Raw genomic sequence first — 72,089 nt, 5'->3', positions numbered from 1 at the left:
TGCAGCAGACCTCTCCTGTCTCGCCCGCTGCGCTCCTCAGCAGTGTATTTCTGTCAGTCTGCCTGTTCTCTTCCCCAGTCTGTCTCTGGTGAATCCTCTCATCCTCCTACCCCCACACCTCTGGCCTGTACCCTGGTTCTTATATGCATAAATAAATAAATCTTAAAAAAAAAAAGACCGGTCTCTGTGAGGTAAATTAATACAAAATGTCCAACTGTGGATTGCCTGGTCAGGAAAGATCTCTATGAGAAAATCTGAACAGGGTCTTAAAGACGGAAACTAGGTCAGCTACATAAAGCAAAGGAGATAATCTATTCCAGGCCACTTGTACAGGTCTTTCCAAACAAACATAAGAACTGTGTTACAATGAAAAAGATATCCTCCTGGCTTCAAGGTATGCAAGGCCCTCACTTTCTTGAGCAATGCTAAGAGATCTGTATTTCCAAACTTCATTTTCCCTTGAGTTTTGTTACCCACTAGAGAACTCTAAATGGAAGGTTTCAAGGTCCATTGAATAAAATCCATCATCTACTCCCCAAAGCTGGTCGTTCAAAACTTCAGGTGAACACAAGGATGGATTTGTCTGGTGTTTCTCCCTGAAGTCCTCTGTTAAAATATTTTCTAAGATATGTACAAAAACAAAAATTGACAACAGATCTATATATTAAAAATTTGCAAAAAACATATGCTTGGTATGGATAAACCTTCTATCAGTGCAGTGAATGTTAATAGACTGAGAAACACATGATTCTACACATGCCATATGTTCTGACCTAACGCAGAACAGGATGTACTCTCTAAGAAATTAGAAAAATATTTGGCCTTTTTTCTCCCCATTGTATTTAACTGTGGAATACAGAAAGTGTGTGTGGCAGAAAGTTGGACACTGTTGGAAAGTGGAGGCAGCTCCTTAACCCTCAGCATCTGGGAAGTTGACAAACTATATTTGATTTTGATCAGTCAGAGAAACTAAGGAAAAAAATAGTCTCCTTTACTCCCTCATTCAAGCAGCTCCAGGACAATCAAGTAATTATTGTACATCAGTAATACAATTAAAGCCCATACATATGAAGTTTGGGTTTATATTTCAGCTCTAGCTACACTGGACTTCTGCTGTTTTTCAAACAGGCCAATCTTGCTGCATCTCAGTGCCTTTGCACTGACCTCACACATTTACCTGGATGTTTTATGCTACTTATATTCAGCTCTGTCTCCTTTTCTTCATTGAAGTGTTGTCCAATTACATTCCCCCTCCACAATATCTGCTGCCACCCTTCAGTCTTTTACCCTGCTTTATTTTCCCCCAAACTAACAATTTTTATATTTATATAGTTTGCGTCCTATTATATGAGCAGTGACTACTTGTGGCCTGTGCCTCAGGTGCCCTCATTATTTGGAATTGTGTCTGTGACTGCTGGTGAGAATGTAGACTAGTCCAGTCCCTATGAAAAACAGTATGGAGGTTTCTCTAAATATTACAAATAGGATCTAGCATATGACGCAGCAATTCCACTCCTAGGTATCTATCCCAAGAACACAAAAACACTCATTCAGAGAGAGCCACACACTCCTATGTCTACTGCAGCATTATTTACAATAGCCAACTTATAGAAACAAACTAAGTACCCAAGGACTGATGAGTAGATTAAGAAGATGTGGTATACATACACAGTGGAATACTACTCAGTTGTAAAAAAAAGGTGAACTCTTGCCATTTGGGACAATGAATAAAACTAAAGGGAATTAAGTTAAGAAAAGTATGTCAGAAGACAGACAAATGCTAGATGGTTTCAATTATATGTGGAATATAAAGAAACTATACAAAGGGTCAGACAAAAGCAAACTAATAAGAACTCCTAGAAATCTAACTGCAGAACTGAGATGACCAGTAGAGAAGGGTGGAGAGCAAAGTGTGGAGGGCACTCAAGGATTATCATGAAGGATGATGGGTGTATTGATTGTTGTGGCATGGTAACATACCTGTGAAGATTGTGAGCCTGTATCTCTGAATCATGTCCAGTGTCATAAAGCAATGCTACTTCAAGTAAAAAAAAAAAAAATAGAATAATACCTGTGAATTAGTAAGTGTTAGATAGAAATGGATGGATGGATGGATGGATGGATGGATGGATGGATGGATGGTTAGATGGATAGACAGACAGACAGATAGAAAGATAAACTTAGTGGATACCTGATAGAAAAACAAAGTCTGTCCTTGATTGGACAAAGAGTACTAAGAAAGTGGCCATTCCCTCTATAGAGATGACAAAGACTACATGCGTTTATGGTAGGTAAACGTAGCTAGTCTAATTTTAAGGAATCTATGAAAAAACTTACAGTCCTACCATTTAGAGTAAGAGGATACCCTCGAAGGAATCATTTCTTTAAAAAAAAATACTTCTGAAAGCACTGTGTAGCTTAATATATTTACAAGAAGATGTGTTTTAAGTATAATCAGGGAAAGAGATTATATGGAGACACAAAGGTGTTTGATTAATATGAGAAAATAATATAATCATATGCAAAAGACAATAGCCATACTGAAATACATTTACAGGCAATGAAGAAAAGGATTTGCATTTTGAAAACTAAAGCAGAGCTATAACACAGATTTGATAGATCCTCCAGAATATAGAAACAAAAGCACAATAAAGAAAACGATAGCAGAAAAGTGATAGGTAATACAGAGAAATAATTGTGTGAGATAAATACTAGAAATATAATAGTTTGCATGCATGCAGTGTCAGACAATTTTCTTGTTGTTTTACTTACTGCTCACATACAATAATTTTATTTAACATATACAACAACTCAGTTGCGTTGGTGGCATTATAATCTCCCAGTTGAAAATGCTGAAGTACAGGGGGATTATTTGGCTGCCTGAAGTAGCAGAACTAGAATGGAAAATCATGCCCTTTGTCAAAGTACCCAAGATATTCCAACTTTATCAGTTAGAATTTTAATAAATATGGTTTAGTTGTTTTTTTTTTGTCTATGATTATTTTAAAATACCATCACCTAAAATGACATTCTCTCCATTGTTGCTGTTCCTTTTTGTGTGCTTAAGCTGAAAAGCAGATATGGAAAAAAAACATCCCATGACTGTTTCTACCTGTCTCCCTATATTATATTATTTTCTAAATTATATTTTTGTACTTCTTTGCGCATCCTTTAATTTTAAATTTAATTTACAATTTTCATCGTTTCCAATTTTCACTTTTACATAGCAGATACTTTTATTTTGATTCAGTATTTGTTATAAAATAGATTTGCTATAAAATGTTTGATCTAAACCTGTCATCTTGCTTTAAGACACATTCTCTTCATTGCATTTGGGGCTTTTTGGCAGGAGAATTGAACAAATATATCTTCCGTTATTTTGCAAGAATCACTCAGCTATTCTCTTGACAGAAATTTGATTTCTATTTCCTTACACCTGAATTATTTAAAAGCAAAGAGTTGCCCTCCACTAGTAATACATCAACCGGTAATATGGAAAAGACAGCACTTCACAAGGGAGTGGCTGGGTATAAAATTCAGCTTGTTGAATTTATGAGAAAGAAATCCACAATAATTAATAAATTAGCTACACTGTGATGGGGAAATATATTACTCTTTTTGAATGCAACGTGCATCAAGTTCTCTTTCCTGATGTTCAGTATTATCTCAAGATAAACATATCCACCCAGAGGTGATGTTTTTGTCTTGTCATTCTAGAAAGTGCTACCAGAATGCTATTAGATAATCATTCAAATGTTAAGCAGGAGTTTTGCACACATGCAGGTAGCTCTCAGAAATTAATCTGTGCTTTTAGACACTCATCTGCTAATTGGAATGTGACTGGAATCCACAGCCTTTTATGATTAAGTCTACAGGACAGGCAAGTCTCACTGTGGTGGCTCAATAATTAATCATGAAAAGAAACAGAAAACAATAGTTGACTTATTTCTCTATTTTATGGGAAATACCTATGAAATGGGAACAATAGAAATGTCTTGTAAAAGAAAATAATTCCATCTGCATTTTATTTAAAAATCATTTTAAATATTCATGAATTTAAGGTATTCTTCTGTCTTTCTGTAAATTTTACATTATCCAGTGTCAGAAACAAATTGAGAGTTATCCAAGTTTTGAAATATGGCTTCTCCTATTTCTGCAATTATTGTACTTGGAAAGCTGAATAATAAATCAATGTTTTAGTTACTTATAAAATATATTTAAAAAATATATAGTCCCCTACACAAACACACACACACACACACACACACCTGCTGCCTTTGCTGAACTGGCCACAGGTGCTTGGAACCCTATCAGATTATAAGGCATTGTGGGTAGGTTGTATCTGCCCATCTTCTAGCAGAGCATGGACATGCAATCGAAGTCATGTACATATTAAAAAAAAAGTGAATAAAATACAGCTGGTTCTAAGGTTCTCATGATGGAGCAACCACATGTTTATGTGGGGGTTTATGTGCACATGTCCTTGTTTTGTTTTTTACATTTATCAAAGGTTCTGAGAACAATAACTTCAATCACATGTTAATTCAATTGGTCGGTACTGTCCATAGTTGGGGGAAATGAAGATCGAGAAAATGAATGCTATTGACAGCCTTAAAAACAATTTGCAAAAATTGTAAACAACAATAGGGAGTGTGCAAAATATCAGGAGAGTTTTCTCTTTATTAAACCTGAAATCAACCCCATGAGTTGGATGGGAACATTATCTTGGCTTCATAGCTGAAGAAACTGATGCTCAAGCGCTTCAATATTTGATCTTAGTCACATCACTAGTGAGTCAAGAAGCATTTGAAGCCAGATCTAATCCCAGCAGGGTCTGAGACAATAGAAATGCAGTTCTATTCTTTTTCTTTCTTTTTGAATTTATAAACTCACTTTTATTACCATAGGTAGAAAATACATCTATCCAGTTTCCTCTCAAAACAAGAAAATATCTATATCAAGATGACCCAAGGTATTTATTCTTTTTTAAACTGATTTCCTCCTTTTTTAACATTTTTATTGAAGTAACATTGATTTATATTACTCTTTAGAGTTCTGCTTCTTTAAATTAATTCAAAGCAGGGATTTTTTTTTTTGATTGAAGTAAATCGAGGCAGATATCTGTCTAGAGATTTGTACAATAAACATGAATAATTCCAGGGTTTTTTTGGATTGGAAACTATGAATTATTTAAACAACAATAAGAAGCAAAACAACATTAATGTGTTTTTTTTTTTTTTTTGTGGGACCCTCGCTGGTGACTGGGGAACAAACTGGCACTGCAGAGGCTGCGGGCAGCCTCGCAGCCTGGTGCTCAACCGCTGCGCCACCGGGGGAGGCCCCACAACATTACTGTTTTGATCACAAAATTTTAGAGGGTGAAAAAGAAAGACCATAGTCCAAAATGCATTAGTCAAGTTAAAGACACATCCCTTCCTCAGAAACATTGGAGTTTTTAAATATGTGCATGGATGTGGTCCTGCAAGGTGAGAACCTTCAGTTACCTCAGCAGACCAGTCTTCCAGGTCCTTTTAGGTCCCCATATAAGTTTTGGAAATTGCACATAACCAAAGCACTATTACAGATCTTCTAAAGGAAATTGGGTCATGGTTGATGCTGTTCTGTCACTCTTGTTATTTAATTCTGGGCTACTTTTTCATATTTAATCTCATATCATGTTTCATTACCAAGTTTCAGTTTCCTCAACTGTGAAACAGAATTAAGAAAATAATACTCAAGAGACAGGCTGTTGTGATGGAAAATGGAAATACTCTTGTCAAACATTTTCCCGCTGCTTGATACAAATAAGTTACCAGTGGTTATTAGGTAGCATTGATGAATACCCGGCTAATCACCTTAACAAGGCATTGACGGAGTCAGTACCCTAATTTGGAAAAATAAGAAAACATTGACCAAGATGGTTAGACTTGAAGAAGGCCATGAAAACACATGAAGGGATAAAACAAGAACTCAAGGCTTTTGACATTTAGTTGACACGTAAATAGCTTGCAAGTTTGAGGTGTGGGGAGGAGGCAGGACTAAGGGAGATGATGTCCGAGGCACACATGTCCAAGAGAGAACAGCAACCACAGGACAAGCCATGGGTGGAGTTAAGGAAAGAATGAAGCCTCACGTCTTTGTCACCAAGCACCTTGACCAGTCTCCTCATTTTCTTTACCACAAAGTGTCTTATAGAAATAATAATAGCTAACATCTGCGAGCACTTACTATGAAACAAGCTCTATTCTAAGCACTTTCTTCTGAACCTGCCCATCGAGTCTTTGGTCCCTTTTACACATTAGGAAACAGGGTAACAGTGCCAGATTTCAATCTCAGGGAGTCTTACCAGAGACACCTACAATCAAGCATGAGCTTACTCCTGCTAACTCCAGAGCATCTGGGACCAGCAAATAAATGGGGGTGATACATAGATTAAATGAGGTGATTTGAGTTCAGTGAAAAAAGGATTATTAAAGTTCATTTTAAAAAATCGTTTTGTATTGTCTTTGGTAGAAAGAAGTCACTCTTGGGCCTCCCTGGTGGTACAGGGGTTAAGTCTCAGCATTATGAAGCTGTCTGCGGCCACTGCAGCATGAGTTTGATCCCTGGCCAGGGAACCACCCACGTGGTGCAGCAGACCTCTCCTGTCTCACCCGCTGCTCCCCTCAGCAGTGTATTTCAGTCAATCTGCCTGTTCTGCTCCCCACTTTGTCTCTGGTGAATCCACTCACCCCCCACACACACACCTCTGGCCTGTACCCCAGTTCTTGTTCACATAAATAAATAAATCTTAAAAAAAAAAAAGTCACCTTTGCATGGCCCTTGCCTGTTTATGCATCTTCCTGGAAACTGACATTCACATTCTCGTTTGAGTCTATGATGCCATGTGGTCACTGACAAAGACAATACTCCCTTGGGAAAAGGGGCAGGGAGTGAAGGAGAGAAAAGTTGAGATGACTGACTTGATCTATACTCTGATGCATCATCTATTTCCTTTTGTGTAAACTCACAGATTCCCGCCATTCAGTGCAAACTTCCTGATGACATATGTGTTTTGTTCTGCTTTATACCAAGTGGCTACAAATGTGCTTAGTTCATAGCAGGAACATGTCAACTGGTAGCTGAATAGATGAGTTAGCCTCAGTTATCTGGGGGCTTGGGCTCTGGAACTACCAGTCATCACTCATGTATTCATTGTGTTGTCTAGAAAGATTTGCTCTCTCAGAGCTGTTTTTTTTTTTTAATATTTATTTATTTATACAAGCACTGTGTATAGTCAGAAGTGCGGGAGGGTGAGAGAATTCACCAGAGCCAGAGCCAGGAGCAGAACAGACAGACTGACGAAGTACACTGCTGAGGGGAGCAGCGGGCGAGACAGGAGAGGTCTGCGTGCCATGTGGGACCCTCGCCGGTGGCCGGGGATCGAACCAGCGCTGCAGAGGCTGCGGGAAGCTTCACAGCCCAGCGCTCAACCGCTGCGCCACCGGGGAGGCCCTCGGAGCCTTGTTAAAGGAGGATGAAAGACGTTCTACTTAGAGCTGTGTGTGGCTAAAGCGGTGGAGTGTCACATGCCTCCATCTGTCCCTCACAGGGCTAGGACTTGTTCATTGCTGTTCACTCTGCACATACACATGCCTGTCATTAGTATATATTATGAAAACAGAGAATTTGCATGAAAATCCCAGTGAACTCCATGGAAATGGATCATGCCACTTACAATGTTTCTTCTTTGGAGAATTTACTTCTTAATGGCCTGGCTAAACTCTTGGCTCACCTTGTCTACCTTTATCTCAATCACTAATTTTCATGCCGAATATATATATATATATATTTTTTTTTCCCAAATTACCTGAAGAACTAGTCACTTGCCAGGGAAATCTTCCTACTCTCATCCAGAGAGAATTAAGTGAGTGACAATCAAATCTTCTTCCATCAATAACCAATTTAAACCATTATCCCAATTAAATATCATTCTGAAAGCAATCTTAATCAATCTAGACTTGATAGGCTTCCGGAAAGAATCACCTAATTAAACTCTCTATAGAATAAAATGATTCTTCCTCATCAACCCAATGTGACAGGAAACCAAGAAACAGAGGGGGATATTTCGAAGTTAATCTTCTGGGAGCACCCAACTGAATTCAAAGGCAATGGTGCTAATGTGCAATGATTCACATGAAGCATTTTGAGAAGCACTCAAAACTGAGACTGACCATCTTTCTTTCTGGAGTGTGGCCTTCATGCCTCCTTCCTCTCATTTCTATGCCCTTTCACTTGGTCTTGTGACTTTGTAAGTCCAGAGTCAAGTTTTCCTTTCAATTTGTAAAACTGACTGCTACAGTGGCATTTGCTGTTCATTCCAAAAAGGAACTTTCTGAAGACATAAGAAGAGCTTAACCTTGAGCCCAGGTGCCTCCACCTCATGCCTGTTGTCTGTGGAGTACTGTCCATCCAGAGAGAAAAGCTCTTTCCTAATATGCACACAATATGTTCTAACCTTCCATTATTGCTCCTATATTGTTTTCCTATGGCTGCTTTAACAAATTACTGCAAACAGAATGGCTTAAAGCAACATAATTATCTTCTCTCATGGTTCCAGAACCTAGACATCTAAAGCCAGAGAATACTCTCTGGAAGGTTTAGGGAGAATCCTTTCCTTGCTCTTCCAGCTTCTGACACCTGTTGGGATTCCTTGGTCCATGGCTGTATTTCTCCCTGTTCCATCTTCATACCTCTGTCCTTTCTCTGTGTTTGTGCTAATTCCTTGATCTCTTTTATCTAAGGAAACTTATGATAACAGTTAGGACCATCTGCTTAACTTAAAATTCTTAATTATATTTGCAGATTTCCTTTACCCAAATAGGGAAGTTCCAGGATGAGGACTTGGTAGACTTGATCTCTTTAGATGGTCTAAAGAGATCTCAGCATACTATACTTCCCACACTGTGTCCAGGTAACATCCTGATAGGGGGAACACGATGGATTGGGCACATTTTTTTAGGACAGAGAAGGTTCAAGCATACTTAGGTCTAAGTGTCATTTGGAACAAAGGGTTTAAATTTGAGTCATGATATTGTAAAACTGGGAAAATATATTTACCGAGGCTATCTAATTAGATCTTCTGAATTGATGGAAATATGGCTGATGACCCCGAAGTCAGGACTCCAAATTCTGTGCAGTCTTTCACCATCATAATTCTTTGACCTGATGGGGCAGAGACAATCCTAAGACTCACCGTGAGCTGCCCTCCTCTTTCTTCCTCTGTGCCACGGAAGTCCTGCTTGTTGAAATAGAAGCTCTGCAGCCTGATTCTGGGACTGCTGCAGCATTCACACCTGGTGGCACTGATGAGATAGGTTCTTAGTGACTTAGGGAGCCCAGCTACAATTTCCTACTGGTCGGAAGGGACAACTCATTCTGGATTTATCCTCATGACCGGGAGGCTATCAGAACCCATGCAGCAGCTTTCATTATGAAGCCCTATGTTCTTTAGGAAACAAATTATAAAGGATGTATAAGTGTCTCAGCTGCTAGCAATTATTCTTCTGAGTAAATGAGCAGTCCTGTAATAGGGGAAATGAGAAGAGCACAGTGTTTGTGGAGAATATTTGCTTTATTGATTTTTTATTAAAAACACGTTTTTCTGACATTAGACTGAGGTAGGCTTATTGACTACAATTTGGTAAATATACCAAAATAAAAGAAAAATGTAAAGAAGACAGAAAGCATAAAAGCAGCCTTTACATATACCAACTTTTTTCAAACTCAAATCTTATTTATCTGATTCAAACCACTGTTATCTCTTACCTGGATTACTATAATCACATTCCAGCTGGGTCCTCAGTTGCTTAATATTCTTCTATCTACACAAAATGTTTGCACAACTGTAAAAAGTAATTCCTCCCATGACTTCCCAATGCCTAATACAATCTCAAGTCTTTTTCACAAGCCACTTCCTAACCCAGGAGTTTGCATCTTTCAACTACATAATTCCCATTGTAACCTCACAATCATTGCCTACACCTGTGGGAACCCTTCTAATTCCTGAGGGCCCAAGTAACATTGCCCTCAACACAGGGCCTCTGAATATCATCACTCCCTTCTGAAGTACTTCATGCATCGGCTGCTTTCACCCAATTCTGCCCACCCATCCCCAGATAAAGATTTTGTGCTGCCTTTTCCTGGAAGCCTCCTTTGACTCCACAATTCTAGATCAAGTGCCCCTTCTTTGGAATTCCACAACCACCCCCACATCTTCAGTCACTGTCTTTATAATCTATTTGTTTCCCACCTGGGTAGATCATAGCTTCACTAAACAATCTGCCCTCTAAAGGGTAAGGGCTGTATCTGCCCCATGCAGTATTTCTGAATTTTATCATAGTAACTTCCATATTGAAAACACTCAACAGCTAGATACAAAATACATGTTGAATATCAGAAAAAAATAATGTTAAAAGCAAGGACCCCCAGCCCATATTGCTTGAGTTAAAACCCAATTTTTTCAAAGACTAACTTTTGACTATTAGCAAGCAACTTAATCCCTCTGAATCTCAATTCCTTCATATATAAATGATAATAAACATAGCATATAGTAGATGCAAAGTAATGTGACCTGCAATCATTTCCCTCCTGTTGAGTGGAGGCAGAATCTGTGACTTGCTCCTTGTCAATCGAATATGATATAACAGCAAGATGTCAGAGCATTCAATAGGCTACATTATGTGCAAAGGAAATGGAATGGGTGTCTCATGACATATTACATGGCATAGCACTGCTAGCAAGACAGACCCTGCTGACCTTGAGGTTATGAGCAACCATATTCTGAATAGACCCTGGAAAGGATCATGGGACAGAGAACTTCAGAGGATATCTAAAACCTGAGGCTGGCCTCCAACGGACAGTCAGAAGTTGAGGATTTTGGTCATAAATTCACAGGACATTAATTTTGCCTGCCATCTGAACAAATCTAGAAGTTGATTCTTCACTTGTTGAGCCTCCAGATGAGAATACAGCCCTGTCAAAATGCAGTTACAGCTTTATGGGACCCTAAATGGTTCATCTCATAATGGTGTGAAGAGCAAATGAGAGACAGGAGGCAGGCAGGAGAGCAGGATTACACTTACATATTACTTACTGTTCACTCATACTTCCTGCACTTTCCCCACATTTTGAAAGTCTATGGCTACTCCTACCAGTGAAACTCTTCATGTTTATTCAAATTTCCAGCCAGGTAGCACAGACAGAGTCTTCCTTTGGCTAGATCCCCATGACCTCTGGTGGTAAAGCTAAGCAGCACTTTCATCTACCTCCCTAGTCAGATATCAGACCTTGGCTAGTTTGAAATTTAGAGGTAGAAAGAAAAAGAAAGATGATAGCACAGAGAGAACAGGTGATAAAGTTAGTTTCTATCTGGCCAGCCCTATGCCATTACCTGCTCTAGCAAGCTGAGGCCTTCATAACTTTCTCAGGAGGATTCACATCCTAAGAGGTTCTGCTTAGCTGACATGATGTTAACAGTGCTCCATGGACTGTCGGGGAGTCAAAAAGGAATAGTGGGTCATTGTTTGTCTTGGACAACTTTCTCTATTGTGATTGCCCCATTTTTGTCATGTTTGGACCTGATCCATTGCTGGGTTTTATATACAATTAACATCAAAGTCTGTTTTCTTTATATAACCCCTGACTTGTCTTAGTGTTATCTCTAAAAACCTTATGCAAAGATATATTACTTCTCCAAAAGGAAGCAAGAGTAAATTTTGATGAGCTCAACTACCCCCATCCTCCAAATGACTTCCTATACTCTGTTCTCTTCTGAAGTAGCAAACTAAAGGATTCCTCTAAAAAATTCAATGAACTTTCGTGATTATTTTGTACAATAGAGGGAGAAGCCAAAGGCTGGATTTCCTGAGACAATCATTTAGCTTTGAAAGGCAAAATTATTCTCCAAAATTGGAGATTCATGGCTTCTCAAGTGTTACTGAGAGAGCCTCAGAAAGTGGAAAATAGGTTTATTGAATTCAAAAATATTTTGAATATATGTGTATATGTATATTTTCCCTGTGGAAGGATCTATAACTTCATCCTTTACTTGCAAGAGTAGGAACTCCACAAAAATGAAAGAGTCAATGCTTTTAAATTTGAATTCTATTATGATCTCAAAGGGGAGCACTGAATCTAACACTTTATGAGGAAAATCTGTCCTTGAACAAGAAAATAGCTAAACCTACTCTTATCTGGTACTGTTATAAAATTGAAGAATTCGTTGGGTCTTTTCATTAGATATAAAAGCTTTCATGATATATTTTCAAGTGAACTGCAGGCTATTTTGATCCCTAATCAAACTATTACAATGTTTGCTATAAAACGTAGCATGTGCAAAGAGCCCATCTTTGATGTTGCACATTTATACTTCTTTATTGTAGGGAATTAATCTTTTTTATATTCTTTGGGGGCTTTCTTATAATTTGGATCGCCATTTCATCTAAGCTTTCCTATGAAAAGTAAAAAAAATGCGTACATATGATGCCATAGCTCAGCTGTTAATTCCTTGTTCTATTTTTCCTTGTTCTCCCCTCCCCTCCACAGCAGACACAAGCAGGACCATGTTAAAAGCAGGGTGAGTAGATAGAGGCAGACTATCTAGAGAGTCCCTCCCTCTGATCTCAAATAACATGATCTTGACATCAGCTTCTATTTCTACCTGTCCTGGGTTCCTGGGATTTCTTATTAGTCATCAATAACTCATAAAGAATCAGCTATGAACTACAAATGGTGTGCCTCATACTCTTCTTGAATGAAATGTGATGGCAGAGGTGGTGGGGGAGGGCAGAATTTCTAGTTTAAGAGTTTTCAGTATACAAATGCAAGGCTCAGCCTATTTTTCTGTGCAGATCAGAGCATCTTAGTAACTTGAATGTGTAAACACAGCATTGATTTGCAGAGATTTACTCTCTGGGAGACCGGATGGGTTTTACTATCATCCTTTAATACTACAGATAATTATAACACATCCAAGAGAATATATGAGATATTAAACTCAAGAATCAATTCTAAGTGCTTAGTACATTATGATAATAAAAAACATGATTGATGTCATCCCATATGTTGGGTGTTGTGCTAAGCACCTCATATACATCATCACTTTCATTCTCAAAATGACTCTGGGAAGTAGGCAATATGTTACTAACTTCACTTTATGAATGAGGAAACTTCAGCTTGGAGAGACGAAAAAGGGAAAGTCACCTCACATCCTGATTATGATTTTAACCATGTGGCTCTACTTTCTCCAGAGAACCCTTAACAAACACATAAATGGGGTGGAGGCAGAGAGGTGGGAGAATAGGTGTATCATCCAGAGAGAATGAGAACAAAGGGAAACACCATAATGTCAGTTAATATTAAATCATTATCAGTTCCCTGGCTTATCTAGAATATGACAATAATTGTACTGAAAATTCTAAGTCTGTTTTTTGTTTTGTTTATGCTAGATAATGTGCCACCTTCTCTTATTTTAGTTTATACTCATTCGGTAAATATTCATTTGTTTTCAACTAATATATTCATCCTAAGAAAAATGTAGCTGCAAACCTCTACATTTTCCTCTGCAACTGTAAATGTCAACTCTGAGATGCTTCGATTGTTAATTTATTTTGAAATACCTATTTCATTATCAAAACATTTTAATTCACCATGAAAACTGTCTCTTAATATTCATGCCTCTCAATAATTGCTTTTGCTTCTAAATTACAACTGTGACTACTGCGCAGATACTACTAGGAGCCTTTCTGGAACAGCTACTTGGGAGCACGGCATCTTCTCTACTCCACACTCAGGCCTATCCTACTCTGCAAAGCTGTCACCCAGCTTCTAGAGTGTCTGTCTATCCAGTGCTACTGGATCTCTTCCTTTGTGTTCTTGTTAGTTTCCTCTTATTCATGAGATTATTCATTCACCAAGAACTTCAAAAAACAAAATCAAGCAGCTACAGAGTTCCAGATAATCCTAAAGAACTGTGGCTCAAAATACACTAAAAGGGCCTCCCTGGTGGTGCAAGGAGTTAAGCTACCTGCAGCCTCTGTAGCACGAGTTCAATCCCCGGCCAGGGAGCTGACCCACATGGCGCATCAGACCTCTCCTGTCTCCCCGCTGCTCCCCTCAGCAATGTATTTTAGTGGATATGCCTGTTTCTGCTCCCCACTCTGTCTCTGGTGAGTCCTCTCAACCCCTGCACCTCTGGCCTGTACCTCAGTTCTTGTGTGTATAAATAAATAAATATTTTTTAAAAAGATACAGTAAAACAACAATTTCTAGGCATTCTCGCACATTCTGAGAATCCCCTGTATTTGCCTCCATTTTAGTAGTAAACACCTACCTGGAGACTTGCTGATCTGCCTCACTAGACATTCTGTTCTTTGAGGAAAGGGGTTGTATCAGATCCTTGAGAATGGAGGAAGTACACACTAAACAGTCCAAGAGAACAAATCATCCATGGGAACAAAAACTTGAGGGTGCACACAATTTCCTTCGTGTGATATGCAAAATAAACTGCTTGTGACAGTAGACATCGCCACAGGCTGCAGAAACACAGCCATCTGGACTGGTCTGTTGTGACAGGCTTCTCACTGCACTTTCATCTCTAGTCTTTTCCTTTTAACTTCCCCATACTCTGCTTTTAGGGGAATTATCCCGATCCACTGCTTTGCCTGCCACCCTCTACACAAGTCTTTGGGGATTTGACTCTGTCTGCAGGTTCCTCAATAAGCCTGATTTACCAGAATGCTCCACCTCCTAACCGCAACTGTCTCTCAAATCATAATACCAGCTTTCATGAAATTACAGCTTTAATTGACCTTGGCTTTGTCTCCCCACCAATATACTTCCCTTCTCTCAGTAGAGTATTATTTACCTTGCCCCTTCTGCTTTATTAGCTTTCCTTATCACTGTTTTAATATCACCTTTCTTTTACAGTTCACTTCAAATTATATTCTTCTACAAATATTCCCCCAAATACTCTCCAGATCGCATATTCTAATCAGCCAAAGGACTGGACAACATAAAATAATTGGTATTTCCTGTCAGAAACCCCATAGAGCTTCTTGTGTCTTGTATTTAACTCTGGGGTCAGACCTATCTCTGAACATTGGCCCTTCCACCTGTCAGCTGGGTAGTGGTGACAAAATCAGACCACTTGTCTGAGCTTTCCTTTCTCATATGAATCTAATCATCCTCCCTCATAGAAATACTGCAAGCATGAAGTGAGAAGGGGCCCTCATGTACCTTTAAACCATGGATATGATGAAAAGACAAGTTGTGGAATGGGAGAAGATATTTTCAAATCTAGATCTGATAAGGGATTAATATCAACAATAGATAAAGAACTCAGACAACTCAATAGCAAAATAAATAATTAAAAAATGGGCAGGAGAACTAAACAAATCTTTATCCAAACAAGACATTTAATGCTGCAGGGCCATTGTTGCCCCAGCCAGATAGGATACTGACAAGCAGCAAAGAGAAAGGGCCTCACACCATGGGGCTGAAGATCTGGCATCCCTTTGCTTTTTGTTCTTGGACATAGAGAAAAATTTATCAGAAAGTATATTAGGCAATAAATTATATGTATCAGCAGACTGTAAGTAAATAGCACAAAAAATTGTTTGTTTAAAAATTAGTTGTTGGGCAGTTTGGCCCACTTGACAATAGGAGATGGTTTATTGAACATGCCTGACAAGCATTACAATACAACTATTATTGTAAGTCCTTTTTTGCCTTCTCTTGAAGTTTCTTGGGAAAGTTTTTAAATAAAGCTATTTGCATTAAGGAGCTTCTAGGTAGAGGAAGTTCTGATAGCTGAGTAGCAGCCGGCCCCTGGTGTGAAGGCCATGAGAATAAGAAAAGTTCTTTCTTTGCTTAGGCTTTAGCTGATGGGGATGTTCTGGTGGCTATCAATTGTCTTAGTTTATTGTTTAGCTGAAACAATGAATTTTAGTGTAAGACTTAGTTTTTTATTAACCTTGAAGGTTGCCTTCTTGCTGAGAGCACGGAAAAGGAGATGCACTAATTGTTTCTGCTTTTTTTCTATGAACTTGATAATGTAATCTCAATGCTTGCAAAAAATGTATAAATAAAGAACCTGCTGAGCCTTTCGGCAGAAGATACTAACACCTCACAAAGTGTCCGTGTCTCCTCATTCCCTTCCCCTCAGTCCCTAAGTTTCAGATCATTTGTATTCGCGGAGGCCGTCTCATCCTTTCAGGAACCCTGACATGACATTTTGCCAGAGGCTGGTCCCCGGCAATTTAACTGGTCAACAGACACAAGAATCATCAGGGAAAGGCAAGCTGTAACCTAATGAGTTCTCACCTGTTAGAGCGACTCTCATTGAAACAACAAGAGATAATGGGTCTTGAAGAGGATGAGGTGAAGAGGCACCCTGTCCACTGTGGGAAACAGTATGGAAGGGCTGCAAAAATCTATAACTACCATAGGACCCAGAATTTCACTTTCAGGTACATATCCAAAGTTAACAAACTCATTACCTTGAAGAGATTTCTGTGTCCCTGTGGTCATTGTAGTTTATTGACAATAGCCAAGACGTGGAAACTCCCCAGGTGGAAAACTGATGGATAAATGCATAAAGAAAATGAGATCATATATAATGGATTATCATTTAAGCCAAAGAAAAAGGAAATTATACCAATTGCAACAACAGGCTGGATCTGGAGGAGAGTAAGCTATCTGAAGAGTCAGACAAAGAAAGATGAAAGTTGTATGATCTCACTTATGTGTAAATTCTAATAACATTGAACTCATGGAAATAGAATGGATAGGTGGTTGCTAGAGCTATGGAGTCGGGGTGGGAGAAATGGGTGAAGGAGACCAAGAGGTACACATTTCCAGATACAAGAGAGGTGATTTTTGGAGCTACAATGTAGAACACAGTAACAACTGTTAGCTGTGTTCTGTATATGAAAGTTGCATATACAATAGAATTTAAAAGTTCTCATCATAAGAAAAAGAAATTTATGACCAGGAGAGAGGATATTAACTAAACTCATTGTGGTAAAATCATTTTGCAACATAGACATATATCAAATGATAGTGTTTCATACCTTAAAGAAACAAAATAGTATGTGCCAATTAAATGTCAGTGAAACTGGCAGGGGGTGCTTTGAATCTAGTTTTCTTTTTCCAAGTTTAGTTATCTTAAATGTTTATCTCCAGTCCTTCAATGTTGAAGCATTGTGGCCCAGAAAATTGAAATTAAAGTATTAAAATTAAAATTAAAATTAAAAGTATTAGCAAAAGTAGAGATTTTCTCAACTATTGGCACACTGAATTTGTGTAATAATTGGGAGTTTTGATTTAAAAATATTTAAAAATCAAACATCTAAATAACAATTATCAGCTTATGAGATCAAAAATTCATCTCATAAAATGATGTGTTCCATGGTTGCCTTTGATGGAGTTAGAAAACTGGAAAGGTAATTCGATAGGTTTGGCCCACTTCCAAATTTTCTACTTTAATCCCATGGACCTGCTAATAATATGACCCCACGTGAGAAGGGAGACATAGCAAAAAATGTCCATTTGCAGGAAGAAAAACAAGATTGGATGTGCTCATGTCTTAGATTATTTATGTAACCTTTAAAGAATTAGATATGTCTGAATAAAACACCATCACTTGCTTTCCTTAGGTGACGGTTTCATTAAAAATTCCTTCTGCTGAAACCTGGAATGCATTGCTGGCTAAGGGGGTCAGGGTTCACAACTGAAACTGCTATTGCAAACACGTTTGAAACTACCTGGAAAAAAAACAATGACCTCTGTCACTGTGTGTGTCCACGTTTCTTACACGAAGTTTAAAAAAGAAGTGAGTATGAGCATGAGAATGGGGAGGAGAAGCCAGCGGAACTATAGGGGTGCGGGATTGAGACTGTGATGGGTATTTCAGATATTTCTCCACCATTCTGGCAGCGATAAGAAGGTACAGAATGAAGACCTTGATGGCAGTCTGGAGGGAGGTAATCTTTGGCAAGAGAGAGAAAAACAAACCACAGTGCTCTCTGATGATTTATTAGAGTCATAACCATAAATCTTCAGCCAGAAGACTTTTGCCATTGCTTTATCTTCTGGAACAGCAAAACAGAGCTTCTCTACCTGCCCCGTGTTTCCCGTCATTCACGGCGTGGGTGCTCTGGGGTGATGCTAGGCATCGCCGTGGGTCGGTGCAGAGAGCTGCCAGTCAGCTAGAATGCCTGACTTCCTCCTCTCCCTGCCTGTGGAATGCTGACCGTGATGAATGGGGCCGAGTCATGGCGCTGTGAGCATTGGGCATCTGACAGAGAATCATCAGAATGTCTTACACAAAGAATTCCAGGGAGCAGATTTTTCACTGTTTTCTTCCCCCAACTCTTGTCCCAATTACTGAACATCTGATGCCCAGAAATGAAGCAGAATCTTTTGTGGCACAGCTGTTAAATCATTTAGTCAGTCAATCTTTATTGAGCACTCACCGCTTTGGTAAATAGAGTAGGTGGATAACTGCTCTCATGGAGCTTATAGTTTATGCAGAAAACAGTTAAAGTAAAATTTACTCAATGCCTTGATAAACAAAACATCAGATAAGAAGCCAGAGAAATGAGGTGGAGGAGGGTGGCTAGTTGTTTTAGATAAGGGCGTCAGTCTAGGGTTCTATGAAATGAAGGTATTTGATCCAAACTCAATATAGAAGGAGTGAGCCAAGAAGTCATTCTGGATAAGAGTGTGTCAGGCAGAGGGAATAGCATGTGCAAAGTTCCAGAGTCAAAGGCAAAAGTTAAAAAAAAAAAAAAAAGTAAGTTTGATAGCAGCCAGCCCGGTCGCCTAAGGATTTTCAAATCAAAGTAAAGTGTATGTATCATCACATGAGGCAGACGGAAAGCCTGGGGCGGATTTTGAGAGGAGGAGGGACTTCTGCCTGCAGGAAGCCAGGAGGCAAGGCTCAGAAAGGGAGCTGGGAAGAAGAGGCTATTGCAATTCTACAGGAAGAACTGATGGGGCGCAGGTGGTGATTGTGAAGGGAGCAGATTCTGTATGTGTTTGAATGGAAGGAGGGCAGATTTTGGTGGATTGGATGTGAACTATGACAGAAACAGAGAAGTCCGTCTGACTTAATGGGGCATTAAGAACAAGAAAAACAAAGGTGACATTTGTTGAACTGCTGATTTTCTTTTTGCTAGCACCAAAACTTCTTCGCAGAAATGAATGTTATCTTTCAAAATGCATTTCTAAGGTCATCTGCTTGTTACAGTCACGATGCTCAGCCCAGAGCACTTGAAGTTCTTAGGAATTTTCAATGTATGACCTTTACAGGATGCTCAGTCTCACTTTCCTCCAGATCTTTCAAACCAAACAGTCGAGTATATTTACCTTTCTGTTGCCTCTTTAAGACACGACTTGCAATTTGTTAAGCATGAGAGTATTCCAACATTAGAGACATGAATTAAAAGACAGCAAAAAGACAAAAGCTAAAAATTTCACTGAAATATTCCTTGTGCAACTAATGATTAAGTCCCAAGAGAGGGAATGACTCTCCAGACACGCCCACCGAGGTGGCACTGGTAGTTGCTCTGATCCCAATAGCGCAACATTTTAAGTTTACACAGTTTGGCCATAATAGTGAGAGAATGGGCCTCCCCAGTGGTGCAGCAGTTGAGCACTGGGCTGTGAAGCTGCCTGCAGCCTATGCAGTGCCGATTTGATCCCCGGCTGCCGCCGAGGGTCCCATATGGCACGCAGACCTCTCCTGCAGCGCCCGCTGCTCCCCTCAGCAGTGTACTTCATCAGTCTGCCTGTTCTGCTCCCTGCTCTGGCTTTGGTGAATTCTCTCACCCTCCTGTGCTTCAGACTGTACCAAGTGCTTGTATAAATAAATAAATAAATCTTGAAAAAAAAATAGAGAGTATTTCTCAAATAAATGTGACCCAGTGTGAATACTGGAGTTTCTCAGGACAACTTGGAAAGTTGGTTAGGATTGAATTAAATGCAGATAAAGAGGGAGGGAGAGATAGAAGGAAGAAGGTGGAGGGCAGAAGGAAGGGAAAGAGGAAGGTGAGCAAATGTTATGTCTTATATATTAAAGGACACACTTTTCCCAAATAACCAGTGTCAAGATCACATTCCCGAATAGATGTCCTTGCTCGGGGAAGTCATAACCCAGGCTGCCCCTAGCTTCCTACTGTACTGTTAGCATGTGGCTTTTATTCTTATGATTACAAGGGATGTGATCTAACCAGTTTCATGTCTCAGTTCCAGGAATGAGAAAAGGGGACTGGAAAAGGATAAAAGCAAAAGTCATGGTCAACCTGAGTCTTCTCTCTCTAGCAGGAAAATGATAGTCTCACTTCAAGCCACATCCTGTCAAATTCTGTTTGTATCTAATACCCAGAACAGGCTCACATGGACACCATTAGCTACAAGACATTCTGGGTATAAGAGACTTTTACTGTTAATGTTGTTGTAATTGATTATTTTCTTTTTTTTTTCACGATACATTGAAGAACAATTTGCATACCGAAAGGTGCGTGTATGGAAAAAATGAAGTTTTACAGGCAGAATCTACCAATGCAATCTGCACCCACACCAAGACCCAGAACATGAGAGCACACATTCACTCACTGGAGACCACCTTCCAGCCACTGCATCTTAAGGTGAGGGGTATGCTTTTTTTGGGGGGTGAAGGGCACATGACTGGCCTGGGCACATATAGAAATGAAGACAGGAATGGATGTTAGATATGAACCTAACAGTGCTGGTCACAGAAACATAACAGCTAAGTTGAAATTGGGGATGGAGGGTATGAGCAGAAGGCCTATGGGTATGATGGGGTGGTGTGATGGATGGACCAAGACAGTGGCCCTGTGTCCAGGCTCATGGGCCTGGAGTTCTAGAAAAGGGCGTGAGTAGTCAGTGACTTCAGTCCAAAGCTAGATTGCATCTTGGCAGTCTTGCCCAACTGGGATGGCATGAGGCTTACTTCCCAAGACCTGTTTAGTGTCCATTTTTTTTGTTCTCAGAATATAGAGTCCTGGTATAAGGTAACCATCCTTTAAAATGGTCCAACAAGAACAGCACAGATTTTAAGAAATAAACAGACTCAGGTCTGACAATCCAGTTCTGTGGCTTAATAGACTCAGGTACTTGGGGCACTGTAAATTCCTCATCAATAAAATAGTGATAGTAACACAACATAGACATGTTAAAGGAACGCATTAGATGTGGCTTCACAAAAAATTGTTCTTTTGGGCATGTTGTTTCAGTTGCTAAAGAGATCTGAATACTTTTCACATCTGTGCTCATCCCTTCCCCAACTACAGTATACTGTGGAGTTTAGGAAAACAATCCAGGCTTTAAAGGAGAAAACTATAAGCTCTTTAGAAGATTAAACTGTTTCTATTTTATTTATCAATATATCTCCAAGACCCAAATGGCAGCTGGGACTTAGTAGATGTGCATGATTTGGGGGGGGTGTGGGGGTGGAGTGAAATCTATAAAGTGGGAAGGGAGTCGAGCTTAGGTTTTTTTTTTTTTTGGTTTTTTGTGGGACCCTCGCTGGCAGCTGGGGAATGAACTGGCGCTGCAGAGGCTGCGGGCAGCCTCGCAGCCCAGCACTCAACTGCTACGCCACCAGGGCAGACCCGAGCTTAGGTTTTCAAGCTGGAGCTCCATAAAGTAGATAGCTAATTTTTATAATTTAAGACACAGCAGGTGCAGGTAATAACTCACATTATTAAAGTATAGCACACAGGCCAGTGCTACTGCTAGAACGCTCCAGACCAAACTGGAAAGCCTCCAGATTGATGTCCTTTAGCACTTTATTAGGTGTGGTCACTTAATGAGAGAGACTTTGTTTTGTTTTGTTTTTCCTTCTCTGCACCAAGTTCATCCTGAGCAATGTCAGTCAATTATAGCCTGGACCTCTGAAGGCCAAGGTTTCATCCTTGGGTGGAAGATTTATGATTAGGAGTCGATTCAGTTGTCTGGGGTCCTCAGATAGCCGAAGTCACTCAGAAACTGTGACCATCTTCAGAACACAATTTCTTCCAGTCAGCTGCAGACTTATCTCCTCTGGAGGATTGAGAGAAACTTGATTGATGATTCCTTCAGGGCTATCAATTCCCCAAAGCAACCTGCTTCCCCAAAACTCTGTAAAGCATCCACTTTTCTGAGAGACAGTACTACTAAATGGTCTGAGAGGGAAAAAAAAAAAAAAGGTAGGAAGGTAGTTCTGCGGTGGAGAATTCTGCATGCCAAAGGCATCTCTTGCAAATGTAAAATAAACATTAACATAGAGAAGCTGACAATGTCACAGGATGAAAGAATCTGTTCAGTATATTTCTGTGTGTATGTTCCCAACTTTGTCACTTTACAAGGACAAATCTCCCCAGGGTCCATGTTGAACAAAATTTAAGCTCTTGGAAACCCGTTGTTCTCAAAGTGTGTTCTGGTAGCCCTTTCAAGGGATCTGTGAATTCAAAATTTTCATACAAATGTAATCTTGTTCACCACGTCCTCACAAGTGTGCAGCAGTTTTCAGAGGCCACATGACATGTGATATTGTGAGAGAGTGAATGGAGAAGCAGATAAGAGAATGCTGCTTTTCTCTATTTTAAGAGAATCGCCATTAAAGAGATTTCCCAAAACAAGGGGGGTGGGAGTTGTATGGAGACTACAACCAAGATGGAAATGCATACATTGTGCAAAAATGAAAAAGGATGTAAAAATATATAAAATAAAATAAAAAAGAGATTTCTCATAATGTGAAGTGCTACTATTTTCACGATTACTTTGTTTTGAAGAATATAGTTATTTTAAATAAAAATTTGCACTTGTGTGAACTGTTATTTCAAGTGAAATACTAAATATTTCAAAGCTCTCAGCTTTAATGTCTAGCATGGTATATATTAACCATTTAAACCAACACAAGTGGGCTTTCTTTGGGGTCTGCAACCAGAGTCCCAATTCACCCAAACTTGGGAACTGCCGCATTAGGCTGCTCTGAGAGAATTCACTTCAGAATTCACCTATGTCTGGGGTAGTTTAACTAGTATGAAATGACCCAAAAATAATCTGGGTATGAGGAGTATAAGGGTAGGAATACACAGCATAAACATATGGCTGTGGCTCAACAAAATAATCACATGGTTTGACATAAAAAGACTAGGTATAGTTTCCAGTTTTGTCATTTTTTGTGTTTGTGTGTTTATTTTACGCTTAGCTGCCCATTTAAATTTCCCTATGCCTTGGTTTTCACTTCTCAGAAAAAAACATTAACAGTGACTAAAAACAAGTGATGATGAAGATGATGGTGAAGAAAATTGCTATGAGGAATAACAAAGCAAATGTAATAAGATTTTGGGCTTAAAATAATTTGAATTCAGAGCCCACTCCTATTACACAAAAACTGCATGAGTTCAGGTAAAACCCTCACCTCTCCACACTCCAGTTTTCCCATCTAAAACATTGATCATTGGGCCTCCCCAGTGGCACAATGGGTTGAGTGTAGCGCTGTGATGCTGTCTGCAGCCTCTGCAGCTTGGGTTTGATCCCCGGCCGGCCAGGGAGAAACCCACATAGCGAAGCAGACCTCTCCTGCCTCTCCTGCTGCTCCCCTCAGCAGTGTCCTTGGTCTGTCTGCCTGTTCTGCTCCCCGCTCTGTCTCTGGTGAATCCTCTCACCCTCCCGTGCCTCTGACTGTACCCTGGTTCTTGTATAAATAAATAAATCTTTAAAAAAATAAAAAAATATTAATCAGTGTAAGGATTGTTTCTATCATTAAATTTATCAGTGGTTAGGCAGTACTTGGCACACAGCATCTCCAAGACTTGACAGTTTTATTATTCTGTGTGCTGCTAATAATCATAATAATAGGTTCTGTTCTGAGTAACTATCGCTGAGTAAACCACCCCAAAGCACAGAGGTTGAAAACAATTACATTTTCACTATAATTCACAATTCCAGGGGTCATCGTGGGTGCTCCTCTCCTGCCCTTGGAGAGTGGGGAGGGTATGGGATGTTTTACTCAGATGGGAGACAAGGCTGGGGCTGCATGTCTTACTCCCCTGTGCTCCTCCACCAGGGCCCTCTCTGCATAGTGGGTATCCTCCGTGGTCTTTTCACATGGCGATTGTTTGGGTTTCTTCTGGGGTCAGGGTTTCGAGAGGAACGAAGCAGGGACTCAAGCTCAGAAGACCCATAACAATACATCCTGCGTATTTTATTGGTCAAATCAGTCACAGGTTCAAAGACAGCTGATGTAAGTTCCTTGTCTTGAAGGAGACTGGCTACCTCAGGTATGATTGGCTTAAACTCCCGATGCTAGGTGCAATTTCTTGTTATTAGCTATGATACCAAGCTCACAGATTCTTTCACAGAGATTTTTCATCTACACAACGGCTTTGTGACTCAGTGTTGATAGGAATCTGGTAGTTACATATTCAGACAACATTGTGGTAGATGCCATGTTGGGAAAGTGAGGACTTCCGGATCCATAGAGGAAACCGGTCCAGGTGTTGGTCCAGGAAGTACAATGAAAAAGCAGTAGCTTTGATGTAAGGAAAACTGGAGTTCAGCCTATGGGACTCTGGTGCTCGCCAGATCACTGACAGCAAATGCTGAGATTTTCTGAGACTCAGTTGGGTCACCTGTGCCAGCACCTCAGGTGTCATGACTCTGTAAGAAACCACTGCAAAACCGAGTGGCTTAAAACAAAACCGCAAGACTTGCTCGTAGAGCTGCAAATTGGACAGGGTTCAGTGTGTAAAGTTTTTTCTGCTTTTCTCACCGTCAGCTGGGGAGGCTCAAAGGCAGGCAGCTGGAACATCTGAAGTCTTGCTCACTCACATGCTGGCACTGGGACTTGAACATCTGTGGAACGGAACAGCTGGGGCTCCTTGAGTTAGTGTCTGTGTCTCCATATGGTTAGCAAAGCATGTTGAGTTCAAGGGAACTGAACTTCTTCCATAGGGGTTCATGGCTCAAAGACATGTGAGGGAGATGTGAGAGAGAGAGAGAGACAGAGAGAGAGAGAAACACCAGTTGAAAACCGTATAGAATATATATAGCTTCCTACTCATACGGAGTGAGTCATCTAATGTTGATACAAATTCAAGAGGTGGGGAACTAGATCCCACTTTTGTGGGAAGAGTGTCAAAGAACTGGTAGACATGTTTGAAAACTTACCAGCTAGGATAGAATGCTATCTACCCTATTTTAGCAGCTGATTCAATCACTGTCAGTAGCTACTCATTATACATTCATTTCCTCTTTCTCCCATCTGACCCACATCTCCCCACTATATGCCCACTTCAATTTTCCAAAATAATCATCTGAAAAGATTCAGGTAGAGCATCATTTCAACATGCCCTGTATTGTAATTCTCCCTAGAATTTTCCAGTGCTGCCCAAGCATATTCCTCTGTGTTGGCCTTCTCAGAAGGCTCAAGTAATAATTTAGAGGGACTAGTTTGAGACAGAATGAACCAGGCAACAGTTTTTTTTACTGGAACACTAGTCTCAACCCTACCATCTGGCCATAATTCAACTTGTCTTGGGGTAGCTCCAATACTGAAATGCAGCCCACAAAGGCCTAAGAACAGCCTGCAAAGACAGTCTTTCAGGTCTGGAGGAGACAGAGGGTTAGTCCACAGTGAGTTCCAATTTTCATGCTGTTGCTGGTTTCCTGGACAAATGAGGGCAGATGTCTCTGTCTATCTGAGTCTCATTCTTTTTGTTCTTTCTTAAATTCACTATCTTGGCTTCCTGGTCAGTAACAAATCTTTCAAGATTCAGCTGAATATTATCATTGCTGGGCCTCCCTGGTGGCACAAGGGGTTAAGATGCAACCCATGAAGCTATCCACAGCCACTGCAGCACGAATTAGTTCCCCAGCCAGGGAGCAACCCACATGGCGTAGCAGACCTCTCCTGACTCACCTGCTGCTCCCCTCAGCAGTGTACTTTGGTCAACCTGCCTGTTCTGCTCCCCACTCTGTCTCTGGTGTATCCTCTCATCCCCCCCCCCACACTTCTGGCCTGTACCCCCGTTCTTGTATGCATAAATAAATAAATCTTTAAAAAATATATCATCACTATTTCATTTGGATTTTCTGAAGGTATAGTCCTTTCTCTGTGTCTCCACAAAAAGATATACAAACCTCTATTATGAAACTGATGTTTTAACAATTCCTCTTTATTTTCTTGTCTGTCTCCCCTGCTAGCTCTATGTCTCCTATGGAGAGAGAGACAACTTGTTCATTGTTCAGTTGCTCACCACTTCTTCCACACAGTATGTGTTACGTAAATATTTACTGAATGGATGAGAAAAATTGACCATGCTGATGTCACCTGTTCTTCCAACCCCTTATGACTGCTGTAGTATCACCATACCAAAAAAAGCATGGCGTGTACTCTAGGATGCTGTGACAGGCTCTGTCCACCCCTCCATCCCGACCCTGAACTAGGATAAATGGGCTGGGAAATTAATGAATACAAATGGTTGTTAGGTATTTAAAGTGTTTAGGGTCTTTATTTAAAAACCTGGTGATGCTGTTGTGGCCAGAAATATGCCATAATAATGTAAGCACTTGTTTATGTCAATGAGGGTAAAATTGGTTTCTTTTTACATTGTTTCTCTTAAAGACACCATTTCTAAGAACCTATGCTTGATATTAAGCAAGGGTTTACTATTGTGGCTTCCTTGAGTTCTCTGATTTCAGTTGAGTCTAGATAAGATGGCTGTTAAGGGAAGAGTGAACTTGTATATCAACAAATTTGAAATGATGTAAGTACTGAAGAGACAAAGTACATGTGTAAGCACATGAGTAAGTACTGAATGGATGAAGGGTTTTTATTTGCTTTTTTTGGGGGGAGGGCTAGTTAGCCTGGAGAAACAAAGATTCAAGAGTCAAATACCCAATGATAATTGGTTTGACTTGTGTAAAGGACTGTTCAATAAAAGAGAGATTCAAGATTTTTTATATCAACTATAGGGAGAAATCAATGTCCAATGGCTGGAATTTGAAAGAAAAGTATTATACATATAAAAGAAGGCACGAGCACACACACACATTAGAAGTCTGGGCTCTGACATCAGACAGAAGAGGTTAAACTTCTAGTTATGTTGTTTGAGGCAAGTGGCTTATATGAGTTAACCATCATGAACCCCATTTCCATGATTTCTAACATAGAGATGATAATACCTACATCATATGGAAGATTGAAGATTAAATGAAACAAGATTATTTAATGTTCAACCTGGTGCCAAGTCCAACATAAAAGCTCAATTAATACAAAGTTGGACCTGATTGTATTTATAGATGTTTCTAAATTTTATTTTGTGGGTATGAGAATTTTCAACCTGCAAAGAGCACTGAGTTCTCAGACTACCTAGCCTCTCTGCACAACAGAGCAGAGCTTGAATAGTCTTTGCAAAGGCAGACTACTCTCAGCCTGGCAGAAAAGGATTTGGAAATGTCAGAAACCTGGAACCACTGAGACAAAAGGAAAGGAGAATATATTCAAAGGAGTATAAGCCATGCATCAGAATCTTTACTCATACTTTGCCTTCATTTATTTTCCCAGAAACCCTGCAAATAGTGATTATTTTTTTCTTTTAAAAGTATGAAAGCTGAGGTAACATGTTTGGTGTAAATGAAATAAGGACAAATGAATTTTAACAAGTCACTTGACAGAACTCACATTGCTGTTAAGAAGAAAAAGATTAGCATGTCTGTATTCTTTACAAAGCTTTGTAATACACAGAGCTGAGGATTTAATACAGAAATGACTGTGAGGTCACAGAAAGGAGTGGAACTATAAGCTATATGCCTACTGTCCATCTGTATGTCTTGCTTACAGAAGTGTCTGCTTAGATCCTCTGCCCAGTTTTTATTCCTGTTGTTGTTGTTGAGGTTTATGAGTTCTTTATATATTTTAGACATCAATTCCTTGTCAAGCATATGGCACGCTAATATCTTCTCCCATTCAGTAGGTTGTCTTTATTTTTCATACAAATTTCTTTCAGCTTGATGTAGCCCATTTGTTTATTTTTGCTTTTGTTTCCCTTGATGTTGGAGTTGAATCCTCACACACATCTCCAGGGTCAATGTCAAAGAAACTATTGCCTTTGCTTTTGTCTATGTATGCCATGGTTTCCATTCTTAGATCCAAGTCTTTAATCCATTTTGGAATAATTCCTGGGTATGGTATGAGATAATGGTTTAGTTCATTCTTTTGCATGTGACTGCCCAGTTTTCCTAATGCCCTTTATTATACATTTAACTCTCGAATTCACTCCAATTTTTTTTGGGGGGGCATAGTGGAGTTGAGATGAAAAAAGATTCATCTACCTCTAACGTTCTTATTTTTATCCTATGCAAGGGGACAAACTGCCACAGTCAAGTCCTAGGAAGACCACAGAGCCATAGAAAGATCCTTTGAATGTTCCTCAGGGATATTTGACTAGAAAAGGGACAGCCCATGGTTTGGTGGAATAGTTTCAGGGTGGGGTATCAGAACATCAACTATCTACTTGAAAGCATGTGTATTCTGACCCAGAAAGACACTGTGCTGGGAAGGAAAGTGTTCTAGAACTAGCCGGCAGGATCTGAACTTGGACCCCTTCATTATGGTCGTGATGTGTGAGAGTAAATGAGCAACCTTGGGGCTTGCTCCCCCCGTATCTATGGTGAAAAAACTGGGAGAGTAATTTTTGAATATAATTTTCATCTGGAAAACATTATTGTTCTCTTTCACAAATAGCAAAATCCAGTCCAATGTATGGCATTTGAATTATGTATTTTTCCTACAAATGTGGGTTTTCCAGAATCTCAGACAATTGAAATACCAACAACAAACATTTCCAAGTCTCATGTGGATCCAGAGAAAACACTTTCAGACTGTAAACTTTGATGACAATTTTAACTAATTATTACATTTTTCTCTTGACTGAATATTTTGGCAAGAAATTTAAATAAAATGTAGCTTGGACTATTTTGGAATTAGAAACAGGTGACAATCTTTTTATACCTCAAAATAATGTTGGTAGGTATTTTGGCACAACTTGTTCAAGAAATTGGCTTTAACAAGAGAATAAGGAAATGGGTTCAGTGGCTACCAAGAAGCTTCCCTTGGGGTTGTGTAAAACACATTCAGGCTTAACAATGCTCAAAAGGAAATTATTTCAGAGTGTCCTTCTTTTAAATGCAAATGGAATTTGAAGTTGTCCATTGGCACTTTCTATCCCAGTGGAGTTTTATAACCACATATTATTTTATCATTTTTCTTCTCCACCATGTGCCCAGAACACCAAGGCAACCAGACAACTAGAATTATCCCTCTTTATTTTTCAATTTTGATGCAAGGCAGTCTTTTTGTAGGAGATAAGGCAAACCACTATTGCAAAGCAGTTTTGAAATCCATTCTGGATTCTTGATGTTTACACATGAAAAGCTTTGAACAATAAAAGACCATGATTGTCTATGAAAATACCACCCTATACTCCCTCTCTTTCCCCTCACAAGCATTTCATAAGGAAGATTTTTTTTAGATGAATTTAAAACTACTTTGAAGATAACTTCATTTTTATACTTATTTTATTTATATCAATTATAATACTCAGCTGCAAATAATCTAAACAACTTATTCTGACTTAAGTTTGCAAACATTTTGTTAGTTTAATAAAGGTCCCAGACAATTATAAACAATCAGGTAATAATTATGTTCCCTAACTTGTGATAAGTTGTGTATTGCCACTGTGGGCACGGTGCAGTATTTTTATCTGACCCTGAACATTCTGATATCCAATGTTGGGATTTGGTGGAGGGTAGGGATCTGTACATTAATCTACATGGTGGTCAGCAATGAAAGAAAACTGATAGAGGAGACATAATTTAAGCAGAATAATGAATAATGAAGCACTAATCATGCGGTATTAAGTCATTAGTGGAGATAAGAAAAGCTAGTTATGCATTTTGAAAGTGAAGGTTCTTGAAAGAAATAAACTTTAAATTTCAGTCTTCTAAGGGCAAAGGGGGCTATCAATTAGCAGAAGCGGAGTGAACTGACATTGTTGAAAACAGCCAGCGATGGGAGGAGCATGGATTTGTAGGGAGTGATACATATTTTCAGAATCCTATTGGATTCAGACATGGCATCCATAATGGTCATGTTATTGTCATTTTTACTATCATTAGTAAAGGATTTTATAAGACAGAACTATGAAAACTCTCAGCATACACACCATTTTTCTAACAAAATACACCAAGATACATATAAACAAATTCTTCCTGATAGCAGGTATTCCTTCCTCTCTGCTGAATTTTTAGACTTGGTCTTTGATACTGGCATGTATTTTCATGGCAGATAAATTTTTTTGAGAGGCTCACATTGTGGCAGAGTGGGAAGAAATCTTTCCTGAATTGAATTTAAGCCAAAACTCTTCTACTTTATTATGGAACCTGTGCAGATCACTCAAACTTCCTGAACTCAATCTTCATATTAAAACAGAGATTGAAAATGTTTTATGTCCTACCAGGCATATCCTGCAACACAAATGGTATGCCATGTTCATGGAAGATGTTGTATGAATGTTAACGTAGTAACCAAAGCAGTAAATTATTATTATGTCCCATCAAACATGTGGACATTTCTGACAGAACTTCAGCAACTATACAGTCATGCGAGACATAGAATGAGATCATCACTTTAAGGCTGAATTTTTTTCTTGACATGTTTTCTTTGTTTTATGTGAAATCAAGTCAATTCTTTGCATATAAAAATTAACATTTAAAAGAAAATGAATGGTGCACAAGATGTCTATAAAATCACATATGAAGCGACTACTTCCTCAAGCACGATAGACATTTTTATCCTGACTTAGATTCAAATCTTCTATAACTCACCATTGAAAATTGGTCATAATATTCTCTCAACTCATCCTATATCGAATGTTACCAGTGGTAGAAATCATCCTCATTTGAAGATGGACTGGATGTTTAAAGAACTGCTGAACATCAATCTGAGAGTGAATCCTTATGAAAGAGTGGAGTGACTAAACCAGAACAAAAAACAGTGATTTTTTTTTTATACATTTTGTTCAAAGAATGACTCAGAAGGACGTTTTAAATCATTTCGAGAAACAAATATAACAGAATTAGTTTCATTACCTTTACCTTTGGGAATATAGAACATCTTTTGCTACAGGAAAAAAATATCAAGATCATTTTTAACAATCATGCTTAATACATTGTCACCAGACCCCCTCCCCTGCCTCTCAGGAAGAATGCAGCTGGGTACGGGGTGGGGGGGGGTCTGCCAAGTGGCTCAGGCGAGATAAACACAGTACTCACACAAGCACAAATTCTGTCTCACACTTGAGCTGATTTTTCTAGAATGTACTCTTGCTCTTGGTTTTTATGCTCAAATAATACCTATCTACTGACACAGGGGACACTGGAGAGATGATATTAATGGAGATGAAAGACGAGAAGCAGCAAGCATTAGCCTCTGGGGCTCATATAATGATACAAATCAGTTTGGACATTCTCTGTTTACAATAAATCCTGAAATGAGTTGGTTTCTCTGCTCTGCAGACCCCCCTGCTCAGACATTCAGCCTACATAGCACAGACATTGCCTGGATGCTGTCACCTTGGATTATGCAACTGGATTTTTCTCTGTCTTCTTGGTCTGACTTTTCTAACCAGTTATCGCTCCCGTGATCCATCCCTTTTTATCTGTTTATCACACATGAACCGACTGTCTTCCAAATCCTTCCATTCCAGTATCTGGCCTATCTCTAGACACTACCTAAGAGTATCTGCCCACTCTCTATAAGATTATTTCAATTTTTGATTCTACCTGTTTACAATATGGCCTTTATCTCCACCCTCCTATCTTTCAGGATTAAGATTTTATCCCAACATACATCACATCTGCCTATATCCAGCATCTCATCTGTTCTTATTTGTGAGCTCACGCAGAAGATATTTCCTACCAGGTGTTTCCTTAACCATGCCACATTCACAAAAAATTCTTATCATTAGGAATGTTATATGTTAGGTAGCTAAGAGAGATCTAAATGAAATACTAAATTCCTATAGAGATCACTAACATCTCTACTAATTGAATGAAGATAAATTAGGGTAAGCATCTTACATGCATTTCAGGCACCGTACTGACTTCCTAACTTTTTAGTAATTCAATTCTAAAATACTCTGCAGACTTAGAGATGCAATAATCTTTTCTTGAATGATGACTGTTGCTTTGCAGTGTCTGAATTCCTCACTTCAAGTCACCCCTGCCTCTACCTTAAATATTAGGGAGATTTATTTTATTTATTTATTTATTCATTTATACAAGCACTGGGTATAGTCAGAAGTGTGGGAGGGTGAGAGAATTCACCAGAGCCAGAGCAGGGAACAGAACAGGCAGACTGACGAAATACACTGCTGAGGGGAGGAGCGGGCACAGCAGGAGAGGTCTGCGTGCCATGTGGAACCCTCGCCGGGCAGCTGGGGATCAAACCAGCGCTGCAGAGGCTGCAGGCAGCTTCGCAGCCCAGTGCTCAACTGCTGTGCCACCAAGGGAGCCCCAAATATTAGGGAGATTTAGGAGCAAGATTGTTTTCCAGGAGAAGGAAGGGATTTGGCAGAACCAAAAAAATACAAGGATGGGCCTTCACTCAGGCCACAAAATTCAGTAGTAAACACAAAAAATTAAGATGTAACCCAATTTCTGGTTTGTGTCCAAACTTCAAAGAGGACATAGCTGAGAGCAGCTATCACCCTTTGGTGAAAGACTAGCAGGACTTAGCCCCAACTCATGAGACATGGCGCCAGGAGCAATCTGGATAATTTTATAAATCTTTAGTTATACACTCCATTCCTGGGTGGTGATTTGCTTACAGATGATAGAACTGGTGTGTTCATCTGCTAGGATGGGAACAAGTGTTGGTGTCTCCCCCTCTGAGTCATGTCAGGAAAGTGTCCTAAGAGAATAATAGTTCCCTAAATCCTTCCTTATTATTTATTTTAGGGTTTATTTTTTTTCCTGGAATAATCCACACTCAAGTCATTTTATATAGTTAGCGAATTTGCATTTACTTTAGTTGTTAAAGGCACTCCATTGTTTGTTTTGTTTAATTATGTATGAAATGCATATATCTGGTGACCTTGGGAAGTGAGACTATAAGCAGAGTGTAAAGGAAGGGACAGAGCAAAGCAAGTTTATTGTGCACTTCCAATGAGAGACCACAAGTGAAATTGTTTGAATCATACTAGTTGATTAAATGTCAGTCTGTGAGATCATTGTTATTTGTACTTTATAAGTAAGAATACTATGTTTTTACAAGTTTAAGAAAATGACCCAAAGTCACTCACTCAGCAATCTTTAGATCAAATATTTTACAGCAGTGTTTTGAATACTTTAGTAATATAGTTGGTGCCTTTTAAAAAGAAAATGGAAAGTTTAGACTCTCTATATACCTTATACCCAATTTTACAAAAGCATTGCTGTCATATTTAAATGTTGTCATTTAAGCGATTTTTGGTGCCAATGTAATTATAAACATGTACTTCTTGGCACTAAATTCTTGAGACAATGTATTTCAATATTGTCATCAAAATGACATAGCATATTCTTATAATTTTAAATATTAATAAAGAAGTAAAAGCAGATTTTTAAAAATCTTGCTAAACTCGTAGGGTCTAGAAAAATGTGTTCCAGTTTTTCTAAGGAAAAGCAAACCATAGGACTCCATGATTCTGAGGTCCCCCTCCAAGCATAAAATTTAGTGATTTTTAAAGCATTTAATTTGTTCTTAATTTCATTTATTCCAATTTCAGAATGTTTCCTCCAGTTCGAGCAGTTTTCTTAAAGCCTCTGGAAATTCTTTTTTTTTATTTTATTTTATTTTTTTTTAATTAATAAATTTTATTTTTATATTCCCCATACAATTGCAATCAACACAGGAAGGTGAAATTTTGTATTTGAGAACTGTACTGAGGAACGCCTGATGTTTTCAATGTGGGATTTCTGGGTTTAGTTTCTCATCTCTCAGGTGTAAGTTAAGTAGTATTTACTCCTTTGCAGTGTCTTTTGACACTACCATTTTGCATGTTCCTCTCCACTGATGTGTTTAGAGGGGAGGGCACCATTGCCTGGAGTCTGGAGTAAAAGGGATCATCATAAATATGACCACACATTGAATGAAGCCAAACAGCTATTGGTGATCACAGACATGATAATGGAAGTCAAAGGCTGACATGGTTCCTGTCACTGAGGGGGATTACTCAGCAGTTCAAAGTATGCAGTGCTGAGGAATGCTGTCTGTAGCCTGCTCTTAAGAAAAACAAACCTTTCCAGGAGAAAGGCATTTCAGAGCCGTGAACCCCCAAGAACCGAAGGGCAAGGAAAGGGAACATAACCAGAACTTACTTAGTTCCTCTCCTAATGCTGCTTCACTTTACATTCTATTTAACTCTTAGAACAGTCTTGTGACTTGGATATAATTCCCATTTTACAAATGAGAAAACTGAAGCTCAAAGAATCCCACAAATTGTGGTGAGGCTGGTTGTGTAATTCAAGTGTCTCTGGCACTAAACCACAAGCTCTGTTTCCCTATTTGCTCTCCTTTGAGGGGAAAGGCACCCATTTGTATAAGTCAGAACGTAATTCTAAGCCCAGGTGTTTTCTCTTTTTTCCCTAAATCTTTTTGAAATTGCATCAATCCTTGGTTTCTTCTGCTTTAATGTCTTCTTCGGTAGGTTGAGAATGGTGATTTCTTTCTGTGACTTGTTCACACTCCTGTTTTCAATGCAAGAATGAATAACTCTCACAAAGTATCTTCCAAAAGAAGCCATATCCATGTTATTAAATGTTTAATTATTTATTATCCCTAGTTATATTCAATATTAAATGTCTAAAGAAACAGAAATATCTGAAGTCAGCCTTATCCAACGGACAGGTCTTAGGAAAACCTCAAGTTTTGCTCCAGTTCCATCCCTAACTAGTATGGAAAGCCATTTAGTCTGTTTCCTTGAATGTCCTCATGTGAAAACAAAGAGAATAGGTGCATTCCCTTCCTCTGCAGGTAACCTTTGATCTGAGATAGAAATGTAATTCCTACCAGGTGATAAGAAAACCATGTATTTTGTATTGGGCATTATAGAAAAGGCAGTATAATATAATACCCATGCATTGTCTTCTGATTGACAAAGAACAATTAATGAATGACAAATTTCATCAAGTATCCCTATTTCTTCAGGGACTGTTTTGTGACTTGAGCCCAACCTGTGAGTCATCTGTCATAATGCCTTAGCTTGTTCTCCATTAACTTCCCTCCTTGGAAGAGAGCATGAGTGATGATGAAACGTGAAAAGAAGGAGTCAGGGGGTGAAATTGGTCTCCAAGTCATGCCTCCCCCTTACAACATCTTGTCTGCGAAGTACCCCATGTAAAGGCACAAGGGGCTCCCTGTGACTATGGACAGTGAGGACAAAACAAGGCTACCATTACCTTCATCTGCACAGTGCTAAGTATTTTCATGGCCAAGTAAATTAAGTCTCAGCACTAACTTATTAAGTTCTCATTTCTTGCTCCCTTTTTTTTTAAAATAATATCAACACTGAAGCATATTTTGGTTATTTGCCCAGTGGTCAAATAGCTGGTAAGAGAAAGAACAGGCAATGTAGATCCTCATAACTTGAACGTTCACTCTGTAAACTCCCAAACTCCATAAACCCCCAAACTATGCCTACATGGGTGCAGACTCAATGTTCTAATGATGTTTTATTTTAATAATAATCATAATTAATATGGTTAATTATGGCATCCATACATATGTGTATCTGCATTTGTTTTATCACCTTACTTAAGCTAACCAATCATTATGACACCAATTCTTCAAGATCATTAATATCATCTTACATTGAAGGAAATGGAGGCTCAAAGAAGCTCTTAACTTTACCAATTTTCACATCATTTAGAAGAAGCAGAGTCTGTTTGGAATACAAATCTGTTTGAAGTCAAATCTGCTGCCCATCCCATGGCCTCTCACTCATTGGATAACCACAACATGATCATTTAATACCAGCCTCACCAGGCGATTTTAAAATTTACATGAGGTGAATTCAACTCAAAGCGGTCATATGCGGTAGAGACAATATACCAGTTTAAATTATGAATTAGAATGGCCTGTAAGGATTGTTGCTTTCTCATCTAATCATTGAACATTCCTTGAGAATTATTCCTTAAACCCTAACTCTTGTGATTTGCCCTTTTACATACATATGACAAATATGGTTGTTGACAAATCAACTGGCTGGAAAATTTGCACTCATTGACCGTTCTTTGCTCTGCCTTAGACTGCACCACCTTCAGATCACTCTGCCTAAATAAGCAGCTGGGACTCCATGGCTGTGCAGAAACAATTCTGACTCAGAATCCAGAGACCTGGATTCTGTTACTGGTTCCCCCATGAAACAGCAAAGTGACCTTGGCAAGTCATGTGATGACTCTACACCCGGTTTCTTGCTCTGCAGGATGAAAGCTTTCAAATAGATTCTCTTTAAATGTCCTTTTACTTCTGAGGGTCCATAAACACTCTTCCTGCTGGCCCCTTCCCAGAATATGGTTGCTGTTTCCATTCTAAAAATGTTCCTATAGAATAGAAAAGGAAGAGATGACAAATAATTCCACTGTGCAACTGCCTTGGAACACCTGAGGAAAGTCAGCGACCTACTCACAGGAGCTGCCTTCCTAGTATTTGAATTCTTGAAGGAGATGGTTCATAGTTACATAAATAGTTCCTTGGCTGTGATTACTTATTCAGGACAAGTACTACAAAACTCAGACCTTCCTTGCTGCCTCCTTTTCCCTCTGACAGGACTGTCCCTTTGGGGCAGCACCCATATGTCCCACTTCCTTACTGTGTCCCTCCTCTTGACCACCATCACCTGGACTCTCCATGGTGAAGCCCTTGTCATGCTAGCTGGCTTCCCAGAAAGCTCGACAAACACATTCCTAGGTCTTATGGGATCCCTTTCTGTCACCCAAACTCTAGGCAAGCTGACTGGCAGAATCTCCCACCTTGGCCATCTGTGATGGCATTTTCTACACTTGCAGTGAAAAAATGTGGTCTAAAATGGCAGCACCTCAGTGACTGCTGGTAATGATGTACACAGGGTGAAATGAAGATCAGACAAACCCTGTCACTTTGCAGAATGAGCTGTGGCAAAAAGCAAACAGGAAATCTGACCTTGAGGTATTTTACTCCTAGAGAAAAAAATCCACACCTACCTACACATCTACCTAGCAAATGTGTTTCTTGCCCACTCACCTCCTGCAACAGACTCTCACTGAGCCTTGTGTTATGAACTGAAGGTACAGAAAATAACAAGTCAGATAATATCCTTGCCCATGCAAGGTTAATAGTTTAGTCTGTCTCCCTTACAGCACTGGTCACATTCTGTTATACATATATACACTTTATATTGAAAACATTGTCCCTAAATCACATCTGGTTGCAATGGTTGCAAAGAGTTCTTCATATATGGAAAGTGATAAACATTTAAAAATGTATAAAAGCATAGATATGCAAAATACATGCACATAGGTACAAACTTCTAATAGCTCTTTCATTCCTTTTAAAATAAGATCCAGATACCCTGCCAGAGTCTACAAGGCCTTCCTTGATCATTTCTCTGGCTCACCTTTTTCTACTTCCACTCTCATTTGCAACAATTCATTCTCCCTGACTTTCTCTTTGTTCCTTAAGCCTTCAAGTTCTCATCAACATCAGGACCTCTGAATATGCTATATAGCCTTTGCTTGAAATGCTTTTACCCAAAGCAAGACATAGTAAAGTCCTCCCTGTCACTCTGTTGTCAATTCAAATGACTTGCAGCAGCCACCCACTCTGTAGTGTCTTTCATGCCACACCAAATAATTCTCTATCTCCTCGTTCTGGTGTATTTTCTTCAGAAAATGCATCATTACTTAAAACAACCCAGTTGTCTCTAACTGCTAAGTCATGACTCCTCTGGACTTTTTGCCTAAATTATAAACCCAGAAAATTAGACTCAATTATTTCCCCAGCTCCTTAATACTCTAAAATCCTATTGTCTCTTATCAAAGAATCCATAAAGAAAAGAAAGAATTATGCTCAATTTTTGACATTTTTTCCAGTGGAAAACATATCACACAGATATGTGATCTGTGACTGTCTCCTTAGGTGAGTGTGATAGTTGCCATGGTATATTACAGATGAATTAGTCACTATCTTTAAAGCAGGAATTCTCTCTTTCTCCTTATCACCATATTTATTAAGCTTTTTCTAATTGCTTCCATAAAAATATAAGACTCATTCTTCTGTGTTTCCATAGTAATTCCTTCTTATTGCTCTTGAAGTTACAGATTCACTTTTTTTTTTTACATTTTCCCCCTTCTTTACAATAAGAGCGGGAGAGAGCATATCACCTACAATTAAAAAAAAAAAAATAGCACTATAGTCCTCTGAATTCACTGACATAAGAACCTATATTTCTGTTTGACCAGGAATACCCAGGAAGGTGAGTGGAGGAAGGGAGGATGTGGAATAGGGCTAAACTATGGCACTGTTCATCAGTTGTTTCTTAAGCCAGTTTAAAGGAAGAAGGGCTCTGGATTTATGCACAAATTAGGAGGCAGGAATTTGCCACATATTTGGAGAAGAATATGGTGAAAATTAGAGTTCGTTCAAAATTCATCCAGCTGTATATCATTTTGATTGCCTACAAGGAGCTACAAATCCACCCATTTTCCCTCTATAGCTTTACAGGAGAGAAAAATATATTTTTTTAAAGATTTATTTATTTTTTATTTATTTATACAAGCACTGGGCACAGTCAGAAGCACGGGAGTGAGAGAATTCACCAGAGAATTCACCAGAGCCAGAGCGGGGAGCAGAATTCACCAGAGCCAGAGCGGGGAGCAGAGCAGGCAGACCCACGAAATACACTGCTGAGGGGAGCAGCGGGCGGCAGGAGAGGTCTGCGCGACATGCGGGACCCTCCTCCACTGGCCGGGGAGCAGCCGGGGATCGAACAAGCACCGCAGAGGCTGCGGGCAGCTTCGCAACCCAGCGCTCAACCGCTGTGCCACCAGGGGAGGCCCAAGGAGAGAAAAATATTAATCACACAAATAATCACACAGTTTAAAATGGTGAAACGTCACATAAATGTGTACTACAGCTGATCTAACATAGTCTGGGGGTCAAGGAGGCTTTGCTAAAGAAACTGAGGGTCAAACAGCATTCCTAGTTGCTTTAGTAACATTTTTTTTTCTTTCCATTCCCACAGCAGCATTAAGAAATTACCATATCTCAATTCAGACATCTGGCTAGCGTGGCTCGGTTATTTACTCCTTTTCTGTTGAGGTCTAGTATTTGGGTGAGGCTGGAGGCGTGGGGATGAAAGAATTCACCCAATGGAAAACAGAAAGGGTGGCTTTATTGATATACCATGCAAGAGAGCAGGGTTGGGACCGGAGAGGTCTGCTCAGGAAGAAGGATTTGGGGCTCCCGTTTATAATCTGTTTGCATGGGCTTGTTCATGCTGGGGAGTCAGTCTGCCAGTTGCTGTCTGCTGGGACATCAGGTGTGGGTGGGCCTTTGGCACAGGAGGTGGCATGTGGGTTCTGTTGGCCCTGTTTCGCATTCCTGGGAACTTGCCATGGCCCCCTATTGGTCATGTGGACGATGGTCAGGTTCCCATGGCAACTGTCAGTTTCCCTTTCTTACCTATTTTGTGTCTCCCAGCATTGTTCAGCTGGGCAAAGAGCAGAGACTAAGTTTTAACCCTACTGAATAATATCCCGACATTCTGCTTCATGTTTTCAAAGGTAGGATCCAATTAATGCAACTACCTCAACAGACCCTTTGAAAATCACTCATACAAAAATGTGAGACTGACCCTCAGTCCTGGAATGTCTCATCTCAGTCAGCCTTGGATGGCTTATGAGTCACCTCAGAGGGAATGATCTCTTATGTGTGAGAAACTGTCAAGTGGAGGTCTGAGGGGTGGACAGGTATCCAGAGATAGCTCCTGTTCATGAGTGTGTCAGGCCTGTGGGGGGCGGGGGTGCTCTTAACCATGCCCAACCAAAGCTCGTGAGTTCACAGACCAGCAAAGGAAAATATTAAAATGCATTGGAAAGCATGCAGGTCTGAGGGAGCACAGTTAACCGCCTCTCAAACCAGATGAAATGAATCTGGGAACTGATGTCCTTGAATTAGGTTCCAAAGGGTAAAGAGAAGTGATAAGAAGATACTTGCAAAGAGGTCCAGAGAGAGCAAATGATCAAAAGTCTGGAAGTGGAAAGCTCCAAAGAGGTAAAAATTAAATGAGAGAACCTAGAATTTCATATCATTGACATGCACATAAAATAGTGTGGGCTACATACGAACTTCTCAAATATTTATTTCTTATTTGATTTATTTGTCTGGTGGAAGTAAGAGAGAAACATGACCAGACTCCATTCCCATAATGGTGCTAATGATAATAGTCTCATTGGAGTTTGTGCTGCATTCTAAGAAGAGAGACTACTACAAGGAATTTACACAAAAGCATTAAAAGCAGCTAAGTGTTATAGTCATTCAAATACATTTGAATGAACACTATTACATTCTAGATAGTTGTCTTCAGAACCTTTTGATATCAGGCTGAGTCCAGATTAAGGAGAGATATTCCCCCTAGATCCTTCCCTGGAATAAGTGGTAGATTTGTAGACTAGTATCTGAGGATAAAACTCCTCTAGAGCTTTGGACATACAACAGCTTTTGCAAGAATAATGGCAGGTCCTTATCTATTTTTTTAGTATTCTGGATTTATCAGAACTTATCAACAATAAAACAGTGACAATGAGCTTAAGAGCTGAGTAAGGGCAATTGCCCCTAGCCCTGTGCACAGTAGTTCCAGGTTATAGCTAGCAGAAAAAATTGAGTGTCCAGTAAAATCTGAAGTTCAAATAAACAATAAATATTGTTTTTAGTTTGACATATATAGTCTATGTCCCATGCAATGTTTAGGTTATACATATATTTGAATTTTTGTTTATTCTGAAATTAAAGTTAACTGAGCAGTCTCTTTTTGCATTTACTAATTCTGACATCCTAATCCCAGGATTAATCTGAAAAATTACCCAAACAGGCATGGCTGCTCTGTTCATTAAAAGATTATTCTAGATTAAAATATTTTATTATATTCATAAGATCTGATTGAATAATGTATAATAATGTATTCTATTGGCTACAAACAGTTGTTATTAAATCAACACCTCTACATGGACAGCATCACTAAATCAAAAAACTGTGGTATAATTTTCCTAGTTACAATAATCTGGTCGTAAATTCAATTTTATAGTCTTATATATTTTTAACTTTAAAATAGTTTATTTTGTCTCTCCCAAGAAGTATGCATAAGTTTTTATGTGTAAAGATAACCATACTTAATGAATTAAATTTGGAACAACATACAAAAGATATTATCACGATAGGATCAAATACGCAAGACAAGAGCAAGATATATTGTAGACCAGTCCTTGGCAAAAGTCTTTGTAAAGATCCAGATAAACATTTTAGGCTTTAGGGACCAAATGGTCTTTGTCACAGCTACTCAGGTCTGTCACTGTAGCACGTCAGAGCAATAGGCAACATGATTTAAGCCTTAACTAGCACAAACTAACTCCTTGAGCTCTTTTTTTGTTTGCTAATGCATGTATTACTTCTGTGGCTATCACAAAGGAGATGCCTCCAAATAGACAAATCCATCCCCAGCTTCCCCCTCCCTCCCTCCCTCCCTCCCTCTGCCTGTTTCCACCCCTCCTATCCCCTCCCCTCCCCTCTGCCTCTTTCCCCAACACTGTCACCAGCTGAGGACTCAAAAGAGGACAAGGAAGTGGAGGAAAAACATGAGAAACAGATTATAGGTGTATTTGAGAAACTCACTGAAAACATGGATAAGATTTGAGGTGGTTCAGCTACCCTTTAATGATTGAAGTTTGGAGATAATCTAATAATGTTAGTAAGAGTAGGGCTATGGGGGCTTTGGTGGTGAGAGACCTACAGTGATCACACCTGAAGGGAGAAATTCAATACTGTCAAAAATATCCACAAGGATATAAAACAACGGTGCTTTATTAAAATAAAATGGAACAAAACCAAAACCTCATTAGCAATAACATGGATACTAACCAAAAAAAAAAAAAAAAATAGTAAATCACAGCCATTTAGACACAGTGATGTAAAAGTGCATTCCTTGTACACTATGTCCGCAATTTTATTAGAAAACGCTTTTGTTTCTTGAGTCAAAAAGAAAGAAACACATAGACATGATTTGCTATTCGATATCAGGAATTGTACACTGGCTAAAAATAAGGTCCACCTTCCCCCCATTTCATTCCTATCCAAGCCAAATTAATTGAGCTATTTAATTGCCTGGCATTCCAAAATATAGATTGTTTAAGTAATGCGGCTCATTCCAGAGGGAACTGATGAGTAATGGACAGTGAGAATAGCAGTGTAAACAAAACATTCACTTTATAATGTATTTTAATAAAACACAGACTCTGAAAACATTGTTTTAATAATCTGAAAGAAGCTAAACTACATCCTCCTTAAGACAGGGACTAACCTATTTGGTTTCAAGTCAGAGCTAATAGCCTTAATGTTTTGAATAGTGTTGTCACCTACTCTTACAGATTTAATTGTCACCTTTGTGCACAAGACACAGATCTAATTATATAACCCCTGAAACAGCAAAATCAGTTCACTTACATCCTATGACATAGCTCCTTGAGGAAACAGTCTTCAACTTGAACAGATCTTTTGAATATTCCATTTCAAATGAAATCAACCTTCCATAGAGCTTTTCCTTCTCCTTGAGTATTCCAGAACCAAAGTAATTCCCAAGGTGATGCAGGACTCTGATTATGGGAAATTTCAATCTCTTAATATTTCATTTATCATTTACAGAAGGGAATACTAGTTCCTGGTCACATATCTTAAATTACTCACTGATCAAACTAAAAGTAAATGGCCTTTTCTATACATTTTCAACTAAGAAGAGATTCCACGAGCAACATGAAATGTGGACATAGATGGATAGAAATGCATATATGATAAGGATAGACATTTTATGTCACTACTTATAGCCAAATGAGTATGCCCATATGTCTCCTACGTATAAATGCACAGGAGTTAAAATTGGAAAGCTGTAAAAGTTCACCCCTAGGCCATACCTAGACAGTGTTCTTGTTTTAAAGTCTTAGCTTTCTGCTGAACAAATGAAAAACAGTATTCAAAGATTGCAAATATACTGTATGTATATACTTGCATCCTCAGAATTAGGCATGCCTTAAGAATGGGTTTATGGGCCAGCTCTTACACTCTGAAGTGATTTTTGACAGAGATAAATCAACTCCAGAAGCTCAAATATATGAATTAAAAAAGGAGGGGACTGTGGAGAAAGCATCAAAACTAGTTAAGTACTAAAAATAACAAGGTTAACTGAATAAACATTATGAAAACAAAATTTAGCCAAGGGAATTGAAGGGAAGCAGCAAAAATACTTCAAAGCTCAACTTATTTTCTTGAAAAACAATGATATGATTAGCATCAGTTTTCCACCCTAGAGGTACTTCTTTTTACAGAATTCTTTTGTACTTTATTCATATTCTAAACAAAAAGCACTAAACTGGCAGCAAGCTGACTGGTTGTTGTGTGGCAACCATGTTGTTTTGATGCTGCTTTTATGTTCATTGCAATAAAGTTGCCTAAAAGGAACATGAATAGTCAAAGCACAAAAGAAACACAAATAAAAAATACAGAGAAGAACAACGGCTCATCCTTAACCTGGAATCAGATGTAAGAATTAAAACAATGGAATGCTGTTTTTTTTTTTTTTAATATACCAAGTTAATTAAGATTTTAAACATAAATGTGAAAAATTGCTCAGTGTGTGTTATGTCAGGAATTTAATAAACTATCAATAGAAATAAAAACAGGAAAACATCTCCTGGAGTATAATTTGATCATATGTATTATCATATATGTATATGTATGTAAAGATTTTTAAAATATTCACAACTTGTGATCCAGTATTTTCATCTCTAACAACCTAGCTGAAAGAATTAATCAGAAAAGTCCAAAAATGTATGAATAAGGCAGTTACTGCAATTATTTATGATGAAACATACTGGGGAGTAACCTGAGTATACATCAATATGGAAACGTTTAAAGAAATTTTGTTAAATGAGTACAATGGCACTTTAGATAGCTTCTCAAAGGATATTTATAACCAAGGATATTAATGTAAAATAATGTTGTTAAAAAAGACAACAGAATCTGAAGTTTTATCTTCAATGTTATTCCTATGCTGAGGCATATGGGCGTACATGGGATATAGGTATGTTTGTGTTTAAGTGACTGTGCATCTGTGTTTTTACACTTTCACAGTTAAAGCATCAATACTGGAGAAGATCTACTAAGTTTGAATAATGCTTTCAGTGGATTGGGAAAATATGTATTTTAATAATACCTTATTTTGCATATTTTAAACATATATTGAGAATTCTGACAATTCATGATAAAATATTTTTAAGGAGATCTGATTGATAGGCTGATGTTATCATTTCATGTGAAAACATCTATTTCTGTTTGCCCAATTAAGATAAAAACCTTGATACAACTAAATGGTAAATCAGCTAGGATATGGAAAATTTATAATTAAATAATCATATTGGATTGCTTGCTTTCTTTGTCTTCTACTACAAAATAGAAGTTGACAACATTTTTCTCATAACTTTACAAGGATTTGAGTTTAACATTAGTTTTCCTAATTTAAATATTAACTTAAATTTTCCTAAGTTAAATATTAATATAATTATATTAAGATAAATGAGTCATGAAGCAGTCTCTTTCTTAAAATCAGAGTATCACCTTTTAGGATGTAAAGCTCAAAATGCACATCTTGTAAAGTTCAGATGTTACAAATTATAGTGTGACTCAAACATTAAAAATATGAAGGCTATGTCTTTCTACAACTAACAAGGAACCTCAATCATGCACATTGTATCTAGATTAAAAAGAATAAATTATTTTTCTTAAATATCATCAATTATTGTCTCTTTTGGAATAATGAAGCATGTTTCTTCTGCAGCATGTTAGTATTTCATTAACACAAATAACTGGTTGAATCAATCCAAAGCAGTAACTAAGACAACTGAAAAATAAAACGTGATTCATTTTAATTGACTTTCCTGACTAAAGAAAGTCAGAGGAGTCAACTATTTTCTCTGGATATTAAGAGCCCAATATTTTCAAAACTTTGTAAGTAATGAGTTTCATATCTGCAAGTCAGCCCATTCCAAGTCACGTGCAACTTCACTGGCTGCTATTGCTTAGGTCTGAAAATTGTGTTTTGTAGAAGTAAAGTAGTCAGTCTGTGATTTAAATAACTGTACAATAAATGGCTAAAATCTCTAGTCTCAGCATGACACTGGTTTAAAACCTGAAACTCAATTCTCTTGTTTATAAATTTATAAAGCTCCCTCATTTATAAAAATAATTTAGAAGCACTTAAGCCATCCATAAGACCCCATGGATGAGGTACAGAGGCAGACCAAATGCAGACCCATCTCATTAGGCTGTAGAAAGAGAGAAAGAAAACACGCATGCAAAGATTTCAGCACTGTACTTGAAAATTCATACAGCACTCAATTATTATATTCTTCTCCCTTCCCACCCCCAAAATAGCACAGTCGTTTCTGGGCCCGTTAGTACTTAAATGTTAAATCTTGCTTATACAATAAGTTCCTTTTAAAAATATTTCCTCTCAGCAAACACCTACCTGTACCACATGTCAACCTCACTCACTCTCCCAGAGCAGATGGCCCACTGGAACACACATCAGCCCTCGGGGGCCACTGGACAAGGGATCCCATCTGAAAAGCAAGAGAAATACCTTGAAGAATCTTCCCACCTCGCTTTTCCTAACTACTTTTTAAACTTTATCTCTGAAAGAGTAAAAACAAACAAACAAAAATGAACAGACAGGCAAATGTAAAAAACACGTCGTTGCTGTGAAAAGGTGGGTGATGTTTAATGTGGCACGCGAGCTGATTCCAACTGAAATTTTCATAAATGCTGCCATCTAGTGTTCCCTGATCTCTGTAAATTGCTGGCCTTGAAAATGCACTATTAATGTGAAGGGCACTCTCTCTCTCTGTCTTTCTCTCTATCTGTCTCTCTCTCTCAACAAACTCATCCATTCCACTCTTATTTTTTTCAAACATGACTGGCAACTTTCTGCCAGTCAAACTCATTGGGTGGTAAAGCAGCATATACCTGGGGAGGTTTTGAGACGTGAGGACTCTGTTTTTCTGACACTTATTGCTATGTCCTTTAGAGCAATTCATTACTTTAGGATCGTGTGTGTGTGTGTGTGTGTGTGTAACTATATATATATATATATATATATATATATATATATGTATATGTATATGTATATAATTTAACTGTGGCACAGTGGCCAGACTAAGGTCTTGACAAATGTTAATTAAAATTAAAATCAAGGTGCTATGTCCGTCTCTGGACAATGTTCATTGTTTCTCACTCACATCTTCTCCCTCTGTCCATTCAGTGAGGAAAACATCTACTTTCTCTAGTTCTCCTATTAGTTACAATTTAACTATATAAAATGAAAAATATGTGAATAAAGTTGTGTAAGAACAAATAAATGCATTGTTTCTCTCATAAAAAAAAGAAATGAAACATTTTGACATAAATATAGTTAAGGCTTTAACTAAGGCTTACTCAGTTTCTACTCTTTAAGAATGTGTCTCAAAAGAGCCTCGTTTTATTTTATTTTTACATACGTTAGGCCTGAATTTCCCAAATTGATCCTCTAAATCTCCAAAATTGTCTGTATAATAAACATTTTGCATTTTTGTTGACCATGTCTAAAATAATAAGATCAGAGCCTCCCATTCTAATGGGCTGTGCATAATTTTTAGTGGAGAAAAATTGGGAGACCTTATTTTGGAGTGCTACTAATCAAATACTAAAATATAAATGGAAATTCATAATTAAAAAAATTCTCAAAGGCAAATTCCAGGACCAAAGCAAATATTATGTATAACTGTATTCTCAGGCAATGTGCCAAATAACATTTGCTGGGAAAGCCAGTTTTTTTCCTTATGTCTATGGTTCTAATGTTTCATTTCATAATCTGAAGGGAGCAATGCTGTTAGGAGTTGCTGAGCAGATTTTACCATTCTCTTTAGTTGTAAAGAGATGAAGAGGTAGCTGAAAGTATGCTCTAACATCTCATGCTTCTGCCTACACACTCAGAAAACAAGCTATATTCAACATCCATGTTGGAATCAATGTGGGAATGATTTACAGCGACCTCAAGTAAATTACTTGCAGAGGCTACCTGAACCAAATTGGGCCAGCTAAGGAGAGAAAAGAGGTAGCACATTCTACAGAATTTCAGGTGGCATTGTTTGGGTTGCATTTCTATCGACCACAACATTTTCAAGTTTATATTATTGCAGAAAAAAAGTGTCCATACTTAATATTTCAAAATTCATGTGGGTTTTTCAGTCTAACGCTCTCCCACCAGAGCTATTTTGACCAACTTGTGTGTTTTTAAATGCATAAATTATTTGCATATATTGCTATCATAAAATTATACATGTATGAAAATATTTAATGCAGAGATAAATATGTGGCCATATGTACAATATAAACTTAGAGTAATTTATGACTGTTTTATTATGGACCATGTCCTACTACATTTCCTATAGTAACACTCCATCTATACCCCCCTATAGTCAGATAGCATGGAATAGATACACTGAGATTCAGGAGGGATTGAGTTCTATGCAGTTCTATTTGGGGTTGAGAAATAAAAGGTAGTACTGGAGGGGGTGGGTTATACTCCCTACTAATCACACCACATTCACACATTACTCATACATTCAGTAAACTGATTAATGGCTATTACTATTTTTTAAAGTATAAATCGTAGAGTAGGATTTCATGGTAAGAATGTTTTGGTTTTTACTCTGAGTGATATGCAATACCTTTGGAGGATTTTACACAAAAGATTGACATGATTTGATTTGTGTTTTGAAAGGGTCATTGGTTGCTGTGTGGAGAGCAGACTCCACGCTCACAGGGGCGGAGGCAAGGACACTGGTAAACGGCTACTGTAATAAATGTCACTGACTGTTCTATTTCTAAAACAATAAGTTTTACTATCCTCAGACTACTAGCTTAATTGAAAGAGGAGAGCTGCAAATTTCCAAATCATAGGACAGATCCTGTCAATCAACCCTGAAATCAAAACATGACAAAGAAACCTTACTAAAAGAAAATGAGTGTGCAAACTCATTTATGACTAAATATGTATGGATTTGTCCCTCATTTCCTTGAAAGAACTAGAAAACCCCTAAAATGTAGACATGCATTACTCAATATGCATTTTTTTCATTTTAGGAAATCAATTGGCATTCATTTAATCAGTTATTTAAAATTAAAGCTAGGTGAATTTATAAAATATTTGGGGAAATGCATCATCTATGCCTACACAAAAATTAAATTGAATGTAAAAATAATAAAATATTTCTTTGTAAGAAAAAAGCTAATCTATTGCAGACCTTAAGAGCTAAAGTACATGATGAATAATACAGGAAAGGCATTCATATCAGAGTCAAACACAAGAAAGGAATAACTGGAGGATACCCAGTGTCCTTACTTGTATTTAGCTGTGTGATTGTGACTTGTGACCAATGCATGCAAATGAGGAAAATCTATGCAATATTACAGTTATTCTTAATAAAAGGAAATCACAGCAGATAATTAATAGCAATTCAATAGATAATATGAAACTGCAAACTAATAATCATTTATAATTAAAATATATAATTTACAGTGAATAATTATCTAAAATAATAAAAATACCTAAACACCCAAACTTCTCTCATTAAAAAAAGAAAATTTTAAAACTATATGCCTGTTTTCCCAAATTGATAAGGTTTTGTAAAAAATGATAATATAAAGCTATTTAAGGAAATCCAGGCTCTTCAGTCATTGGTGATTGGCAGGATAAGTTATTTAAAATTTCCAGTTGGCAATTTAGAAATTCATATGAAAGATTTCAATTCTAGCACTCTCTTTAACTGTCAATTTCATTTCTGCATAAATGTCCTTAGCAGGTCAGTCATAGGGGTAATCACGATGTCGGAAAAATAATCTTCCTCACATTATTGGTAATTGCAATGTGAAGTTCTCTAAAGACAAAAACAATAAATAGCAAAATGACTAAATAGCAAAATGAAATTAAAGCAAACTCATATGATGGGCTCATGTAGTCATTGAAAAAGTTAACAACTATTTTAATAAACTAGACATTTTCATAATATATTAAGGTTAATTAAACTCATTTCCAGGTACCATGTACAGTACAAAAGAAAGCAAAACATATATTTCTACAAAAAAAGTTTGAAAAGTTATAAGCATATAATCTAACATTGTAACTGTTGATTATCTCTAGGTGTTAGCATTCTGTTACATCTTTTTTGTCCTTTGCTGTTTAGAAGTTCTCATACATTGACAATACACATGTATTTTAATAACCACATACATACAGAGCATACAGTTTACTTTAAAATAATCTGACTGAAGTCTTTTTTGACCCCAAAGGAGAAAGGAGGAAAAACAATATTATGTAATATTTTTTAGAAAGGCTTCTCCCCTGGTTCATTCATTCTTTCAACAAGTATTGATTGTCTCTGTTTCATTTTCTTCCTAAACTAGATACAAGATTTTCAAAGATGAGTTAGTCACAATCACTTTCTCATAAATCTCATGGGTCAGGAAAGGAATCTGTCAGAGGTGGTGTAAGTTCAGTTGCAATGGAATGGGTATTAATGTGGCACTGCAGGTCCCAAAGGAGGGAAGTACTGCCTGGGAGGAAAGTTGGTAAGGAAAAGCTTCCTAGAACAGTACTCTTGAAGAGTTTCAAAGATGAACAGGAATTTTCCACATACAAATAGTGGGCACCAAATGAGAAAAATTTGGAGAAGCATAATTTGAATTCTATCATTGCTCATTATCACCACCTTATCATATTTGTTTATAAAGAGCCCCGATGACCACCAAAATGCTGAATACAAAGCTGATTGAAATAGTACCTTCATTGGTGCTATATCTTTATGGCACTGTTTGCAAGTAAGGCCAACTATAACTTGGTCCCTTGCTAACATTTGGCTCTTTCATGACTTCAACATCCCCAGCTTGACACCTACCATACTCCACTGCTCCCCATCTGCTAAATGCATTATGATGGCCCATTCTCAATACCCCTTGCTATTATCTTCAATAAATAGTTCCAGAGTAACATAGCTTTCATAAGATGCCCATGTCTGATAATTCCTGGCATCATGCACCTACTCATTAAATTTATTTGATGTCATCTAGAGTGATTATGTCTTATTCAACTAGTCAGGCATCTAACCTCTAACACAGAACCTGATACATGGTTAGCATGTGTTTAACTGCTTATTGAATGAAGTGAATGGCTGGCTGGCTGGCTGGATGGATGGATGAATGGATGGATGGATGATGGATGGTGAATTCTACCCAAGAAGCTTACTATACAATTCAATAAAAAGCTTCTCAGTCTTTGGCATGCCATCATCTCTGACAACTAATCAAGCCAAAAAAAAAAAAAAAAATCCAAAACCAGTTCAAACTGAAATCAGGCACATTCATTTCAAAAGTGATTTTACTGAACAGATATAAAATAGCTTAATAGCTTAAAAAATATAAATTAATTCAAACAGGACTCTAGCACAAAAATCTTGACAATGTTTGATAAGTATAAAAGTCATTATTTTGTTTGATACTGTATCTATGGTCTTAAAAATAAAGAGAATGACTATTTTATTGACTCCCAGATTTGAATAAATAACAATCAGAGAAATGTGGCTACCTCTCTTCTCCCAAAGGGCATTTTCTGTTGAGTGGTCCAAGAACGTCTGGGCCCTGAATTCCTTCCTTAAGTATACAGATAGCTCTCAGCCCAACTACTCCAATGAAAGTTATATTAAAGAAAGAGCTGCCAATGAGACATTTCTTATTTTCATGGTTACAAAATATCCTTGAAAGAACACAAGAAGCATATGGACAATAAAGCAGAAATGAAGGTTATACAGCCAGTGCTGGAAGCCTGGGTAAAAGATAAAACTAGTGTTTCCACAAGCCTAGAAACTACTGTGATTTGTGTTTTGAAAGGGTCATTGGTTGCTGTGTGGAGAGCAGAAACTAGAAACTACTGTGTAAGCTACTTGAGGGTGAGAGTGTGCATGCTGCATGTATGTATTCCAAACATGCCCACTGCAGGGTTTCAGGTAGGGCAATGAATCATCAAATGTTTAATCATCAAATATAGATGCACTGATGGATACATTATCTTTAATGATACACAGTATGACAGAAGGCTGGAAGTGAGCTATTTCTAATCAAAAATACCATTCTAATCCCTGTGGCTAAAACTAGCCTTACCAAGTAAAACTCATATATGGATATCAGCCTGGTTTGGTGACTATGTAGATATGGATATAGGTGTGTATGTTTGTACATACATTCTGCTTGAATATAAGGGCCTAAAGATATGCCAAAAAAATGTATAGCTTTAAACAACTAATCACTTTAAGTACAATTTATTTAAAAGTCTGTTTCTAGTGAATAAGAAAATTTTAATTTGTTTACTGTCCATATTTTCTAAGAGTTCTAGAAAGATATTATTTTTATAATCACAAAAATATTTTATTAAGAGAAGATATTCACAGAGTTACAGAGAGAAGAGAAAGTAGCTTTGGCCAACTCACTTTCCCCCACAATTGCTCTTGGTTACAGGGCAGACAATAAAGGGGGCTGTGTCTCCCTTCAGGAGGAGAGAGGATTTGCAATGAACTCAATGGAACCTTTGGCAGGAATATTAAGAAAGACCTTGGTCTCTCTGACTGCCAGCTTAAACAAAGTAAAGGATGTCGTTTATTTTACTTAAGTCAGCTCACTTGATTCATAATACTGGTGGCAAAAGCATCTCAGAGGAACAGGTCAGGGATCACTGATGCTTTCATAGTGGCTTTATTATCTTATTAGATTTAAGCTAAAGAAAAAAAACAATCCAATAAGCTGCCACGATACTCACAAAGAATTAACATGCTTTCGGAGATTATTTGGGACTGAACATAATTTCAATCTTAATTTAAAATAACAAATAATCTTCCTCCCATTACTTGAATATGAGAACACTGTGCATGTAGTAAAATGTGAAATATTTCGAGTTTGTAACCACCTTCACTTCTGCTGAAATGATCTTCTAATTGGTCTCCTTGTCCCCCATCTTCATTTGCCAGCATCTCTCACTCTCCTGCTTACCAACTTCATACACTACTTATAGACATGACTCTCAACGTGTTGTATCAGGAAACCCAACCTCAAGATGAATGATAAGGGGAATAGGTCCCAATCCCATCAAGTGTTTTCTTTGTGTAGGAAAGGTTTAGTACTCCTCCTTTAGAAGCTACCATTAAATCCAGCATGTATTCCTTGTCCTCTAAATATATCCCTGAGCAGGTTTCAGATTTCTGAGGTCATATTGCACCATCTCTCCCCTTGCATATTAAGAAGTGAGACACCTCCCTCCTTTCTGCTCTTTGTCCTCTGGTATTTTTTCCTGCTTTTCTTTCAACTATTATGTTGAATTCCTTTCCACCCTCTGAAATTTTCAGATTCATCTTTTAATGCTCTGACTGATAAACCACATCAGGGTTTTCTATTGCCCAGCTTCCATCATTCAGGGATCAGAAATAAAATATTTTGAACCACTGGGCTACACTACTTAGGATTGTTTGTGAGTAAGTAGTTCCCAAGTATGAGTATTAAAGCCTTGCATTGAGGCTTACCCTGATACCAATTTCTCTGTAAGTATTTCATTGTTTGAAGTCCCCAACAATATGTGATTATTCCTGTCTCTTTGGGTTTTCTTAAAGAGTTAGCATTGTAGAGCAAATATAAAATAGTAAGCTTTGGAGTTCAACAGTTCTGGGGCAGATAAGCAGAACTTCCAAAGGATTCTAAACACGTAACATATTTTACCTCGATTTACTTTTTTTTTTTTTTTTACTAAAATGGTTAAAATGTCTGAGAGCAGCTATGAAGGTTAATTAAAAATTGCAAAATCCGGATTTTTATTTTACATGTATCTCTATGTTATGAATATTTATACAGTAATGAAGTTTCCTGTCCCATGTTGATATTCAGTAAATGTTTGCTAAATTTCATAATATAAATAAGTGGATGTGATTTTTTAAAAATACATTAAATTCCATTAGAACGGTTTGCTTTGGAGTTGCATTAATACCATCTGTTTGAGACTGTGTTGCATCCTCCAAAAATTCATATGCCCAAGTCTTAATACCCAGTATATCAGAGTGTTACTGTATTTGGACACTGGGTCTTTAAATAGGTATTGAGGGCCTCCCCTGGTGGCGCAGCAGTTGAGCACTGGGCTGTGAAGCTGCCTGCAGCCTCTGAGCGCCTGTTCGATCCCCGGCCACCGGGGAGGATCCCACATAGCGCGACAGACCTCTCCTGCCGCCCGCTGCTCCCCTCAGCAGTGTACTTCATCGGTCTGCCTGTTCTGCTCCCTGCTCTGGCTCTGGTGAATTCTCTCACCCTCCCGCGCTTCTGACTGTACTCAATGCTTGTATAGATAGATGAATGAATCTTTGGGAAAAAAAAAAAAAGGTAATGAGGTTAATCAGGTCATTCATCTAATGTGACAGCTGCCCTTATAAAATGAGGAGAGCAGGACAAGGGGCCCTAACAGAACCCATATGAGGACACAGGAAAAGGACACTTCCTCAAAGCCAAGGAGCAAGACCTGGGAAAAATACAGCTCTAAGACTTACAGCCTCCAGGACTGCGAGGTAATACGTTTTGGTTTTCAGTCTCTCAGCCTGTGAAACTTTGTTCTGGGAGCCCTAGCAAACTAATATACCATCTCCTCACTTCAGTGTTATAATTGGTACACTTGAAATAAAGACTAATTGGGTTGTGCTATGGTGTCTGTGTTCATTTGTTTGGTATAAACATTGCATAGCATTACAAAATTAGTTTATACTTGGAAACAGGGTAGCAACCATTTTTTTGTTTGTTTTGCTAAAATAACAAAGGCAGAGTCTGAAACACAGTGTATGTCCCTAATGAATGACTGTATCATGAAGAAGATGTGCAATGAGGTCAGTAAATAAGCTGTATTGAGCGGGCTGGGATGTGTTTCAGTGGATTTGTTAGCATTAAGCTTGAGCAGAGTGAATCATGAATGAACCTCATCATACTTGGAGACAGATTAATAGTTCCTGTTTTAATTTGAGGGTGCCAAATGCCCAGACATATTCCCTAGCAGGGACTGCTGTATTCCAAATGAGTAGAGCATGCATTGAGCTTCCCAAGCTAATATAACTCAGTCTATCACATTTGGATAGAACATTACAGATTTGAATGTATTTTCTCGTATGCTTTCTCATTTGGTTTTTATAATGATTAAGCATAATAATTATTATAAACGCAGCATGGCAACCTGAAGGCTTAGAAATACAGTCCTTAACTCCAGTCTCAGTGCATGAGACATGCAGAGCTAGAATTTCAATTCAAGATGTGTATGTTTCTTTCAGAGCTGTTGCTGCCAGACCATACTGCCACTCACTACTGTTCAGTACCCATCACCCATTCCTCTGAGATCAGAGAGCAGGTCTGTCATCTCAGGTTATTCAGGAAGGCAGCGATTGGTGAGTCAAAGTAACAAAATCAGTGAAGTCCTATTAAATTATATGATAGAAAATGCCATTTTGCTAATATTCTACATGTTGTCACCTCCAAAAACAGTTTAAACAAATCCTCATTCATTAATTCAGAAAGTTACTCATTTAAGATCACTGTCGTATCCAGAATTTGAAAGTAGACTTGATGGACACTACTCTTCCCATAGTGACTTATTCCTAATCATTTATTTCAATAGCATTATCTTCACCTGCTTAATGATGGAAGGCAACAACTTCCAAGGACAATGATTTCCCTCTTGGAAAACTGGTACCTGACAAAGGGAATAGGATTATCCCTGAATCTCATCTTCTTCATCAAGCCCACCCTCTCAAAGGGACTGGAGATTGTGGCTTAGAACAAAGCCCACTCTTCAATAAAAAACAAAAATAAGGGCCTCCCTGGTGGTACAGGGGTTAGACTCGGTGCTATGAAGCTAGTGGCAGCCACCGTGGCATGACTTTGATCCCTGGCCAGAGACTACCCACAAGGCGCAGCAGACCTCTCCTGTCTTCACCTGCTCAGCAGTATATTTCAGTAGATCTGCCTGTTCTGTTCCCCACTCTGTCTCTGTCTCTCAACTCCCACACCTCTGGCCTGTACCCCAGTTTTTGTATGCATAGATAAAAAAAGAAATAAATCTAAAAATATAAAGAACAAAAATAAGACCTAACATTTATGAAGTCCTTACTAGATACAACTCTAGACACTGTTCGCAATCCAGGAAATCATACAAAAATGCTATGAGGTAGATATTATTTTAAGATGAGGAAACTGGACACTAAGAGATTAATTTCCCCAAGTTCATATAATTAGTGTGTAGTGAAACTAGGCTAGGATCACAATTTTATATTGTACTTTTAAAAGTTTATTTTAACTAGAATGATGTTTAACATTGATTGTCCTCTATCAGATGAATTGCATTTAACACTTTTTAAAAATATCACTAATTTATGCAAAACATACTTATTGAACACCTTCCGTGTTGTAATACATTATCAATTCAGCTCTGGCACTGGAGAAAAAAGAGATTTATTAATGAAAGACAAGTCTTAAGCAAATAAGTGCATGTTTATTTAATTTAATAAAATAAGCAGTGCTATACTGGAAATGTACAGGATATTGTGAAATAACAAGGGCAATACACATGTATATTAATAACAAAGTTTCCCTTCCTAGCTAATATACTTATTCTGATAAAAATAATGTTTGCCCAATATATGTGCAATCCATCACTTTTGCTCCCATTTTATGCTCACGAAGTACTTTAGTTCGATCATGAATTATATTTAAATCATTGTTTCAAGGATCTGTACTTTAGTTAACTTGGTAATAATAATGCCCCTATTCATCTTTATAATAGTGCTTTGCGTAAAACTTTGCTAAGAGCCATAACTTACATCAAAGACTATTTCAAGCAGGTCGCTTAGATGTTCATTTGGTTAATAAGAGGAAGACTGGAATATTTTTTGCTTTCCCTGCTCATTTATATCAAAAGAACATCAGGAGAAAATTACCTCCTGGCCTTCTGGGCTATGCCTGGTATATAGTAATTACATATCAAGACTTCTCCAAGTTTGGAGAATGGGGACTAAAGTCAGTCCCCATGTGTGTGTGTTTGGGATTGTCTCAATTATGAAATATTTTATTACATACACCAATGAACAACTAAGTTCCCCTATTTAAGGGCAAAATAGCAGAGGGCCATGTGGTATAGTGACGAGATTAAGGGATTTGAGTTCTTTCAGAATGGAATTCAAAACCAGGATGTCATGCTTATTAAATATGTGCCCATAGGCAAATTAATTATCTGAAGCTCCATATCTACTCATCTAAGGACTTACCTTCCCTTCCATCTATCTATATATGCTATATACAATGAAGATAATGGTATCTATTCCTTAGTGTTAAGTTAGAATTCAATGAGTAATCTCGAAAGTCTACACAGTGATTGCCATGAGTGAGTGAGGAGCCAGTCTGACAAGATTATTATTATAACAAAACTTTACATTGCAGACATCAGTGAAGTCAAAAGAAAGAAAGAGGAAAAGCATCTACTAATGGTGGACTTTCAATTTCAGAAGCACCTTCTGAGACTCATTTTCAACCATGAAGATGGAGAGGATAGTGCATACTCATTTCTGAACTTTTTTAAGCTTTAAACCAATGTCTCATTGAGCACAAAAACATTGAAGTTAGTCAAAACACTGAAGCTAGTCTATCACAGTTAAATTAGTATCAAAATTATTCAAGAATTTGTAAAGACATCCAACTGTGCTCTCCAAATGTGGAAAGCAAATATCCAATTTAAAGAGTACAGCTAGTAACAGTAAAATCCGCAAATACTCTTCAAATGCTTAACCTGAGATGTCAAATGATAGGTTGATGGAATCCTTTTTGAAAAAAAAAAAAAAAAAAAGACAAGATCCAACATATTGAAATTCTATGAGTATGGGTAAATCTATATAAAGAAATATTTTTGGACGTTTCTATGATAGCCAGAGATGCTTGCACATGATTTTTTCATGTCTACTTTAATTTTTTCATGAAATAAAAAGATCATTCTCATTCATTTTTGCATACATGTATTCATTCACTCACTCATTTAATAAATGTTTTCTGGCTATGGGCATAGATATTAGTGCAATGGAGATTTCAAAATAGGACCCCAAACATTTTTGTAAAAAAAAAAAAATCATGGTGCCTGGAAGATAGAAATACATTAACCACTATACTTATTTTTATAACAATAACAATAATTTCTCTGAGCCTCAATTTCCTCACCTGTACAGTTAATACATCAATACTCATTGGTGAGCATTTCAAGGACTCTCTGTGATATTCTGAATGCAGCAGTACCCAATACCTTGGAATTTTTTATTCTTTTAATCCAAGGAATTTGAAAGAGAAAGCAGTAGCATTTCATTGAAACACAAGAGAAGAAACTATTGTTAACTCAGAAGACAGAGTTGAAAATAAAAAATAAAACTCAGGACATTCAGGCAGGAAATTGTAGTCTGACTAGAGAAAAGAGAAGCAGGTCGTTGGAGGAAATGAGAGCAAATATTGGAATAGGCAATAAAATGAGAAAATGGAGTTTCATAAAGAAAAGGAAGCTGTATATGCAGTTGAAGATGGGAATCAACATGATTCCTCTAGAAAGACTGTAGGATTTGGGCAGCATTTTTTTTCTGAATCATTGTGAAAAAAGATAAAAGTATATCTTTCAAAGAAAACTATGAATATATTACCAAAAATCTCATTCTCCTATTTTATCTTCCAAAGGAAAATAGAAATAAGACTACAGTACTTCTGTCATGAATCTACAGTTTTTGAACACCTTCTTAATGTTACATTGGAAACTTATTTTGGGCCCATTTAAAAATATATCAAATGTGCTATAGTTTCTTCCACAGATGAACTCTCTCAAATAGAATATTTACCTTCTAATGACTGTTCTAAAATTGACTGGTAAATTGAATTTCTGGGGCTCAGAGTATGCTTCTGGACTCTCACTTTTGAATTGTGAAAAAGCACCAATGTTTCTATGTTCAAGTTCCACTTAACAAAAGAAAAACAAAATTTTCTGACATCTATGAAAAATGCTCTATTTATATATTTTCTTTTATCCTTTCTTATTTAAATAAAGGTTTACAGTATATCAGGATATTAAAAAACTCATAAAGTCCATTTAATACATAAATAAAAATTTTAGTATCTAGTTCTGCTTGAAACGAATAGCAAAAATCAACATTTAGCTTTGAGCAAAAACCCAAACCTCTCCCAAATTAATTTAGACCACACATGTAAACTTATTAAAAATATTGGTACTAGTGTATATATGAGACAAAGGAGACAAGACACTTAAAAAACTGGTGAAACAATTTAGGCTTTTTAAAAAATATCAAATAATTACATGACTGTAGTTTATGTGTGTGTATAAAGATTTTATGCCTATAAATGTATTAGCTGACCATTATAAAGATGCATCCTTGTTATTATCACAAATAAATAGAAATATAAGCTGAAAGAACACGTAGAAAAGATCAAGGCACAGAAGTTATTTGAAATTGCTAACCTTCCTGGAAAAAATGCTTTTTGTATTTATTTCAAGTATTACTTTCACTGAGGAATGTTTTCTGAGTTACACTTTCAGATTTTACACCATGTTAATCATTTGGATTATTAAGAACTATTTCAGTCCTTCTATTCCAATCATGCTGTATTTCTCTCCTTCCTTTGAAGATCATGGTGGTCACATGACTTGTTTGATCCAATAAAATGTAAGGGGAAGTGAAGTGTCATTTCCAGGTAGAAGTTTTAAGTATAGGGTGTGATTTGTCATGAATTTCCTGCCATGAAGATTGTTCAAGCTTGTGTCAAGATGGAGCCTTTGTTAGTTCAATTTCTGATGTGTGTAAAAACTAGACTGCCTGCCAACCTGCATTTGACACACAGAATGAGAGAGAAATAAAATGCTGTCATCTTAAGTCACACTGATTGTGGGGATTGCTAGTGACAAAGCATAATTTAACCTATCTTAACTACTATAATTGCTCTTACTTTTGTGACTTCATGCTATTGCAACTAGTTATTTGTCTGTTTATTAAACTGCAATTATTTTTAGAGTCTGGTTCCTGTATTTTCTTTTTTTTTAAAGATTTATTTATGCATACAAGAGTTGGGGTGCAGGCCAGAGGTGTGGAAGGTGAGAGGATTCACCAGAGACAGAGTGGGGAACAGAACAGGTAGATAGACTGAAGTACACTGCTGAGGGGAGCAGTGGGCGAGACAGGAGATGTCTGCTGCACCATATGGGTACCTCCTTGGCCGGCCGGGGATCGAACTAACACCACCAAGGTTGCGGACAGCTTCACAGTGCTGCGCTCAACCCCTTGCATCATTAGGGAGGCCCTATTTAATTCATCTTTAAGGAAGTTAATACATATGCCCTAGTGTATACATGTACAACTTTTCTAGTAATCAAGGTTTTCCCTCACATTAAAAAAAATATATATTTTTGACCCATTTCTAACCAAAACACCTATACTTGCTTTCTCATTGTGAAATTCTACAAATTCACGAGGCACTTCTCAATTGAAGTCTTCAATTTGTCTCAAAATACATTGGAAAGTGCCAAAAAGGACATCTGGGAAAAGAAAACTGGAAATGTGTGGCACAATTTCATAAAATTGAATTGAAATTTTAGATTGCACTCACCCATGCCTGTCTACTTTTCCTGAGTCCATTTGGACTCAGGATTGGGATTTTGGGAAGGCAAAATCCTTTAAAAATGTAAGGAAGCTGATTTTCTAAATGTGTGGTAGTGATAATAATCAATTGAACTTCTTACATCTTTTAGTTTTTCCATTTCCTGTTATTGAGAACTGTGGCTATATTTACACCACCACATCTACCTCTTTGCCCCATGCAGTAAAAAATCAAATCATTTTGTTGCAATACAGGCACAAAAAATGGAAGTTACAAATGAAATTTATGTAGAAAACAACATGCTTTAGGACCTGATTTTTTCAAATGTCAGCTTTAGATAAGGAAGCAGCCTTTGCTTTTTATATGTTCATGTTACTTCAAGACACCAAGGACATGCTGTAAATAACCACCAAGTGTTACATATGGTATTTTGAATATCTCTTTGTCGTCATGAAACAACATTCGTTAACTAGATAATTGAGGAGAGTGGGTGTGCTTGGATTTAGAGAAAAGAACATGGATGGATACACTGTTCCTGGGTCTGAAGAAATCAGTGGAGGGAAGAAGGTAGTTTTAGAACCCAGAAAGAGAAAGGAGTGGAGAGGTTTAGAGGGTGGAGGGTCTATGGCCTGTGATGTAGGGACACATCTCCCTGCAGTGACCCGACCAGAAGGAAGTCAGAGTAAAACATTCCCTGACCCTATGCCCCACTGATTTCCTTTCATGCCTGCAGTGCTGTGCATTGACCACACCCAAAGGGAGTCAGAGCATGTGGATGCAGTGCCTAAGTGACTCCTTCCCTGGGGGAGGAAAGGAAGCCTCAAGCTAGCAGAGTATCTCCAACACCTCCTCCTCCTTCTCTATAAAGTGTGCTTACTACTTCAAACTATGTAGCTTCCAAACCTCCTAGGCTTTTCCAGCATAAAATGTGGCTTACCTAATTAATGAATCACCAGTTGTTTATTGACAACCGTTTTTGAACAAAGATTTAAAAAACTGTTAGGTTATGCTGCTAGAGTTGCTTCCTTTCAGGAATTTACCACTTGGCAAGGGACAGAAATATGTTAAAATGCAATGATGATGCCGAGTGGCGATGGCTGGGCTAATGACAAGAACATGGGTAGACAGAGGACAGGTACATGGAGACTATAGGAACCCCCTTAAACACTGGATTAGATTAGCCAACTAAAAAATAAAATGAGATAACCCAATGGGAATGGTGAAAGTGGTATCAAATTTCAGTCATACACAAGTCAACCATATAATAGGAAAGAGGAATTCAAAAAAGGCTGCACTAAAGCAAGCCAGGCCTAATTAACCATGTATCAAATGCCCCGATGGCATGACCATATGTTAACTTGAGAATCTGGCTTTTAGCAGATTTTCCTGCTTACCCAGTAGGTGCCCTGTCTCCCTTTCTCCCTCCAAGCTCACACTGGCATTGCTCCAGGCGGTACCATTCTTTTCTGTAATTTTTTGGTGAGATTTCTCATATTAGTGATAGGAACACCAATGCTCAGAGTGAAAATTTAAAGCTCAAGGACCCAGCACTGTTAAGTACTTCTACCCAGCCGATCTCTAAAATGCATGGACATTTTGATGACCAGTAAAATGAATAATGCTTTTATTCCTGTTTTTTTTTTTTAATGGAATAGGTTATTTGTCCGATTTTCCATTAATTTGGGGGCATATATATGACTATATCTGTGCTAGCAGCTCAAACAATGTTGCATCTTCTAAAACATATGACCATTTCAGGTTAATACTGTAAGGATAACTATAGCAAATCAATAACATCCAACTGAAATATTTCATCCAAAAATACCTAACTAGAAGTCGTGTGTGTGTGTGTGTGTGTGTCTAGGTTACTTTTGGGAGGCAATCAAATGTACTAGTAGGGGAGAGAGTTTGGGGACTAGACATTTGTATTTGAACTCTTTCAACATCTTACTAGCTGTCAAAATGTGGAGCAACTCTTCAAGTTTTGAGGATCTCCTTTTATAGCCTGTAGTTTTTCTTTAGGATATGACAGTTCCTTTAAAGGGATCTGACACTCGTATATAGCTACTTGGGAATAAGCAGCAAACTTCCCAGGCCTCAGAGTGCTTATCAAAACTAGGCTACCTATTTCAGTTTGGCCATGAGATGGAATGAAGATCTGAGCTGTGGCTCTCGGCGGGAGACAGCTTCCGGTTGTAGGAATGCAAACCAAGTCCCAGTGTTTTCTAAGTAGGTGATGAAACTTTGTACCATTTCATCTTTAGCAAAATAAGAAAAATGATAGGGAACATCAAGTTAATTTGTCATCAACTTTTAATGAGTGGAGGCAGCTGAAGTGTTTGCTACTGTGTCAGGGTAATAATAAGCATCCACTGTTATTGTCTCTTTGCAAGAAAGTCTTGAAAATACAAATTTCCTTCTTCCACAAGCCCTCCTGTGTCCCCTTAAATAATCTATAGAATCAGAGTAAATAAAAGGGCACTTGAAGAGAAGGGAAGCTGTTGCTTACTCTTCCTCTTGCTCCTCCCCTCAGATTCCTTTGTGGTCCCCTACTTCACTGTCCCCCTTCACTGTCCTTTTTTCTCTGAAGGATCTGTTTTGTCTAGCAAGGGGCTGTAAAGGATGTGCCGCAAAGGAAGACTTAAAAGTGCCTTTTGGTGAGAGCCTACGTGCCAGGGGCAGGCAAGCTGCCACGGAGAGCTCCGCCAGCTGCCATGGGAAACTCATACCTGCATAATCAGGCGAGATGAAAGTCCAGAGCTTCCTTCCATGATACCACGGGGGCCGGGGCTGGGGGGCAGCCCCCATTCAGTCACAGCTGGAGAAGAGGAACGCAGGGGAAGTCACGGCGTTATTAACCCTAATTGTGATTGAAAGCCATGAAGGGTTCAGTGGTGTCTAAAGGGCATGTGAAATAAGCAGACCTGGAGCCTGTGGAGGATGCCTGTGTGAGTCAGGGCTTCCTTCTCAAGACTCCAGTTGAAATAAAGGGGGAAACTCGTAATTAGGCTAATAATAATAACCATGATCTCCCGGTGCAAGATAAAGATTGTTCAGCTAAAATGCAGGTCACAGAAAACTTGCTCAGCAGATTTTCTTGCTGGATGATTTTTGGACTAGCATGTACATGATTGTCCACCAGGCTCGCCCTCCAGCATGATTTCTCTATGCTTCTTTTTAAATCATTATGTGTTATATAAACTTGTACTTATTTAAAATTCTGTCAATCCCTTAAGAGGATGCATAGAAGAGGTAGAAGGAAAGCCCATGAGACTGTTTAAAAGGGAAAAAAGGAAGGCGATCAAAAGTGTGAGTTAAATGAGAAACAGCAAAGCAACATGAAAAAGAACACACACGAGGGACAGACAAGGGGTTTTCATTTCTTTTCACGAGTACTGAATGCATTTCTTCATAAGGCTAAGATATGAATATAATTTTGATAACTGTTTCCTTCCCAGGAATAAATTAGAGTTACTTGACACTATTCCTTCTGGGGAAGAGATGTGATGACGGTCTGTTCTCGGGACGTGGGGCTGATCTGGGGAAAGGCATGGCCATGCAGGCAGTCACACCCAACAAGCTCACTGGGAGGGAATTGGACAGGGTTGCATGGGAGGGTAAGTCCCCCAGGGAACTGGCACCCAGTGGAAAGGAGAGCAAGGGAATTTGGGAGAAGACAATCACCCAGAGGTGATCAAATGTCTACGGGGATGTCCTCAGCAGCAGGCAGGGAATCCCTGGGTCAGAGATGCACAGAGGGCAACTGGCAAGGCTCATAAGGGAGGATCTCCAGGGTGGGAGGTGAGTTTTCTCAGGCGATGCAAAGGAGACAAACTCGATATGTCCAAATAGGCTTATTGGGTTATTTTCTTTTAAATAATTGAGTACATAAAACATTGAGTTTGTAGCCAGCAACTCTCAGAGTTAACAAGCCTCAGTCTGCAGTGAAGAAATAAACACCCAGCACTCAACGCAGGAAGACCATCTTTGACTCATTTTTATGACAGCCTCACCATCTACTTTGCCTATTATTATCACCATAGTTACTGACTGTGGCCTGGCATATGCACCTGAGAGTACTGCCAGCCTCGACGCTGCCTAGGACCAGGAAATCTTACACACGCAGGCACGGAAGAGCAAAGGGTGAGTGAAGACCTGGATTTTCATGCCCAGCTCCCGCAGATCCCTCTCACCCATCCTACCTCCCCAGGGCCACCAGCCCCTGGTGTAAAGCCACTGTGAGAATGACAGGGGTGTGGACATGATGTGGACATCTTGCAGGTCCAGAGCCTCCCCTATCCCTCTCCTAAATATGTCAACCCCAAGGGGAAACTGAGTGTCATTTCAATTCAGTAGGACTGGATGCTTGGCGAGGGCCAAGGCTCCGTGTCGTTAGTAGTAACAACAGGGTGGAGTAAGGAAGCTACTGCTGTCAAGTCTCATAAGCTAACTTGGGGAACATGACTGACCGTGATGGCTTCACTAGGTGGGAATCAGGTTTGTGAAGCAGTAGTGATGGCCACTGGGTGTTCTCGGGTGGGAACGAGCAAGCCTGATAAACCCCAGCCTCTCACAGGAGAGGCACCTCTGGATGGTTTGCAGGATGGGTGGGGCATTTGGGGGCAAACAGAGGTGAAGGCCAGGGGCTCCTGGTGGAGGGATTCGCATCAGCAGGTACTGGGAGCTGCTCAGGTGACCTCACAGAGCAGAAATGAATGACACAATCTGGGCAGATTTTCTAGCACAAGGAAGGAATGGCTGGAAATTAGACCCCCAAGGAAGGGTCTAATTGTGCCCTGTCAACTTCATGAGGTCTATTATTAAATGTGCATATGTGTGTGTGTGCATATTAATACACGTGTGTGTATTAATAACGATCGTCTAAGACATGATTTTTCTCCACCAGTTAGGTGTGCTATTGTGTCTGTTTTCCAATACCATAAGTAGCCTCTTAACTTAATTATAGGCTTTGTACACATTATATAAAATTATTCAATAACAGGCTGAATACTGTTTTTAGAATAATAGTTAGCTTATGGTTTTAATACAAGAACGAGCAGGTACAGACTTCCCTCTCTGCTATGGTGACTGTAGGTTTAAATGGGAACCTTTCGTGTCAGCACACACATGCGCTTCCCAACACCAAAAATAATGATTCCTACATGACCCACAAGAAGCCTGGTCCAGAGTCCGCACAGAGGCACGAGGGGCCCTAGCCAAAGACTGCTCCAACAACCTCAGAGGTAAGTTATGAAGTGAGCATGAAATCACTCCATTATTCATTTATTCATTCAGCAAATATATTCTGAGCATATACTCTGTGCCAGAGACTTGGAATTTCTAGGCCACCAGGCAGTGATACTTACTATAAGGAAAACTCAAGCAGGGGAAAGAGATGGCTGGGGCTGTTTCAGCTCAGGTCACCCGAGAAGACTTGAGAGCTAGAGGAAAATGTCGGGTTTGTGGAGACAAATACCTATTTAATGATAATAACATGGGTACGTTCCAGGTCTCAGCGGGATTACTGACTCAGCAGGATTAGAATCTGCGTCTTTCTGGCCATGCTGCTGAATCCACAGGATAATGGTGGGAGGAGCAGGTAAAGAGAGTGGGAGGTTTGACAACTTCCAGACAAGTTTGAAAAGATTCTAATTTGGAGGAATCTATGGAAGATCGGCAGGGTAGGAATGGAAATATGGATTAAAAAGAGAGTGTGGAGCTATAGAATGCTGGGCGAAGCAGTTTGTCTTCAATTTCCTAGGCAACAGGGAACCTTAGCTTGAATATGTATTCAACCTTCACAGCAAAATGAAACAATTGAAAATCTCCATATTCTTCTCATTTATTATTTAATTCACTCAACTTTATGGAATGCCTGCCCTGTGACAGGCACTTTGATAAGAGCTGGCCACCAGGAACCCCCAGCCAGATGGAGCAAATACACAAATATCTATTACGCCTATTAAAGGTGACAAGTGCTGTGACAGCACCCCCTTCCTATCCTGTCTCCCCTCCTCTGTTGCCTCTTCCTCCTGTGGTTGAAGTACAAACAAACACAATCTTATCAGAGCTCAGAGGAGACCTGATCCAGTTTGGTGGGTGGGGCCTGGTAATCTATCCAGCTGAAGTAATGAAGCTAGTTCTTCAAGGACAGATACAAGCTTTCCAAGAAAAAGAAATAAATAGAAAATAAGCTGATATGAAACATTTATCCCACAACTGTGATTCTGATGTGTGATATCGGGTGCATGCAGTTTGACTCTACAGTTTATGTGATCCTGGGTAGTAATGGAGACCCTGAAATATTTGAGTAAGTTTCTTGCTGCTGAAATAATATCTCCCTACTCCCAAATAAAATCGGATTAGCTCCTATTTAGGCCTCAAGACTTAATTCAAACATCCTCTCTCCTCTAAAGCTTATCTCAGACGAATTAATTATTCTTACTTCTGGGACCCAGGTAGCTCACTGGACTAGTTGAGCCACAGCAGCTGTCGAATTGTTATTCTTTCCTTTTTATATCACTTTCTGTCCATTTTAAACTTTGGGAAATCAGAAGGAAGCTCAAGCCACTTTGTATACTGCTGTCTCCCCTCTGAAGGAGACACACCTCAAACAGGGCAGATGGAGGACATGAAGGGATTCTGAAATTTCCCCAGAAAAACCCTACAATCATTTCCGTATGTTTTTGATGTCAATTATGTTTGGCCGCACAATGACGCTTTGACAAGCCATATGACATGGGCCATATTTTACTACAGGTCTGGGTTACTAACAGAGCAGTGTTCAATTATGGACCCTGTGCCTGGCACAGAAAATGCACAAGAAACATTTCCCTAATGACTATTGAGTCAGTGATGCAGATGTCTTATTTTGCCAATTACTTCGAAAGATTTTTCTTCTCTAATAAACTACCCAACTATTCTATAAGAAATTTACAATGTTCAGAAATGAAAATTTATAAAATCCTGTCGTTTGAGGTAAAAATATAATATATGCTTCATATGCTTCCTTTTTTCCTGATGATGTTGCCTTATTTCTTCTTCCTTTCTTTTGTAGCTTTATTAATTTGTCTCAGTCCACCCCGATGATGCTTTCACACCCTCCATTCTCTTGTCAGGTTTCTTTGTTTGTTTGTGTTTCTAATCTAATCATAAATCCAGTAAGCAAAGATTCCAACTGATAATGCTCCAGGGTATTTTAGACATAGGATAAATGAAACTGATGACAGGTTCAAGACAGTGTGACTAGAGAGAAATGCTGCAGGTCTGTAATTGTAGACGCGGTGATTTAAACTCAGTTAGAGGTATAACAGAGCTATTTACAAGTAGAGCCACTCTGTTAAACCTGTGTTGATGAAGCAATTAGAAGAAATTTCTGCATGGACTTCATATCTAAACTAGTTCCAGAAACAGGATGCACAGCTAAAGAGGATCTGAAACTCCTATGCCATAGGCACTGCAATTGAACACTGTGAAATGGACTACTATAGTCTCCATTCCAGACATAAGAAAACTGAGGGTGGGGCCTCCCTGGTGGTGCAAGGGGCTAAGTCTCAGCACTATAAAGCAATCCTTAGTTGCTGCAGTACTAGTTTGATCCCCTGCCAGGGAGGTGACCCACAAAGCACAGCAGACCACTCCAGTCTCACCCGTTGTGGAGCCTCAGCAGTATATTCCAGTAGATCTGCCTGTTCTGCTCCCCATTCTGTCTCTGGTGAATCCCCTCACCCTCCTGCACCTCTGGCCTATACCCCAGCTCGTGTATGCATAAATAAATAAAATAAATCTTCAAAAAAATAAAGGGAAAACTAAACAGCAAACATTAAGTCTTTCCCATTGATACTGAAAAAATCAGCTGTTTTATATATTTATTAGGATTGAAAATTATAGTCAGTAGCTAATAATAAGGAGTAGAGCTGAGGATCTAAGATAATCAATTCACCTGGAGATTTTAACAAATACTGAGATTGCTTAGGCTCAATATTTCCCATGAATTGCTCTGAATCACAATTATGGTAAAAATCATTCAATGAGCCATCTGACTAGGAAATTCTGACTTGAGTCATCCACTCCCACAAGATACACCAGAAACCACTTCATTTCTTATAAAAAAGCTAAGAAAGTCATTTTGTGTCCTCATGAAAGGCACATAATTCCTTTATAGCTTATTTTTCTTTTAATCAAGGTAAAGAAATTTCACAGTGATTACTTCTGATGCCAAAATGCTAAAGCATTGTAATTGTAATCAACATATTTATTAACCACCTACTTAGTGTTAAATCACAGTTTTATTTGAAACTATAATGTGTGTGGACTTTGTAGGTAGGTAGAGCACATTTCATTATTTTTTATAAATCAAACTATATTTATTTTAAATTACAATCACTGGCTGTAAAATAGACCAGTTAATCATTTGGGGTCAGAGCGACTTCTTCCTTTTTGCCAGGATAGTTAATAAGATACAAAGAACTTACATATCCAAAGATATTGAGTCTGATTCTCACTACCCCTTATTCGGGAAGCCCATATAGACTCCTCAGTCAGGAGGTAATGGTGTAGCCTTGGCCACTGTAGACCAAGCTGCATCCTGGGTACTAGGATTTAGTCTCAAAGTAACCATTGGTCAATCCAATGGTATTCTGCCACTTGAAGTGTTGACAACAGTGGACCACACATAACTACAGTGTGAGAATCCTGTCATGTCCTCACTCTTCCTAGAATCAGAGAATGTGAACCTCTTTCATGGAGTGAATATATGAAGATTCTCCTTGCGTGTGCCTTCTTCAGCCCATTTTTATCCATTTCCATCCTACGTCCATCCATCTGTTCCTACACATTTGGGGGTCCTAACTTCCTAACTTCTAAAATCTACAGTTTCTGTTATACTCACAAACAATGCACATTAAACAAATAAACAAAAAGCAAAAACTCAGAATGTGGCAGAATATGGAAACCTGGGTAATCTCTATTTTTCTAACAGAAGAAAGAAATGCACTGTAATACTTTTGTTATTTAATTTACAATAGCATAAACAATAGACAAGTTCATGGTTTATACTTTACCCTTTTCTGTAAAATAATTCAGTTCACACTTTTACATTTCTGGAAAGATCCCCTGGCAACCATATCATTTATATACCTAAAACCTTCAGTTTATATTAATTTTCTTCTCCAGTTTAGACAACCTTTGTTCTATTAGTTATGTATGTGTATTCACTCAAAATACTAACTAAATAATTGCTGAAATAATAAGCTTTTGTGACAGAAGCATTGCTGAATAGCTCATAAATGATCATTCTAATTGTGTAGCCTTAACATTCTAATGTTAAACCTAGTACATTTATTTAAGCATATATCCATGATTATAAACAGAGCACATTATATGTTGTGTACTCCTTTGTTTTTTGTTTGTTTTACTATGTAAATTTTTTTTTTTAATTTATTTATGTATACAAGAACTGGGGTACAGGCAAGAGGTGTGGAAGGTGAGAGGATTCACCAGAGACAGAGCAGGGAACAGAACAGGCAGACTGACAGAAATACACTGCTGAGGGGAGCAGCAGGTGAGTCAGGAGAGGTCTGCTGCGCCATGTGGGTTGCTGCCTGGCCAGGGATGGAACTCATGCTGCAGTGGCTGCGGATAGCTTTATAGGTGGCATCTCAACCCCTTGTGCCATCAGGGAGGCCCATTGCTACATAATCTTAGTTGCAGTAATATACAGGCATTGAGCACAGTTTCTTATCACAATAACTTTGTAAATGACACTGAGCACCCCAGTCATCATCCATCAACAACTGTTCCTTCCCCCTTCCTTCTCCTCTGGTAACTACTATTCTGTGGTCAGTCTATGACATTGTCTTTTGTTTTTGTTTTGTTTGTGCATTTGTTTTTCCTTTGTCTGCTTTTCCTTTATATTCTAAAAATGGAATATAATTCCACAAATGAGTGAAATCATATGGTATTTGTATTTCTCCATCTGACTCATTACATGTAACTTAATCCACAAAGTCCACACATGTCCTTATTATAAATGGCAAGAGTTCATCATTTTTTATGGCTGAGTAATATTCTTCCCCTTGATTTTTTTTTTTTATTTTCATGGGCAACTTTCCACTCCATTGTATAAACAATGGCTTCATTTGTCTTAAGACTGAGTGGTATTTCACAGTGTAGTTGTTCCTTCATCTACCTACAGTTATATAAATTTGTCCAATATTTTATTATTGCAAATAGAGTACCAACAGATTTATATAAATGGCTATAGACCTCTGTGAGAAAATCAATAGGACTATTTCTTCAGCATAAAATAAATATATAAAAGAGTAAATGCATCATAAAATGTCTCAGGCACTTAAATACTTGTTTCAATTATATATCCAACAACAGTGAGCTGGAATTATCCTTTCCTTTTGTTTTATAAAAACTGCATAATCTATTTTTTCTGATTTTTCAGTTTATTATGAAAGTCAGTAAATGTGTTTTATTTAATCACTAGTCAAGTTGAATGTTTTAAACATGCTTATTATATATACATACACACATATACACACATATGTATAAAGATATACATATATATTTATATTATTCCTTTTCCTTTTAGTTTCATTTTCAAATCCTCTGCCCAAAATGTATTAACGGGTCTTATTTTCATAATTATCTGTACTTTGTGCACTAGGTGAAATAAGCAACAATTATGTATTTTATAGACAAACAAATTGAGAGTTAAAGAAATTAGATAACTTGTCCACTATCATATACACAGTTTTAATCTAATCTCTTTATTTGACTAAATTATTTCTAGAGCATAATTTCAGTATTTGAACTTCTCACTTAAAAATTTTCCCTAAATTTAGTTTAAACAGAAACGATATCAACACAGTGGAAATTGCAGATGCAGAAATAAGCATTTTCCTTTTAAACAGTTATATAGAATTATAAAGTAACAAAAGTGCTTTTATTCATTAAAATTAAGTGTTAGGTTGATGATCAAAACTTGGTGAATAACTTCTAAAGTCAATGTACATAGCAATAAATGTTCTGTATATCTTCTTTGACCTATGATACTGTTACCATGGCAATGAGATTCTGTTTCTTTTGTATATTACATATATAGAAAAAATATTCTTGTTTCTTGGATGTTCATCAGATGTGTATTAAAAAAAACACCTCTGCACATTTTATTTGTAGAAATCTGAAAATACTTTAAACTGGAGGAGAAATGTGCTAATTACTGATTTCCTATATTCAACGCAAGACAAATTATGTTGACCGAGAGTAAAAGATATAATTATGTATTTTTATACTTTCAAAGAAGTAAAAATTGCCTAATAGGAATTGGTGATTATCTACTGTTTAGTGTGTCTTTCCTTTCATCTTTTAGGTTCTGTGAAGCAATACCTAATTTAAAGTTTAATATCTTTCTTCTGTTCCCATGTAGCAGATGGCCCAGGCAACTACCTCCTACTATCTAATTCCTTAGTGACATTTATTATTCATCAGAAAGGAAGTAAGAAAACATTATCTTTCCAATTCCTGGCTTGCTTAATCAAATAGATTAAAGAAAATATCCTGTAGTTAGAAAGAATTATATTTAAACCCAGAAAAATAAAACTTAGTGGCCAGACATTAGGGGCACTTGCCTGTTTTCAGATAGATAATTTGGTGGGAAATTGTAAATAATAAGAAACAAATGATAATAGCCTTATAAGGCTGGTCCCAGAGATTTTTTTAACTTTTGCTTTGAGTCACAGAAGTTCTGGCCCAAGCTGAAGAAATTATTGGCCTTTTGCCCTCTCCACTGGCCCTCAGGGTCTGCGTGTACCTAAGCAGAAATGCTCACGCACACTGAGGCTATTTGCATTTGCGATCCCAGTGTCAGTATATGTATTTTACAGAGTCAGTGCCAAGA

At 38.2% G+C, this 72,089-nt stretch overlaps 1 long non-coding RNA gene across 3 annotated transcripts; it reads right to left on the bottom strand.

Annotated features, from left to right (window-relative positions):
• Positions 1–36,242: 36,242 nt before the first annotated feature.
• On the bottom strand, positions 36,243–62,946 carry LOC119260565 (uncharacterized). Of its 3 annotated transcripts, none has more exons than XR_008549207.1 (4): positions 62,911–62,946; positions 45,921–46,014; positions 42,848–42,996; positions 36,243–36,696 (listed from the first exon to the last, which is right to left on the bottom strand). It is a non-coding gene; the product is annotated as an uncharacterized LOC119260565 (long non-coding RNA). The 3 variants fall into 3 exon arrangements; XR_005128749.1 differs by lacking the exon at positions 62,911–62,946 and adding an exon at positions 46,125–46,170; XR_008549206.1 differs by lacking the exon at positions 62,911–62,946 and having other exon boundaries at positions 45,921–46,170.
• Positions 62,947–72,089: the final 9,143 nt, after the last annotated feature.

This window comes from Talpa occidentalis, unplaced genomic scaffold (genome assembly GCF_014898055.3).
Source record: "Talpa occidentalis isolate TD23 unplaced genomic scaffold, MPIMG_talOcc4v2.1 talOcc4.6, whole genome shotgun sequence".
Taxonomy (NCBI): domain Eukaryota; kingdom Metazoa; phylum Chordata; class Mammalia; order Eulipotyphla; family Talpidae; genus Talpa; species Talpa occidentalis.
Note: the sequence above shows the minus strand (reverse complement) of the source record. Positions and strands in the feature narration are given on the sequence as shown.